Source organism: Dermacentor albipictus, unplaced genomic scaffold (assembly GCF_038994185.2).
Source record: "Dermacentor albipictus isolate Rhodes 1998 colony unplaced genomic scaffold, USDA_Dalb.pri_finalv2 scaffold_16, whole genome shotgun sequence".
Lineage (NCBI taxonomy): Eukaryota > Metazoa > Arthropoda > Arachnida > Ixodida > Ixodidae > Dermacentor > Dermacentor albipictus.
This window is the reverse complement of record NW_027225570.1, coordinates 7,801,590-7,873,678: the sequence shown is the minus strand read 5'-3', so window position 1 is coordinate 7,873,678 and position 72,089 is coordinate 7,801,590. Positions and strand designations below refer to the sequence as shown.

The window sequence follows — 72,089 nt, the reverse complement described above, 5'->3', positions numbered from 1 at the left end:
TTTCAACATCACGTTTCGCCGGTCAGAGTCTTGAGTTTCCGCCATTGAACAAATGCGTACCATCTTTAACAATTTTGTTTGTACAAAGCAGGGCGCTAAACTATTGATAACGTTAACAGCAAGGCTCGAGAATATTAAGTTGGCTACAGTGCCACCCTAACTATTAAGAATCCTACTATAAATAGCCTTACTACCATTTTTTCTAAGAAAGATGTTCCGAAATTTTGCTCAATCCAGGAGGCATGTAAATTTATTTTAACCATGGCTAGAGGTTTGCAAAGAACGGATGCGTTCTTCGAAGAAAATCACACAGCTGGCGCACAGTATTCCTCGAAATAAGCACTGTAAAAAATTTATTAGGGGCATTCTTCGGCCGTTGTCAGGAGAGATAAGATTAGCCCAGTGTAGTTTGTCAAGAAGTTAGTGCACAGCTAGAACAGTTGACGCCCACACCGCAAGTTTTTCTGTGAGTGCACACAACATCTCTTGGCGCCAGGGTGACATCCACAGATGGCACTCTACCCGGGTGAATATCCGGCTGTAGCGATGCCGAATCCACAGTCAGGTGCGACGGTGCTTCCAGACGTGCTCGACCAATTTCGTGGTGTGTGGTGCCGGGTGAAAGAGACCCTTCGACGGCTTCTCAGTCCTGTGAACCGACGTGGTACGCATAGATGTGGTTCCTTCGGCCATCTATGGTATGAAATTTTTCGCCACACACGCTGCACGGAAAGGATGGTTCGCGGTGTGTGCGTAAGTGCTTCGTGAGGTGCGAAGGCCACATAAACAGTTTACCACAATGAGAGCAGTTGTGGCTTTTCCCGAGCATGTGGTCAACTGTGTGGTATTCGAAGGCCGCCATGTCGGTGAAAGCGAACCGACAAACACGGCACTCTGATTCTGTTGGCAGCCTGGTTCTCTCGCTGGTGCCACGCTGCTTCTCTAGTTTCTTCGGGAACTCTGCGAGAGAACAGGTCGAGAGGGCACTTCATTAGTAAAACTTTGCCGTAAAGAGCCCAAATTCAGGATCGTGGAGTCGGCTGCAGGAAAACCTACTCCTCTCGAGTGCTACTGCGTTTGCAACGGACACATTTTACAATGCCGGCGCTTTCCGATTGCAGATTGCGCACCGAAGAACTCGCCTTGTTCAGGGAAGTTTAATGATCGATAAAGTTCCAAAACCGCCTTCTTACTTGTAGCCATCGAGTAGTTTTGAACGATGCTAAAACGCAACAAGGCGAAGGAAAGCCAGTGGTATGGCTGTAGGCCTTTCATTGTGTGTGCTCCACGACACCAGAAATTTCAAAGTCCCGTAATTTATCTTATTGTCGTGTTCCCTTGACGAGAATGATAGAGGCGCGTGCGCATATCGGCCAGCCACAAAACTGACTATGATGTGAACCTGTGCCCATAATAACGAGTTAGGGACGTGAACACGGACTGATCGCGCAAATGTGGTGTCATTGACAAGCGCGCCGGCTATTTATGCAGGTGCATGAGTCGCGGAAGGGTGCACCGAAAACGTTCGTGCTCGCGTGCCTTCCAGAATTCGTGTCACGCATGCAATTAGAAGGTTACACCAAACTGACACACACACACACACACACACACACACACACACACACACACACACACACACACACACACACACACACACACACACACACACACACACACACACACACACACACACACACACACACACACACACACACACACACACACACACACACACACACACACACACACACACACACACACACACACACACACACACACACACACACACACACACACACACACACACACACACACACACACACACACACACACACACACACACACACACACACACACACACACACACACACACACACACACACACACACACACACACACACACACACACACACACACACACACACACACACACACACACACACACACACACACACACACACACACACACACACACACACACACACACACACACACACACACACACACACACACACACACACACACACACACACACACACACACACACACACACACACACACACACACACACACACACACACACACACACACACACACACACACACACACACACACACACACACACACACACACACACACACACACACACACACACACACACACACACACACACACACACACACACACACACACACACACACACACACACACACACACACACACACACACACACACACACACACACACACACACACACACACACACACACACACACACACACACACACACACACACACACACACAGTCTACGATAATATTCGAGAAAGTCCCCATGCATGCCGGCGCGCTTTGCGGTGAGCGATACCCTTAAGTTCATAGAGGGGCGAAAAGCGTCCCCCGAAAAAGGTATAAGCTAGCGATAAAGAGTGTGTGCTTTTTAATACAGTGTCTTCCCATCTTTCGGTACCAGCGAAGGGGGAGTATACGTAAAGCCAGTTCTACGATTTTCCTTTTCCCGCAATATGTTAGCATTGTGCTCTCCCGGCAAAAGCGGAGCCACTAAGCTCAACACGGAGAAAATACATACACGGTGTTTTTCGGAAGCCTGGCAAAAATTTCTGGAGATATGGCGAGCTCAAGATCAGTGCAATTTTCAATAAAGAGATGTACCGGCAACGGTAGACGTCGGGAAACAGGTAATGTGTTTCTTTTTGCTTCGCTAATTTGGTAAAACAATAAATAATCGGTTGAATCAAAGCCGTTACGCTGCTACTAACAGTGACATTTCTTGCCGCTGGCTCCCCGATCTCCTCTCAGCTGAAAATCGCAAGAACAATCCATCCACTACATGAAGCCGCAAGATATGGTCTCGAGTTATTGCTACGAAATTGAGACTTGGCTTCCGATGACCAAGAAACACCAGCTGTTTCAGTCTTCGCGCGTCTGCGTTTATTAAAACTCTGAGGGGTTTGCGAGCCAGAACGACGATGTGATTATGGGCCAGGCCGTAGTGGGGGGCTTCGTATGAATTTTGACAACCTGGAGTGTTCTAACGTGTAGTTATTGTAGGAGCGTCTTTCCATTGGGTCTCCATCGAAAAGTGGTCACCGCTGAAGGTATTCGATCCCTCGTCCTCGAGCTTAGTGACCGAACGCCAAAGCCAACCGTAGCAGACATCTGTGCTTCCGATATTTTTAGTCCACTGTTTATATAGGGTTAAAAAAAAGATCGTTTTGAAGCAAAGCGTCTAAAACAAGCGACGTACACATTTATACCTTTAACGATGTACTGAAAAGATCTTTTACATGATTCATTTTCTTGCTTTTGAGGTCCTAAAGATTTACACATTCAAAAACGTTCTTGAAAATCCAAGAGAACAGGCTTGCAATCATTTTTATTAGGATTTAGAGGAACAGCATTTCGATTTCGCGCAAGAAATAACCACTCAATAATGTCATGTCAGTACTACTTTCAAGCAAGTATCATCGACGGGCGTCATACATTCGTCATCAAATCGTACCTTTAGCCTTTGATTCACGAGTGTAGCTGAACCATAAACATCCCGTGGCGTAGAGATTGTGCGGAGGCCACAGCCTATAAAACGTTTGCTTCGGTTCCCAAGAAAACTGCGCAGGCATTGTTCTTGCAAAGCTTAATGTGCTAGAATTGATTTGTGCTTATATAGAAGAGAAAATCTTTCGCCCGCTGCGTAGTCGTACACGAACAAAGCTATGCTAGACATTAAGGGGAACACGTTTCACGCACGCTGCGAGGAAGACAGACAAAAAGTGCAACGATCACAAGCTGCAGTTCTTAAGATTGCTAAGCGTGCCATTTACCGCGCCTTTCATTTATTCAGAGTTTAAAAAAAATTACTTACGTCACATAGCATAGCTTTATTCATTGAACTGGCTAACTGCCAGACGCTAACGTCAATTTCACGAGGCGACATCGAGAGTCAACGCAGCGTAAAAATGTTCCGCACTTGCGCGTGGAATAACATTAGGTCACTGCAATTCATTGGAATTCCCACGGGCACGCCTTCACACCCTGGACCCTAATTTTCGGCTCCGTATTCCGCCCGACCTTCCACGACGTAACTGCACCCTTCAAATCCGCCAATGGCTTGGGGTAGCATATTTAAAGGCGTACTCCTTTCTTACGGCGATGGCCAACAGCCCACTTTGTGGCTTCGGCGGCAGCAATGGCACAATCGCGCACCTTTGGAACTGCCCCCGTTTTGACCCCCCGAGGTCAACCCCCTAATCCACCCTACACCAGCTGAACAAGCGCCCACTAATGGAAGACATACTTGGAAATTGGCCTAAGGCAAGATCATTGCGATCCCCCATAAAGGCGCTGCTGAGTTGTTTAAAATACGCGGGACTTTGCGACAAATTGTGACCGTACACTGTGTGACGTAGGATTGAATGGTGACATGGCGTAGCATTAGGAACGCCTTCTCAAACTGCGGTACTGTGTCTAAAGAAAATTCTGTGTCGTATGTGTGTGTGTTTCTTTTATTTCTTTTTCCGCTCTCACTTATGGCATCCTTTTGCCGCTCCCCCGATACAGGGTAGCCAACCGAATATAATCTCTGGTTAACCTCCCCGTTATTCCTGGGCCTTTCTCAGTCTCTGCAGAAGCGATCAAAATGTATGTATGACAATTTAACAAAAAGTTCTAATTAATAATATATAATACTTGACGGCACATATTCCAATGCGAAAATTGCACCAGGGGCGTTATCAAAGTGAATCCACTTCGAACGAACTTTCAGGATGTCACCAGATCCAATATATTGATCCACGAGATTGTCGATGAAATACATTTTCGTCCCAACTATGTTTGTACTTCATCGACTAAGAATGTTCCCAAAAAAAGTAAATCGAACAGCAGTGCGTTTTTACCGCAAGTTTGACGCTGCATACCTCGAATGCAGTGCAATGTTTGATGTGTCATCACATATTAGAACGGCCATCTGGCCGCTTTATGTAATCAAATAACCTCGAACTGAGAGCCATTTTTTCAATCCGGATAAATTTCTAGCTGACGTCGCACCCAGATCAGCGTAGGCGAATTGACGCTTATGGGCGTGAACATTTTGTCGGCTCGCGTGGATGCGCATATATGAGGTGGAAAATAACGACTGGGCCTTTTTGTATTTAAGCAAGCATGCATAGAGAACGAGCGACCTTTCTGAAGCCTATACGAAGGTAAGCTTTCACGGTGGGCGTATAAGACATTTTCTGCAAAGCTTGTAGCACCGCAACAATTATGCACCTGCTCGACAAAATCAAAAAGACACGAAACCCCCAACCACACGACACGTAGATTACTTTGTAACCGACATTGGCCTAGTTTACGGCACCACCTTTTCGCGATCAGACAAAGTGAACATTGCTCGTCGTGGCGGCTTCGTGAATTTGGCGCTGCGCTGCTAAGCCAGAAGTGGCGTGATCAAAAACCGGCAGCTGCGGCCCCATTTCTATTGGGGCCTGATAAAACCCGTGTTCCGTGGAGTTCACGTTAAGAACCCCTTGTTGTCGAAAGTGATCCAAAGCCCCCCACTACGACGAGCCTGATAATCACATCGGGCTTTCGGCGCGTAAACCTCCAAACTTTAACTGAAGTGTAGGTTTAGTATTGGCGTAAGTGCAGAAGTGGCCAACCATACGCGTCATTAAATTACCCCGGTAAGCGTACGAAACCCTAAAGCGTAGAAAGCTTCGTTTCATCAAAAGAATAAGACAATCAAGAGCCTGCGCTTGATCCGTAGAGGATATTAGTTAGGGCGTGTTCGTTGACAGAGTATTTTCTCAGGCGCTAGAGCCGGTATAACTGCCGACGTGCTGTGGCTACGTGCAAGCCAATTCCACATTGCAAATGTCTATTTTGTGAGCCGTATTCGCCAAGACAGCAGCAGCAGCCACGGTGAGCAGAACCTATAAAAGCTCGGCTACAAATGTTTACCGAAAAAGAAGCTAAATGTTTGGCAATCTGCATGTAACAACTTATCTAGGTTTGACATTATTCGAAGTAAATGTTCAATGGAAGCTCACCTGCCATGGTTTAGATCAGTGGCTGCACTGCTTGTACCCTGGTCCACGCTGCAACTGCCACTCGATGTCGTAAAGTGGGGTCCCGCTGTTTCTTTCCCGGCCATTGCCGCCTGCCTTATACGGTCAGTGCAACCGGTTATTTCCCAGGAGAGGACAGCGCAGGGGCGGTCATACTTCACGCAATCTGCGAGGGCATGCCATGGCGCGTTGCTAAACCCTCATCTTAAACCAACACCTGGTGTCGAGACATGGCACTGCGCATGCGCATCCTTTATTGCTTGCGTACCTAACGATGCGTAGCTCTGGCTTTATCAAAAGGCGATAAAGCGCAGTTTGGCGCGTGTTCGCAGATCCCACCAAATTTTCATCATGACCTGTATGCCCATATTTCTGATTGCTCGACCGTAGCATGCAGTGGTGGCTTAATAAAGGCGAAGAGACCTCGTGTACAAACTGCACCTTTTGTTACATAATTAATATGCAAATCCAACACATATGATCGAATAAAAGTGAAAGGAAGCATTTTGAAAGCGGTTACTAAATACTTCTTAACTAACCGCGATGCGTAAACTTTTGTTTTCCTTCGTCTTCTGCAACATGTTATTTATGCAGTATTTATGCTTATCCGCCGCAGAGGTTACCGCATTATTCTCTAGCAATTTCTGTGTTTATGCACCGCACCGCTCCCAAGCAATGCCGTAATTCAAACAGCGAATAAGGCCGATGCAGAGAGCGAGACGTCGCAGTGATTCGTCGATGACGAAGGTGACGTATAATGCGTGTCGAGAGCAGAATTGTTATGACGTTACATAATCTGCACCTCTTGTATCCCGATTGCCGATAACCATCCTGCATGATTCGTCATAAACAGGCATACGCCTAGTGGTTAAACCTATGAAATTATTGTATATCATGGCATGTGTTCACTCTAATCCACTTCTATATTACCAGATTGGCGCTTTATAGATGTTTATGAACCTAAATACATACTAATTTGATTTGCTATACAAAGGCAGGCGCGTCAAGTCACACTACGTCTGCTACTTAAATTTGTACTGTTCAGTTGAACCACACGCAAGCTCACTTTCGCTATGGTTAACGGTCAAAGAGAAGCTCGCGCAAGAGAAGTTCCCGGGCGCGTTGTACAGGATTCCTTGCGCTGGTTGTGAACACATGTCCATATGGGAAACGAGCGGTTTCGAAAAAGATTAATAACAGCACAACTATGATTTCAGCATCAAGCATATGGCAACAAACGCGTTAGTTGAACACGCAGTGTCCATGCACCATGGCATCGACAGGGATAGCGGGAAAATAATTTCCAAAGAAAAGAATGAGACGGCAAGGTTTTGCCTGGAATTCCTTCATTTCCAGACGACGCCATAGATGCTCAATCGCCACTCAGGCAATCTGACCCCGACATGGACCCGATGCTCACCTCACATTGTGAAGCGTATATAATTAAACTTCACTTCATTCCCTTCATTGTAAACGAGGCTCCCACAGTGGCGCTGAAACGTCTTTTATTGCGTAGGAATCATACGAACACTCCAAACGCATTTCCGCCGTCGGCATCACCGTGAGGTTCCGTAGCAAGTCCAAGGAGATAATACCGTCGCAGCGCCCTCTACGCTGTATGTGCAAGTGAAAACGTGCGAGAGGTGCAGACGATCGCCGGTCAATCTCGCTCGCGAAACAACAGACGAAAGCGGGCAGCTGCCGTTGTGTGCGAGGCACCCAATGTTGCGATTAACCCATAGTTGCGATGCACTGGAGGAAAGTGAGAGAGAGGGAGGTGGGCGCAACGTAGGAGGCGTTCTACTCCGGGTGCAACTGCGCATGTGGCGGCTTCACACAGTCGCAGGCCGTATGTAGAGTGGTATCTCCATAGGGGGACACCACTCTTGGGGGCAGAGTCTACGTCCATCGGTGGCTCGTAGCTTTGTGGGTGCTGTGTGTTCTTGAAGCGATAGACAGCACAAATGTCACTTCTCTCGCCGCAGCTGCCGCGTTTCCTCAAGCGAGCGTTTTAACAGCGAGTTTCGGCGGTCATCGAGTGATATGTGTTCATGTTTGCTTGCGCGTGCGTGAAACCTTGTTTGTTATTTTTTTTGTGCCTATGTTTACAAGTTTTTACGCTCACTAAAGTCAAAATTTTTACTTCGTATAGCTGTCCAATCATTTGCTATCGTAGTCGATGCTTGTCCTTCAGGTCAAAACTGCGGCTTTTTTTCTTTTGATTGCAACGATTGCTTTGCGCTAGATATTTCCAGCCAAAAGTTTTCCCGACCAGACAGTTTTCGGTCGAACCATGGATTTAATTCCTCTACTTTCCTGATAGCGCACCGGGATTAGATATACCCGTTCATTCGTACTGCTGTTCGGTGCAAATATAAACATTCCCTTCCCATATATATATACAGTAAAAGCTCGTTAATTCGAACCGCAAGGGGAAGCCGCTTCAGTTCGAATTAACGAAAGTTCGAACTAACGAAAGTGAAGGAGAGCAACAGTACACTGCAATTTGGAAGCAGTAGGGCATGTCAGAAATTTGGCGTGTCAGAAAGTGATGAAGTCGAAACTCTGGGTCCGATTGTGCCACACCACCGATGTCCACCGAAACGAACGTTAGCTGAGGCTTAACACCATCACAATGAATCGCGACGGCCGATACCTCCTAAGCTGAAAACAGAGGTGCACAGCTGATGAAGATTGCCGAGACAAAGACGCTGAACATGTGAAGGTGGTGAAGGCCCTGATTCGTTGGTTCTTGATTGCAAGCGCAGCTGCGACGTCCTTGATTCGCTGTGTTTTGGCGCTTGCCGTGCCATCTCCGCACATTGGCAGCTGTACAAGATTTGCAAAGCCTCCGAGATTCGCAACGGGCTAGAAGTCTCGGAGGTTGCGTAGAACGGAGAGGCGGCAGCCGCCGCTGCCTTTTGGCTGACCCCGCGTTGGTTAGATTTTTTTCCGATTTTGCCTGCTCTCGCCGTTCTCTCCGTTTCGGCGGCAATACAGCCTTGTGTGTAGGCAGTAGGCGCGTTTCTATGGCCGTGTGCCAGGCGAGCGTAGTTCGAATTATCCGTGAGGGAACCTTCTCGCGTTCGAATTAACGAACTTTTTCATACATAGACTTCTGTGGAGCTTGGCGGGACCAAATCGTACAGTTCGAATTATCCATAAATTCGAATTATTGAAGTTCGAATTAACGAGCTTTCACATATTATATATATATATATATATATATATATATATATATATATATATATATATATATATATATATATATACTAAGGTCAAGAGGTAATATGAAATGTGCCCTGCGAAAAGTTGCGGAATCATTACAAAATTAGCTGCAACACGAGATCACTGAGAAGAAAAATCGGCATAATGCAGGGCCAGATTCATGCAGTGAAGGATAACCAGAGTAGTGTCATCAATTTTTCGATGACATAGTAAGAGCAGCAGAAGAATAATATATTAACCTGCACAGTACCCAGAGCAGCACGCAACGTTCATTGCAGGTAATGATTCAAACCATGCAGAGGCTCCTTCAATAACTTTCGATGAAGTTAGAAAAGTATTGCAAGACATGTCCCCTAATGGAAGGTGAAGATTGAATAACAGTCGATTTATTCAACAATAGTGGAAATAAAAAGTTTGAAAAGCTTGAGGCCTATATACGCAATGCCTCACAGCTTCTAGTATATATACCACAGAGCTCGAAGAATGCTGATATCATACTAAGCGGAAGACTTTACATAATTGATGTATCATAGGCCCATTAGCTAGTCTTCAGTTTTGAGTAAAATATTTACAAAGGTAATATCCAATAGAATCGTGGCAACACTTTAATTCAATCAACTAAGAGAGCAGGCTTGCATCCGCAAGGGGCATTCTACAATGAATCACATCTCTGTCATTAATCAGGTCACTGAAAAATCTACGGAGCACAATTCGTCTCTCTATATGGTTGCCATAGATTAACACAAGGCATTACATATACTGGAGATACCAGCAGTCATGGAGGCATTGCAGTTTGTTTAGCATATTAACGAATCTTCACAGCGTACACGTCGCTTCGACATGGTGAGTTTCTATGGTTTTGTGACGTCGTGCGACACGAAGGATAACTAGGCGTGCTCCAAAATACTAGCGTTTCTGCATGCACACTTTGGCCATATCTTGCCATTGCGCCATCCAAACATCGTCATCATCTCCAGAAGATGCTTGCAATGTTTGCTGCATAAGCCGGTCCGAGTGAAACGGACCGGCTTATGCAGCAATCAATCTACATACGCAGGGGATTTCTCTTCAGCCTCATTTCCTGCTTGATTGAGGTTTGATGTCTGTAACCACGGTGGCGGTGCTCCTCAGCAGTCCAGCGTGCAGTGCGAAATAATTTACACATATTAAAAAGAGAATACATTCCTAATTGTGAATAAAGGTGTAGCTGGCACCCTTGCGCTCAGAAAAGGAGCGAGTTAAACTCCATTGCACTTTTACTCAGTATTGAGGGTGTAATTTATTTTACGATAAATACGAAGCTGCACTGTGGAGGCACCTCAGGCCACCGAAGCGGGATGGCTAATAGCTGCCAGGGTGGTGTTTACTTGGCTGAGCAGCATTTTCACGTGTCAAGCCACTCCATAAAGATGCCCCCGTGTATTTATTGAATACTCTCTGAGGAGACTAAAACGAAATGTCTCCGAGTCAGGACGCTATTTCTTCAGCTCAGCAGTTTTCTCCTTATTTATGCGTACATACTTGGAGAGCCGGCATGGTTCGCGGCGCGGATGCAATTTGACGTCCCCGTGCCTTTGCCGGGAATGGCGATTTCAGCGGCGGCTGCATCTAAGAAGAGTACCGGCCTCCAGAGTGACACCGACGGTGATGACACCAGCTTCTACTCGCTCAACAGTAAGGACTTCTCACATGTCGCCTTCGAGCTTGTGTGGAGCAGCAAGGTGAAGCGAAGGCACACCACCGATGCTTCCATGTCTTCGAGCACGCCAACGGAATGACCAAGTCTGAATACCACAGTCAGTACGATTCTATTTGTACCAGAACTCGCTACCAACACGCTGAGGCGTCTCAACAGACAGTCTGTATCGGTGCAACTTGAAGCGGTGGCGCCAAATCAGGTAACAAATGTTAAAGTAAACACTGGAAAAAATGTGTTGGCTTTCGACGTCACACATGAGACTGCGCTGAGAAATTCGACTAAAGTTACAGAACTAGGTGGCGTTAAGCTCCGCTCGTTCCCTCTCCCAGAACAGTGGTTCCACTACTGGTGTCATCTACGACGTGGACGTCTCCATCTTCAGCGCTGAATTGCCGATTCTAGTGAAGCCTGCAGTTAATGGCGTCGCTATAGTACACGTGTATCGCCTCGGCACATCCCGCTGCGTGAAAATTATTCTCAAGGGTGAGACTCTCCCTTCGCTTGTCAAGGTTGGCCACATCAGACACCCTGTGCGACCATTCATCCCAAGGTCACTGCAATGCCGAAATTGTATAAGGCTGGGTCACGTGAGCGCCGTGTGCGACAACACGAGAGTTTGCTCACGCTGCAGCAAGCCATGATTCTCAAATGCACCAATTGCATTGGGTCCCATGATGTTTCCATGAAGGACTGCCCAAAATGAAGAAGGAAGATGCGATCTTGAAGCAGATGGCGAGAGGCCATTCGTCTCGTCCAGACGCTGTTGCGGCGTTAGAAAGTGACGCTCGCGACGCCGTCGGACTTCAAAGCATGGTGATACCTCTGTCAAGAGCACGCCCCATCCGACAACACCTCCTGCTCGGCCCCTAGGCCTGGCGCTATTTAATCTAAATCTGACAAGGTCATGGCGGAGAACAATACAACTTGGTCCACACTACTAAAGCTGCAGCCAAAGAGAGAACAACAGCGGAGGTCACAACGGAAGCCACAGCCGATGCCACAGCCGATGTCACAGTTTGTAGCACAGCCGATGCCACTGCCGGAGCCGGAGCCACGTCAAGTGATACAGATGCGCACGGCTGTGTAGCGCACAGCGTGGGTGCCTGAAGAATTGCGCGAAGAATACCGGCAAGTGGTTATGGTGCTCGGGTCTCCTGATGAATACTTTTCGAATGCTCTTAACTAACCTGCACACTCCGTTAGCACGAAGTGCAATGCATGTGTTGGGTGCTCTCAATTCACTACTTGCAACTCTCGAGTAAGCATCATGGCTCATCCGCATCATTCTATTCGCACTGACGTCAGAACGGCCTACGCTTAGCTTACCAATATACTGCCACGCACTGCAACGTTCTGCGACAACCCACCGGCTCCTTGACCTTCACTGGCGCTTTCAACGTGGATCACCAGCTATGAAGCATCAATATTGACGGCAGCCTAACGTATTGGCGGACACCTGCTTGGACTTGACTGATTTCCAGACGGTTTGCTGCGTGCACAGACAGCATTCCCTCTATCCCGCTTTCCTCTTTCTGTTCCCCCTTTCCCTTCTCCCGTTGTAGGGTAGTGGTCCGGACGCTCGTCTGGTTGACCTCCATGCCTTTCCTCCCTTTGCTATCTCTCGATCCCTCCTCTTTCTCTCTCTCTGAGGAGCTTCATGGCCACGCTAGAATCGTTCATACCCTTTCTATGCTTCACCTTTCGGACTAAACTGCAACAAAGTATTTGGACAACTGTCTTGTCATGCGCAGCTTTGGCTTAATGATTCTTGTAAAAAACAATTTCCAATTGTCTCAAAATATAAGACTGAATTTCCTTTTAACGGAATGGAAAAATTTGTGTCTTGGTTAAGCTTGCCATTAGATGAGACCACCCTCGAAAATTGAAAATTACTTGGATTGCACATATCGTGCAAGCGCCGATTTGCTATGCTGTAACGTATGCCGATTTGCTTTGTGCTGTAACGTTCCTGCAAGGGTGTTCCCGAAGTCGAAGGGTTTACATGCCAGAACGATGATTTCATTATCAGCCACGGCATACTTCCAGCACAATTTCCACCACCATTGCTTTTTAGTGTGCAGTTCAATCGACGTACTACACAAGCCTTTCATTCCGCCTTCTTCTCGATGCGGTCGCCTTGGTCAAGATAGCACCCGAGTAATCGACCTCCGAAACACCACAGTTGCTGAACTGCTGCAGTGCCTGAAGAAGGTGTGGTAATAACCGATGGGCACGACGTAATGTAGTGACGCTGCACCGCAGAACGAGTGCGTTGACCGCGTTTGTCGCCGGGGCAGGGATGCGATCCCGCGGCCACCATGCTTAGCAGCACTACGCCCTAGTCATTAAGCAACGATGCAGGGGGAACGTTTCTGCTGAGCTGCAGTGTGTATGCACCGGACTGAGCAGAATGGAGAGTTAAGCATCAGGCTAAAACATTTCAAACAAGAGAAATGTTCCCAGGAAGTTAGACGCACGAGGCGATGTAGTGCAGTCGATCAAGTAGTGTGGCTTCAGGAAACCTTTCGGCAAGGAGATTTTCTTTAGACCTCTCAGTAACTTACAAAGACAATCCTTCTTGTGGAAACGTTCGCTCAATTGGCATTCCTCGTTCGACTACACTTCACTTGTACGTTTCATTATGCATTATTTAAAGTGGCGCTTACGAGATACAAACGTTTCCCGCAGATCTCATCTCGTTCACCGTCGAGGTTGTTACGTCTCAAGACGCCAAAGGAAATTCCTTCGCTCTTTCCCGAAAGGCATTTACCAGAACTGGGAGAGTTAAATTTGGAAGAAAGAGCTGTTGGACAACACAAAGGGGAGTGGCTTGCTATATTTTAGGCTCGAGCTGGTTGCCTAGGAACAAAAACATACCGGAGCAAGTATTGGCAACAATATGAGGGATGGTAATGCTGCAGCATAATTTCAGAAACCCCTCGGCACCTCCTAATAATGTGCGAAAGGATTCACCCAGTGAGACCCGGAGATGACATACACCTTCCAAAAGCGCTTGAATTTAAAGTGGCTGGAAGCGTCAACCACTCAGCAATCGCGATAAGCACGGGACGTTAAGAGTATTGGTGTAAGAAAAGCAGGAAAAAAATGATACGACCTGATTCGTTGCACGTCTACGTAGCGATACATGGCAGAGAGAGAATCTTTCAGAAAAAAAAAGTGTTTTCGAGGTTTACACAGAAACATTGGAATTAAAGCACCTACAGTACACCTGACCAGATAAAACAAGCTAGGTGGCTGTCTCCACGCCGTATTATAGAGGATGTCAATACCTCATCATCGTTAAAGTCTGTCATAAACACGAAGCAAAGTTATAATACGTCATTAATAACATGTACCGGCCAAGCTGACTGGTAAAGCTGGTGTGACTGGTAAAGCGAAGAACGGGTGCATTCTTCTAAAAACCAACCATAGAGCTCAAGATAACCACAGTAAGAATCTTATTCGCAGGCATTTTTCAGGGGATTGCACTAAAGCATCATCATTAAAGTCCAATTATTAGGCGCAGCAATAATTACATTAACCAGCTAAGCCGACTGGTGCAGCTGTATTTCCGCTATCATCATCACGTTTTTCCGAACACAGTCTTGATCTGCCTCAATTGAACAAAGTTGTACCAATTTTAACAGTTTCATTCCTGCAGTGAAGGGCACTAAAACTATTGCGAACCTCACCAGCAACACTAGAGAATATTAGGGTGGCACTTCCCTCAACTTCACTATTAGGAACTACTGTAAATATCCTCACTAATATTTCACCAAAGAAGGATATCTCGATATCTTATTCAATGCAGGACGCATGCAAATTTATTTTAACCATGGCTAGAGGATTGCGACGAACGGGTGCGTTCTTCGAAGAAAGCCAGACAGCTGACGCAAAGTATTGCTCGAGATAACAACTGTAAGAACTTTACTCGCAGGCATTTGTCAACCGTAGTCAGAAGGAATAAGATTAGCCCAATTTTGTTTGTCAAGAAGTTCGCGCCCAGCTAAAATAGTTGAGGCCCAGACGGCAAGTTCGTCTACCAAGGCACACGACACGTCTTGGCGCCAGGGTGACATCCAGGGAAGTCACTCCTTCCGGGCGAACTTCCGGCTGCACCGATGCCGATGCCACCATCACGTGGGACGGTGCTCCATGTCGTGCTCGTGCAATTTCGTGGCGCGTGCAGCCGTGTTAAGGAGACCCTTCGACGGCTTCTCAGGGCTGTGAACCGACGTGGTATGCATACATGTGCTGCCTTCGGCTGTCTTTGGTATGAAATTTTTCGCCGCACACGCTGCACTCAACGGACGGTTCGCGGTGGATACCTAAATGTCTCGCGAGCTTCGAAGCCGACACAAACAGTTTACCACACTCCGAGCAGTTGTGGTTTTTCCCACGCGAGTGGTCAGCGGTGTGCTTTTGAAAGGCCTCCATGTCGGTGAAACCGAACCCACACACGTGGCACTCTTGGATTCTGTTGGCAGCCTGGTTCTCTCGCAGCTGCCACGCTGCTTGTCTGGTTTCTCCGGGGACTCTGTAGAGAACAAATCGGGAGAGCACTTCATTAGTTTAACTTTTCTGTAATGAGCCCTAATTTCGGATGGAAGAGCTGGTGGCAGGAAAAACCTACTCTCGAATGCTACCACCTTTGCAACGTACACTTTCTTTTTTTTGGCAACGGACGCGTCCGCCACCAAGGTCTGTCAAGGTCTCCAAGGTCTTTTCGACAATTCATTTTCTTGCTTTGAAGGTGCTACAGCTTGAAACCTTTGAAAACAGTCTTGTCAGAGCTCTATGAAATAGCCTTGTCACCATATTTACTAGGATTTAGGTGTTTAGCATTTTCATTCCGCGCAACAAACACACGCTGAGAAATAGAGTGTCATATACCTCTTTAGTGCAGATATCATCGATGGCAATCATACGTCCTCATCGAATCATAAATTTAGCCTTTGCTTCTTTCACAAATGTAGCTAAACCAAAAGCGTAACATGGGGCTGCAGATGTGTGGATGCTGCCCCTATAAGCATTCCGCAGCAATTGAACAAGCCACCGCCTATGACTTTACCTCTGACTTCGGCACTCATTAAAACTGCACAGGCATTCTGCTTGCAAAGCTTAAAGACAAAAACTTGGCTTGTGTTCATATACAGGGGGAAATCTTTCGCCCACTGCGCAGTCATTGACAGACACCCAAGCTATGCTAGAAATAATCTGAAACACTTTTGCCGCATGCTCAGAGGAAGACCGTTAAAAACTGCAACAATCACAAACTGCTATTCTAAAGATTTCTAAGGCTGCAATGTACCGTCTTTCTTTTTGAAATCACATAATGAAAAAAACACTTATGCCACATAGCATAGATTGCCTCTAGGAGTAACCGAGCTTCATGAATCAAACATTATTTGCACGAAAAATAAAAATGTGTATATGACTTATTAAGAAAAACTTCTAATTACCTTAAATTATTTGACGGCACTTGTTGCAATCCACGAACTCTATCCGGTGAGTTATGAAGGCGTATCTACTTCAAGCGAATTTTCAAGCTTTCACCAGGTCAGAGACAGATTTGAGAAATTGGCGATGAAATAGGTTTTCGTCCCAGTTACGTTTGTGATTCACTGAGTAACAATCTTCGCTAGAAAAGTAAATGGAACAGCAGTGCATTTCTACCGCATGTTTCACGCTCCATACCTAGAATGCACTGCAATGTGTGATGTTTCATCACATAATATAACGACCGTCTTGCCGCTTTATGTAAATTAATAACCTCGAACTGAGAGCGCTTTCTTAAGTACCGATAAATTTATGTATAACGTTGCATCCAGAACAGCGTAAGCAAATTTTTATGAGCACGAACATTTTGTCGGCTGACGTGGGTGCCCATGCATGAGGTGGAAAATAAGGACTGAGCAAAAATGCGAAAATGCATAGAGCACCAGGGAGTTTCTTTAAGGCTACAGGAAAGTAACCTTTCACGACGGTGCTCTAAAACCTCTTCTGCAAAGTTTCTAGCAGAACAACCATTATGCACCTCCTTGACAAAATCAGCAGGACACGAACACACCAACAATACGACACGTAAATTACATTCTAACCGAAATTGGCCAACTTTACAGCACTCCTTTCCCGCGATCAGACAAATGTAATATCGCTCGCCGTGGAGGCCTATTGAATTTGGCGCTGTGCAGCTGGGGGGTGCTGATTCAAACCCGTGTTCTGTGGGGTTCACGTTAAGAACCTCTTGTGGTCACAGGTGATCCGGAATCCGCCATAACGACGTGCCTGATAATCACACCGTGCTTTCGGCAAGTAAACGCGAAGAATATAACTGAACTTCACGTTTATTATTGCCCTACCCGCAGCACTGACCCACCATAATTTGCAATAGATTGACCGGCTAAATGAATACAGCCTTAAGGTGTAGAAAGCTTCGTTTTATTAAAGGAACAAGACACTCTAGAGCCTGCGCTTTATGTGCAGATGATAATAGGTAGGGCGTGTTCGTTGATTGAGTAATTATTAGGCTCTAGAGTCGGTATACCGGCCCATGTGCTTTGGCTACGTCCAAGCCAATTTCCCATTGCAAATGTCTCTTGTGCGAGCCTTAGTCGCCAAGACAGCAGCAGCAGCAACCACTATAAGCAAAGAGCAAAAAAGATCGTCTAGAAATGTTCACCGGAAAAGAACGTAAATGTTTGTCAAGCTGCATGTAACAGCGTGTCTGGGTTTGACATTATTCAAAGTAAATATTCAATGGAAGCTCACCCGCTTTTGTCCAGATCAGCGGCTGCACTACTTGTACCCTCGGCGATGTTGCAGCTGCCGCCCGACATCGTCAAGTAGGGTCGAGCTGTTTCTTTCCCGGCCATAGTGGCCCGTCCTGTACGGACAGTGGAGCGGGTGGCTTCCTAGGGCACGGTAATGCAGGTGCGGTCCAATTTCACGCTGTCTACGAGGGTGTGCCAATGCGAATTCCTGCACCTTCTGCCCAAACTAGCACCTGGAGTCGAGACATAGCACTGCACATGCGCGTCCTTTCTACGTCTCGCTCTTAACTATACAAGTCTCTTGCTTTATCAGCAGGTGATAAAAGGCAGTTTGGCACGTGGTCGCACATCCCGTCATATCTATATCACGACTTGTAACCCACATTTCATAGTGCTCGAGCGTAGCATGCAGTGGAGGCTTGTCACTTTTACCAAAACAACACGCAACTGATGAAAGAATAAGAGTCCTGCTGGGCTAGTTATACTTTTTGTCGCGTAATAAATACATAAATTCAACGCACAGGTTCGGAGGAAAGTGAAACGAAGCGCTACGAAAGCGGTTAATATAACTATATAACTATCCGCGATCCAGCAAGCCGTAGTGGACGGCTCCGCAAATTTCGACCTCCTGTCGTACTTTTTAACGTTCACCTAAATCTAAGTAGATGGGTCATTTCGCCCCCAATGAACTGCAACCACCGTGGTTCGAATTCCGTCCCGCGACCTCGTGCAGCAACCACGGCGGGTAACATTTATGCTTGTCCACCACAAAGGTTGCAGCCTTATTCTTTAGCAAATTCTTTGTTTATTCACCACACCATGCACTCACAAGCTATGCCGAAACACAAACTCCGAATCAGGCCGAGACCGATTGCGAGAGGTCGCAGTGACGTCACGATGACGAAGGTGCTGTATAATACTTGTCGAGAGGAGAATGGTTGCTACACGTGTATGCACAGAAGGGTACCACGCGTATCATTCAATGTTTAAGTAATCTGCACCTCTTGTGTCCCGAGAACAGAAGGTCCTTCTGGAGAATATGCCATGAACAGGCAGACATCCAGTGGTTAAACCCGTGAAAATAATGTATATCATAGCATCTGTTCACTGAAATCTACTTCTATATAAACAGGTCGGCGCCCCAAATAGGTACTTGTGAGCCTAAATACATACTAATTTGATTTGATATACAGAGGAAGCTGCGTTCAATCGAACTGCGACTGCTACTTAAATTTGCACTGTTCAGTTGACCTACACGCAATGGTTAACGTTCAAAGACTAGCTAGCAAAAGAGAAGTTCCCGGGTGCGTTGTACAGGGTTCCTTGCGCTGGTTTTGAGCACGTGTACATAGGTGAAACGCACAATTTCAAAAAAAGATTGAACAGCACAACTATGATGTCAGCATCAAGCATATGGCAACAAACGTGTTGGTTGACAACTCAGTGTTTAGGGGCCGTGGCATGGACTTGTATAGCATGACAATAATTTCAAACGAAAAGACCAAGGCGGCAAGGCTTTAGCTGAATCCATTCAGATACGGACTACGGCACAAACGCTCGATCGCAGCTGAGGCAATCTGCCCCCGATATGTACCGGGTGCTCACTTCACATTATGAAGCGTACATAACCAAACTTCATATCAATCCCTTCATGGTGAACGAGGCTTCCGTAGTGGGGCTGAAATGCCTTTTATTGCGATAGCAAATACATGGATACTGCAAGCGCATTTCCGCCGTCGGTGTCGCCGTCGCCGTGAGGTCCCGTATAATGTCCAAGGGAGATAATACCGTCGCCGCGCCCCCTACGCTGTGTGCGTGAGTGAAAGCGTACGAGGGGAGCAGACGATTGCGGCTAAACATCGCCCGCGAAAGAACAGACGACAGCGGGCAGCCGCCGTCGTGTGCGAGGCACCCGGTGTTGCGACGCACTGGAGGAAGGGGAGGGAGAGGGAGGTGGGCCCAACGTGGGCTGCGTTCTACTCCGGCTGCAACGGCGCATCTGGCGGCTGCACGTGGTCTTATCTCCCTTGGGGGCAGCGTCTACGTGCGTCTGTGGCTCGTAGCCTTGTGCTTGCTCTGTGTTCTCGGAGCTCACTTTTCATCACTTCGCCCACAGCTGCTGCCGCGTTTCCTGAAGCCAGCGTTTTACAGTGAGTTTCCGCGGTCATCGATTGCAGCATTTGCGCGTGCCTAGTCGGGCCATGAAGATGCCACCATCTATTTATTGAGTACTCCCTGAGGAGGTTCGTGGCACCGCTATAAAATCGTTCTTATCCTTCCTGTGCTTCATTTTTCCGAATAAACTGCCCAAAGTATTTTGGGAACTGTGTCCTCTCGCGGATCTTTAGCTTAATGTTAATTTTAATGAACAGTTTCCAATTATCTCAAAAGTATCAGAGTGAATTTATTTTTAATGGAATGGATACAATTTGTGTCTTGGTTCAGCTAACCATCTGATGATACTGTCCTCCGAAGCTGTATATTAGTTGGATCGCTAAAATCGTGCAAGCGCCCATTTTCTGGATAAAAAAAAATTATGAAAGCGGTGCCAGAAGCATGAGCTTTGTTCTTTAAAGCCCCTCAAGAGGTGTTCCCAAATTTGAGTGGTTTACGTGCCAGAATCACGGTCTGATTATCAGTCACGGCATACTTCCAGCACAATTTTCACCACTAAGGATTTTTAGCTTGCAGCTTTGTCTACGTACCACACAAGCCTTTTTGCATTCCGCCTTCTGCTCAAAGCGGTAGCCTTGGTCGAGAAAGCACCAGCGTAATCCATCTCCGTAACGCTGCAGTTGCTGAACTGGTGCAGTGCCTGAAGGGGGCGTGGTAATAACGGGTAGGTATGACGTCATGTATTAACGCTGCACGTGAGGCAGCTGCTGCGGCAAAGCAGAACGAATGCGTCGACCGCCTTGGATTCATTAATGTAAACCTGATGCACGGGACAAAGGTGTTTTTACAGTGAAGCTGTCTACCTCTAGCCTCGAAGGAAATTTCGCTGTAGAAAGCAAAAAACCCCATACTTGCGCCGATCCTGGAGATAGCGATTACTGGTCAACACGTGGTGGAGGTGAAGCAGGTGTTAAGCCCTCTACATACGTGGGCCTATCCCAAATATTGTGCAGCATCAGCCCGACCCGCAGCGGAGGTGAAGCAGGTGATAAGCCCTCCCCATACGTGGGCTTATCCCAAATATTGTGCAGTATCAGCCCGACCCGCGGCGGAGGTGAAGCAGGCGTTAAGCACTCCCCATACATGGCCCGATACCGAATATAGTGCCATGCCGGTCCGACCAGCGGCGGAGGTGATGTAGGCGGCTGAGCGCACCCCATAGGTTGGCTGGTCCGGAAGACATTGCAATACCGGCCCGACACCGTTGCGGACTTGAAGCTGGTGTTAAGCCCTCCCCGTACGTTGGCCGATCCCAAATATAGTGCAATGCTGGTCCGACCTGCGGCAGAGGGGATGCAGGCGCTAAGCCCTCCCCATACGAGGTCCGATCCCGACGACAGTGCAATGCTAGGCCGACACGCGTCGGAGAGAGAGAGAGGAAATGGGAAATCCAGGGAGGTTATACAGAGGGGAAGATCCCGTTTGCTACCCTGCGCTTGGTAGAGAGGGGGGCGGAGGTAAAGTGATAACAAAGTAGAGATAAAGAAAGAAAGGAGCATAGACATACAAATACAGTCGGTCACTTTCGCCGCATATTGTCACCGCGCAGCACAGTGGCACTTGCAGCACTATAAGCCCCTGTTCGGCTACAGCCGCTTGTTACCACAGTCATCACACGAGGCGTCGTCGGTCCAGCGGATTCGGAAAGCGAAGGCCTAGTTGAAGGCCACCCCTAGCCATATTCGACAAAGCAGGGTAGCTTCGCGACGGAAGAGACCAGCTGGAATGCAAAGTCATAGGGAGGAGTCTAGGTTGTGCAACCGGCTGTTTTGAAAAATTCCTGCGTTCCACAAGGAGAACGTGATATCACGGCTGAGGATTCGAAGTTTTCTAGGGGCATATGTCCTTGATAATAGCATCGGCTCCTCTTCGTCGACCTGAAGAGCCTACCGAGCAGTGTTATCGGCGTGTTCGTTCCCTATGACGCCGCAGTGACTTGGAAGCCACTGAAATGTCGCGTCGTGTCCTTCTTCAATCAAGGTATGCATTAGTTTCCTAATCTCGAATACCAGCTGCTAGTGTGGTTCACGCCGCTGGGTTGATAGCAACGACTTGGGTGCTGCATTCGAATCACTGAATATTGATAATCTTCGAGGTCATTCGTTGCTGACGAGACGAAGTGCAGAGCTAAGAGCTGCAAGATCGGCAGCCATCGGCGTCGTTGGGTGACATGTCTTGAAACTGATGGTGTTGACTTTCGCTGGGAAAACAAAGGCTCCAGAGGAACACTGGAGAGCTGCCGATCCATCAGTATAATTCTGTACGTGGTCGGCGTACCTCTCGTGCAAAAGGAGCAGATTTAGTTGTTTAAGAGCAGGTGATGACAGCTCAGATTTTTTCCTGATTCCTGGTAGGGTGAGGTGCTCTGCAGGCTGAGCCAAGCACCATGGAGGAATCGATAGCTTAGTTGCGCGGGCGAAGCCTGATGGAAGGCAGGTGTAATATTCAGAAATCGTAGTACAATATGAAGCCTGTGGCCTTTCTGGTGGTAGTGTTGCCAGATGGTGGGAACGGGCACGGGCAAAGTGCCCAATGTGCACTATCAACACTTCCCCCGCAATGTGTCTTTGTATGGGTTGGTGCCACGCGATCGCAATAGTCGCTACTGTCGATGTGCATTTAGGCAAACCAAGACAAACCCTGAGAGTCCGAGCTTTAATAGCCTGCAGAGCATGAAGTTTTGTCTGGAAAGTGTTGGTCAGTACAGGCAAACTGTATCTCAAGAAGTCCAAAAAAGAGCCCCATACAATTTCAACATTGCATGCACTGACATTCCCCAACTCTTTCCGCCCAGAAACTTGAAAAACCGGGAGATTCCTGTCAGACGCTGTTTGAAGTAGGTCACGTGCGCGCTCCATGCGAGATCGCTATCAATGATTATGCGAAGATCTATGTGCGTCTTCTCATAAGAAATTATGTGGCCATTTATTGAGATGGCGTAGGCTGTCATTCGTTTGCGAGTGAATGCCATCAGTGCACAGTTGTCTGACGAGATGTCAAGACCTTGGTTGCGGACGCACGCTGCATGATGCACGCTGCATGATACTCATGCAGCGTGCATGAGTATCAGCTTTTTGAAGTCTTGCACCTATCTGAGGACATGTGACAACTTAAGTCCATATACATATGTCGTTTGCGCACATTGATATCTTGATCGCTGCTGGCAGATGATCAACGAGACCAATGAGTGTGAGGTTGAATACGGTAGGACTTAGTACACCGCCTGGAACACCTCGGTAGGTGTCGTGTCGTACGGTTTGACCATCGCCGATACACGCAAACGATCTCATAAAAAGGTAATGGGAAATCCATTGGAAAACTCGACCACCTAGGCCAATCATCTCTCCTTGACAAGGATTGCCAACACCACATAATCATTGAAGTCCATTACATATACGAAGCACAGCTGTATTTGATCATTAATACCACGCACCAGCCAAGCCGACTGGCAAAGCTGGTGCGACTGGCAAAGCGAAGAACGGGTGCGTTCTTCAAAGAAACCAACCACAGAGCTGCCATACAGTGTTGCTCGAGATAACCACTGTAAGAATATCATTCGCAGGCATTCTTCACGGGATGCCAAATAGGCATCATCATTAAAGTCAATTAATTAGCCGAAGCCATGTTTTATTTGATCATTTGTTAGATTCACCAGCTAAGCCGACGTGTGGAGCTGGTGTTCCGCTATCACCATCACGTTTTTTCAGACAGAGCCTTGAGCTTCCGCCACTGAACAAATGTGTAAAATTTTTAACAACTTTTTTTTACAATGGAGGGCGCTAAAACTATTGATAACGTCACAGGCAGGGCTCAGGAATATTAGGGCGGCACTTTACTCAACTTCACTATTAAGAACTGTACTATCAAAATCGATACTACTATTTTTTCGAAAAAGATATCTCGCTACCTTGTTAAATCCAGGAGGCATATTAACCTATTTTAACCATGGCTACAGTATTGCGAAGAACGGGTGCGTTCTTCGAAAAAAACCACAGACCTGGCGCACAGTATTCCACGAGATAATCACTGTAACAACTTTATTTGCAGGCATTCTTCAGCCGTAGTCAGAAAGAATAAGATTAGCCCCCTTTGGTTTGTCAAGAAGTCAGCGCGCAGCTAGAGAAGTTGAGGCCCAGATCGAAAGTTTTTCTGCGAACGCACACGACACGTCTTGGCACCAGGGTGACATCCAGAGAAGTCACTCCTCACGGGCGAACATCCGGCTACACCGACGCAGATGCGAGTCCTCCGACGGTGCTTCAAGACGTGCCGGACCAATTTCGTGGTTTGTGCTACCCGTGTTAAACAGACCCATCGACGGCTTCTCAATCCTGTGTGCCTACGTGGAATACAAACACGTGGTTCTGGTGGCCATCTTTGGTATAAAATGTTTTGCCGCACACGCCGCACTGAAAGGATGGTTCGCCGTGCGTAAGCAAATGTCTCGTGAGGTCGTAATGCCTCTTATACAGTTTCCCACACTCCGAACAGTTGTGGATTTTCCCAAGCGAGTGGTCGTAGGCGTGGTTTTTGAAGGCCTCCATGTCGGTGAAAGCGAACTGGCACACATGGCACTGTAGGATTCTGTTGGCAGCCTGGTTCTCTCGCTGCTGCCACGCTGCTTCTCTGGTTTCTTCGGGAACTCTGCGAGAGAACACATAGGGAGGGCACTTCAATAGTAAAACTTTGCTGTAAGGAGCCCAAATTTGGGATCGTGAAGTTGGTTGCAGGAGAAAACCTACTCCTCTCGAGTGCTGCAGTCTTTGCAACGGACACTTGTATTTGACAGTGCCGACGCTTTCCGATCATGGATTTCGCACAAAGGAACAATCAGCTTGTTCATCGAAAATTAGGAATCGTGAAAGTTCCAAAACCACCTTCTTACTTGGAGCTATCGAGCAGTTTTGAACGATGCTAAACGCAACGAGGCGAAGGAACGCCAGTGGTATGGCTGTAGGCCTTTCATTGTGTATGCTGCATGACAGCAGAAATTGCAAAGCCCCGTAATTTACCCTATTGTGTTGCCGTGACGGTGATGAATGAGGCCCGTGCGCACATCGGCCAACCACAAAACTGACTCTTTATGTTGTGAACCTTTACCCACAATAACAACGTATAGATCATCGAAATCTGGTGTAATGGTCCAGCGCTGGTGCTCGCGTGCCTCAATTCGTGTCACGCATGTAAATAGAACACATACATACATATATATACATATACACATACACATACATACATATATATACATACATACATATACATACATACATATACATACATACATACATATCCATATATACATACATATATACATACATATATACATACATATATACATACATATATACATACATATATACATAGAAACATATATACATATACATATATAAATATAAGGTGCCACATAGTCTACGAATCAAAGATAAGGGAACATCGAGGGATGAGCTACACCCTTAGGCATAGATGTCACATTAGGCGTCACCTGAAAAAGGCATAAACTAGCGATAAAGAGAGTGTGCGTTTCAATACAGTGCTACCTCATCTTTTTGTATCTGCGATTTGAGAGTATACATTATGCGAGTTCTACAACTTTCCTTTCCCATCAATAACTCGGCCACGCACCCTCCCCGCAAAAGAGCGGCCACTGAAGCCAACACGGAGGAAATGCATACGCGGTGTTTATAGGAAGTCTGGCGAAAATTTCTGGGCATAAAGCGTGCTCAAGATCAGTACATTTTTTGAGAAAGTGATATACCGGCAACGTAAATGTCTGGAAACAGGCTATATGTTCCTTCTGTTTTCGTAATTCCGCAAAACAATATATAATCCGTTTAATCACAGCAGTTATGGTGCTACTGACTGAAATTTCCACCTACTGGCGGCGTGATCCCTTCTCAGCCTGAAATCAGAAGAAAAATCCTAGATTATGCCGCACGAGATACTATCACGTTTTTGCTAGGAAACTGAAACTTGGCTCCGGATTAGCAAGAAACTATGTGCGCATGAAACGTCAGCTGTTTCCGTCTTCTCGCGTCGGTGTGTATTTAAAATTCTGTGGTGTTTTTGTGCTTAAACGGCGATATACATACGGGCCACACCGTAGAGCATTAATTTTGACAAGCTGGAGTTTTTTATCGTGTACTCAGAGCACGGGAGTTTTTTCATTACGCCTCCGGCAAAGTGTGGCCGCCACGGCCTGTATTCGAACCCGAGTCCTCACGCTTAGCGGCGCAACGCCAAAGCCAGCAGGACAAGACATCTCCGTTTCCGATATTTCCACACTCCTGTACATACAAGGTTCAAGAAAAAGTTGTTTTGAAGCAAAGCGTCTAGAACAACATTTCCATACGTCTAGACCTTTAAAGAGGTACTGACATCTTCTCGACAAATCATTTTCTTGCTTTCAAGGTCCTAGAGCTTGAAACGTCTCGGAGCTCTAAAAAATAGCCTTCTCACCATTTTTATAAGGATTTAGAGGTCTAGCATTATCATTCAGCGCAACAAATACACACTAAAAATGTCATTTCAGAACACCTTCAGCAAATATCATCGCCGGGCATCATACATTCGTCATCAAATCATAAATTTAGCCTATGTTTCTTTCACGAATGTAGCGGATGCTGCCCTTATAAGCATTCTGCCGCAATTGAACAAGCCACAGCCTATGATTTTACCTTTGATTTCGGTGCTCATTAAAACTGCACTGGCATTTCGCTTGCAAAGCTTAAAGAGACAAACTTCGCTTGTATTTGTATACAGATGGAAATCTTTCGCCCGCTGCCTAGTCACTGAGAGACAAATCTATGCTAGAAATTATCCGGAACACTTTTGCCGCACGCTAGGATGAAGACCGGTAAAAAGGGGAACAATCAGAAACTGCTGTTCTGAAGATTTCTAAGCCTGCCATGTACCCCGTCTTTCTTAAAATCACATAATTAAACAAAATCAGTTATGTCCCATAGCATAACTTTATTCATTAATCTCAGTTACTCCAAGAGGTAAACATCACTTGCACTAGAAATTATTGTGTATATACGACTTATTAAGAAAAAGTTCTAATTAACTTCATAATTATTTGACGGCACGTATTGCAATGCACGAATTCTATCCGGTGAGTTGTGAAGGCGCATCAACTTCGAACGAATTTTCAGACTGTCACCAGGTCCGAGATAATGATATGCGAAGTTGGCGATCGAATACATTTTCGTACCAGTTACGTTTCTGCTTTATTGACTAACATCAATATCTTTAACAATGCCTTTTTACCGCATGTTTACGCTGCATACCTCGAAAGCAGTACAATGTGTGATGTGTAATCACATATTAGAACGCCCTTCTTGCCGCTTTATTTAATTAAAACACATCGAACGGAGACCCATTTATCCAATCCAGATAAATGTATCTAATGTCGCAGCGTAAGCAACTTGACGATTATGAAAGCGAACGTTTTGTCGGCCCGCGCAGATGCGAATGTATGAGGTGCAAAATACCGACTGGGCCTTTTTCTATTAAAACAAACATGCATAGGGCACCAGCCAGCTTTTTCAAGCCTATATGAAGCTAAGCATTCACGGTGGGCTGTAAGATTTCTACAAAGCTTCTAGCAACACAACAATTATGCACGTCCTTGACAAAAACAGTAGAACACGAACAACCTAACCACACGACACGTAAATTTCATTGTAACCGATATTTGCCAACTTTACAGCACGTTTTCCCGCGATCAGACAAATGGAACATCGCTCACCGTCGAGGCCTAGTGACTTTGGTGTTGCGCTGCTGAGCCAGAGGTGGCGTGATCAAATAACGGCTGCTGCGGCCACATTTCGGTGGGGACCTCATTAAAACGCATGTTTCGGGGGGTTCACGTTCATCACCCCTTGTGGTCAGAAGTGATCCTTAGTCTCCCACTTCGACGTGCCTGATAATAACTTCGTGGTTTTGGCACGTAAACTCCCACAGTTCACCTTTAGTGTAGGTTTAGTATTGCCATACCTGCTGGACTGGCCCATCATACTTGTCAATAAATTGACCGAAAGAGCATGACACCATAACGCGTAGAAAGCTTCGTTTCATTAAAAGAATAGGACATTCTAGAGCCTACGCTTGATGCGCATGGGATATTAGATAGGGCGCGTTCGTTGACGGAGTAATTTCGTGGGCGCTAAAGCCGATATAACGGCTGGTGTCCTGGGGCTACGCGCAAGCCAATTCCACACTGTAAACGTCTCTTTTGTGAGCCGTATTCACCAAGACAGCCGCAGCATCCACGGCGAGCAAAGCACATGAGAGCTCACCTAGAAGTTTACCGTAAAATAAGCTAAGTCTTTGGCAGTCAGCATGTAACAGATTCTCCAGGTTTGACATTATTCGAAATAAATGTTCAATGGACGCCCACCTGCCAGAGTCCAGATCAGGCGCTGCACTGCTTGCACCCTGGTCCACGTTGCAGCTGGCGTACGACATCGTCAAGTAGGGTCGAGCCGTTTCTTCTCCGGCCATAGTCGAGTGTCCTCTGCGGAGCGTGCAGCGAATGACTACTTTGGGCACCGTGGGGCAGGCGCGCTGAAATTTGACGCAATCTACGGGGGCGTTCCAAGGCAAATTCCTGCACCCTCTGCCCAAACTACCGCCTGGTGTTGAGACATGTACTGCGCAAGCGCGTCCTTTCTAGCTTGCGCGCATATCAAGACTAGTCTCTTGCTGTATCAGAAGGTGATAAAACGCAGCTTGGCACGTGTTCGAAGATCCCACCAAATTTTCATCACGACCTGTGTAGCCATGTTTCATAGTGCTCCAGCGTTGCACACAGTGGTGGCTGAGGAAATGCTAGGAGACCTCGTGTACAAGCTGCACCTTTTTATCGCATATTAAATATTCAAATCCAAAGCTCATGTTCAAATTAAAGTTAAATGACGCATTTTTATTGTGCTTAATGAATACTCTATAACTAAGCGCGATGCCTACACTTTCGCTTTCTTTCGGGCTCTGCAACGTGTTATTTATGCAGTATTCGTGCTTATCCGCAGCAGAGGTTACCACTTAATTCTCTAGCAATTTCTTTGTTTATGCACTAGACCGCCCCCAAGCTATACCGAAATACAAACTCCGAATCAAGCCGATGCCGAGTCCCTGACGTCGCAGCGATGTCACGATGACGAAGGTAATGTATAATACTTGTCGAGAGGAGAATGGTTAGGACACAGGTATGCACCGAATAGTACGACGCGTACCATTCAACGTTCAAGTAATCTGCACCTCTTGTCTCCCGATCGCAGACGGCCATTATAAACCTAAATCTAAGTACACGGGAGTTTTCGAATTTCGCCCCCATCGAAATGGGGCCGCCGTGGCCGGGATTCGATCCCGCGACCTTGTGCTACCGTTATATGACCGTTATACCATTGTGTTATATATATATGACCGTTATACCGTCATACACCGAGTGGATAAACCTACGAAAATATTGTATATCATAGCATCTGTTCACTCTAATGAACTTCTTTATTAACAGACGGGTGCCCTATATATCTGCTTGTGGGTTGACATATACGGGGTGTCCCAAATAAGTTGAGCCAGGAATATAAAAAATGAAAGGCTCGTCGTAAGCGAATTGAACCGAACGCATACTATTAGCAATAGCCTATAATAAACCAGATAATTTTCCCCATAACTCATTATTTGGTTGTATCACCCAACTTTTTATCTCTATTCGCTGAAGACACCAATTATCATAAGGATATATGTGGAGCATCTCCAGAAACCATCGATGGAGTTGGTTCCTGTGCGATGCGCCTCACGTAGTCCTTTTAATCGGGTTGCAAGGAAAGCGCGTGAAATATGAAAAAAAGCGATGGGACGCAGAGTTGAGAGAATTGAGCATACAATTTATTGATAGGAAAGGCCGAGAGGCCGGCCTGAAGTAGTGCGCTCTAGTAGGCTACTTTGCACTGGGGAAGAGGGAAGGGAGTGAAAGTACTGCCATGGATGATGATAAAAGAAGCGGTGAGTGCTTATGTACAAGAGACAGTTGCCTAGCATATATGCTGCGAAATCGCAAAGTACGCATTCCAGTGTTTCAGTCATCTGGAATTGTTCACAATCAGGGCTGTTCGATTGGCCGATGAGGTGCGCGTAGTGATTGGTGAAAGCAACGCCGAGCCAAATCCTTTGTAGCAATGACGTTTTGCTTCTTGAAAGCTTCGGGGGCAAACAGAATTTACCGTCTTGGTCGCTCATATGTAGACGTCTGTGAATGTTGTCATCGTGGGCCCTGTATGCCTTTGTAAAGTCCTGCATGAGGGCCTAGATCGTGGAGTTGGGGTCAGGTCTCAAGTAGGCAATCTGTACTTCTTCAGAGGAAGAGAAGGCCAATCTTGCCTCACTGTCTCGGAGGTCATTGCCAATCACACCACAATGAGCAGGCACCCATTGAAAGGCGATCACTTGCTTGGCCGCTTGACTCGGCACTGTGATGAAGTTCCAGCACTTTCAGCAATTTCCAGCACGATCAGATAGTATGGTCCTTTGTTTAAAAAGCATTTTAGAGCCGGTAGCTCTAATTTAGGATCGCACAATATCGTCAATTTATGAGGTGTCTGCGTTCTCATAAAACGGACAGCCTCCCGTATTCCCGCAAGTTCCGTAGCCGTAGATGTCGTTTTGTGGTCTCATCGAAATCGTCGAGTAATTCCAAGTTGTGGAATGACAAATGCGGCCGTTGTGGCAGACGGCGTAACCGAACCATCGGAAAGATTCCTTTCAACCGACTTTTTCGTGCTGTTCAGCCCTTTTTGACCTGATTGGAGAATGTGGGTGCTACAGTGGAAGGGCCCCCTCTCCTTTCGTGTCTCTGCCTTTTTTGAAGAGTTTCGGTGACGCCGACGCCGACGCCTCATGGTTTCAACAGCCTCCCTGTGTGTCGAATTTCCTCAAACAATTTGCTTGAGAACACCGACCGCTTTCTTGATGCGAGGGATGTCTCTAGACGAGGCAGCATTGCAACCATTATAGTTGCCGCACTTGACGCAAGTAGCCTGGCAAGTGCCTTCCGCGTGAGGTTCAGCCCACCGGGGACCCAGTGAAGTGGAGGCCAAGCAGGCGTTAAGCACTCCCCATACGTGGGTCGATCCCGAATATAGTGCAATGCTGGGCCGATCCACAGCGGAGGTGAAGCAGGCGTCAGTCCTCCCTTTACGTAGTCCATTCCCGAAGACAGTGCAATATCGGCCCGACCCTCGGCGGAGGTGAAGCAGGCGTTAAGCACTCCCCATACGTTGGCCGATCCCGAAGATAGTGCCATGACGGGACCGACCAGCTGTGGAGGTGAAGTAGGCGTTAAGCAGTCCCTCTACATGGGCCTATCCCGAAGACAGTGCAATACCGGCCTGACCCGCGGCGGAGGTGAAGCAGGTGTTAAGCCATCCCCATACGTGGGCCGATCCGACGTATAGTGGGAAAAAAATTTAATTATGGTGTTTTATGTGCAAAAACTACTTTCTGATCATGAAGCACGCCGTAGTTTAGGACTCCGGAAATTTTGATCACCTGGGGTACATTACCGTGCACCTTAAACTAAGTACATAGGTGTGTTCGCATTTCGCCGCCATCGAAATGCGGCCGCCGTGGCCGGGAAACATATTGTGCAATATTAACCCGACCCGTGGCGGAAGTGAAGCAGGCGTTAAGCCCTCCGCATACGTTGGCCGATGGCAAAGTTGTGCAATGCTGGACCGACCCGTGGTGGTGAAGTAGGCGTAAATTCTCCCCATATGTGGTCCGATCCCGATGACAGTGAAATACCGTCCCGACCCACGGCGGAGGTGAAGCAGGTGCTAAGCCCTCCCCATGCGTGGGCCGATCCCAAATATAGTGCAATATCTGCCGACCCTTGTCGGTGAAGTAGGGGTTAAGCACTCCGCATACGTGGGCCTATCCCGAAGACAGTGCAATACCGGCCTGATCCGCGGCGGAAGTGAAGCAGGTGTTAAGCCCTCCCCATACGTGGGCAAATCCAAGATATAGTGCAATACCGGCCCAACCTGTAGCAGAGAGGAAGCAGGCTTTAGGCCCTCCCCATACTTGGGACGATGCCGAAGATAGTGCCATGTCGAGCCGACCACCGGCGGAGGTGAAGCAGGCGTAAGCACTCCCCATATGAGGGCCGATCCCGAAGATTGTGAAATGCTGGGCTGAACCGCGGCGGAGGTGCAGTTCGTCATCAACGGGCCCACTTACACAGCTTTGCTGGTCATCCTTCTTTGCAGAGTGGAGGGCACTAAGTTTTTTTTTTTGCATTTCTCCGAAGGCAGCGACTTATCCAACGACCGCATGCTTAGCAGCACCACGACCTAGCCCCTAAGCAACCACGCCGGGGGAACGTTTTTTGCTGAACTGCTATGTGTTTGCTTCGGACTGAGCAGAATGGAGAGTAAGTATCAGCTAAAACATTTCAAACAAGAGAAATGTTCCCAAGAATTTAGACGCACGAGGCGATGTAAAGCGGTCGGCCAAGTAGTGTGGCTTGAAGAAATCTTTCGGCAAGCAGATTTGCTTTAGACCTGGCGGTAACTTACAAAGACGATCCCTCTTGTTGAAACGTTCACTCAATTGGTATTCCTTGTTCGACTACTCGTCACTTGGACGTATCGTTATGCACTATTTACAGTGGCACTTACCAGATACAAACCTTTTCCTTCGAATCGCTGTCGAGATTGCTACGTCTCATAATGGCAAAGTAATTTTTTTTGTCTTTCCCACGAGGTACCTCCAACCGACCACCACACCCCTTTCATCAGTGCCCGTCCAGACCTGGACGCAGCCTGACGCCAACCGTTGGCGGGGCAACAACGAAGCCCTCCCCAAGGTGAAAACAACCATCGGATCCTGTAGAAGAGTTAACAACCAGGAAGGGTAGATGTAAGCTCATCATCGCTGAAAGCTCACTAAATGATGAAAGGGCCCAACGTTTATGCGGAGGACCCAATGTACATGCGGAGGCGGCGTTGCACAAATGTAGGCGAGGTCCGGTGGTAGGGTGCGAAAACATGGGAGAGATATTTGGAACGATTCGACGATTGTGATTGGCCGCCGTAAAGTAATTGGTCGACATAAAGTCAGTACAGTGTCCTAGAGAAGGCGACTGTTTTAGAAGGGGAATAGTTTAGTGGACTGACTTCGCCTGACGTGTCCTGATGTGAGCGCAGACATTTAATGTGCTCCTACATGGAGTACGTTGGCTTCTACGCCTGGAGCAGGTGTAATTTTGCAAAAATAATGTAACATACACCTTTTCATTCGCTCCTACTCCCGGATGTACTCATCCCTGTGGCTGCCTTCAGCCGCCACAGTGTCCAACGCCTGCTGCAACGAGACACGAGACGGCCTTTTCTGGAATCACCAGACGTTAATAGACAGGCGCTTCTACAAGCGGTTGTAAAAGAGATTTGGGAGGCCTTTTGCTCCTTGACTATCAGACTTCCCCTTGGTACTACCGAGGAGAGATATCTGATCCATTTGAATGCGTTTGTCCTTAGGCGTGCTGACATTTCGGTGTGATGTTGTGCGTGCGTGTTTGTGCGCGCGTGCGTCGTCGACACGTTTTACCCGTGCTCCTTGGATGTTGATGGTAAGTTTCTTGCGTTTTTTATCGCTAGCAGAACATAGAAATGGCGTGATAGTCGCGAGGGGATCACTGAACCCGTGATTTGATCAAATCAATGAACCGACTGAATCGATTGCACTATATCATTTTTAGGTCGATACGCCGCCGTTATGTGCACAGGTCTTATAGGCGAACACACACACACACACACACACACACACACACACACACACACACACACACACACACACACACATATATATATATATATATATATATATATATATATATATATATATATATATATATATATATATATATATATAAATTCGCGGTCATATATTACAAGCCATCCGGGGTGTTTTAGAATTTTTTATTCACCGCCTAGTTTCGAGACTGCGAAAGGGCCATATGGACATAAACCACTATAAATTCACGATTAATCGCACCTTACTGTACATATTCTCATCATCATTACTTATTCCATTCTTCTTTTCTTTTCTCCGATTCACTCGCTTTTGAGCAGAGTAGAACGACGAAGAACATCACCTCAGCTCAAACTCTGTTTGTAGAGAATATTCTCCGCTCTTAGCCAGTATTTATTTCTATCAGAAGTGCTCAGACGTGCCTCTGCAGGTATAGTATGGTTGTAACGATGGATGGATTCCATGAGCCTGCCTTTGAAATGGGCGGAAGGGGTAAATTGCGCCACCGAGTTCCTTTTCCGATTTTTTCTAGTGTCTTACACGGGCTTAAGAGACCACTTATAGCGTCATTGTGTACGGTGTCCGTCCCACACATACTCAGTAGTCACTCTCTCCCTTTCTTCCTCTTTCTATTCCCTTTCCCCCACCCCCAGTGTAGGGTAGCAAACCGGATGCTGTTCTGGTTGACCTCCCTGCCTTTCCTACCCTTGCTTTCTCTCTCTCTCCCTCTCTAGTGTTTTACATACTTAATTTTTTTAACGCGAAGCGTTTTCTTTCCGAACATCACCCGGTTTCGTGACCCAAGGCTGCAGCCTAGCTGTTCCCTTTCCCAATAGGCGGACGAATCACAATGCCTCAAGATGGCGCTCGCCACTACGCATCCGCGGAGTGCACTTTAATAGTATGTTCAGCTACCTGTACTGAAGAATGCGTCGAGACAGAATGGAGAAAGTCGTTGAGAAAGTTGGCAAGCAACTAACGGGTAATTTAATGTCTAAATAGACAAGTGGGAGTCTTGAGAAAGAAGGAAAGAAACAATAAAAAATAACGGAGTTTTACGTGCCAAAACCACTATCGGATCATGAGACAGGCCGTAATGAGCGACTATGGAAACTGAGACCACCTGGGTTTCCTTTAAGTGCACCTAAATCTAAGTACACGGGCGTTGTCGCATTTCGCCTCCATCAAGATACGGCAGCATTGGCCGGGATTCGATCCCGCCACCTGACGCGTAGCAGGTCAAAACCATAGCCACTAAGCAACCACGCCGGCTGAAGAGAGAAATAGAGACGCTTAATTGGCTGTAAAGAATGAAAAAAATAAAAGACGAGGGTCATTTACAGAAACGGGAGGAAATAAATTTGGAATAAAAACCTGTTGGATAACACAAAGGGCAGTGCATTGCTATATTTGGGGCTTGAGCAGGTTGCCTAGGAACAAAACCATACCGGAACAAATACTCGCAACAAAATGAGGCATGTGAATGCTACAGCATAATTTCAGAGACCGCTCGTTACCTCCTAATGGCACTCGAAGGAATTTATCCAGTAAAACCTCGGCGTAGCAAACGTCCCAAAAACGCTTCAATTTAATATGGCTGGAAGCATCAACCACCCAGCAATGGCGATAACCAAGAGACGTTAAGAGTATAGCTGTAAGCAGGAACGAAATTGATGTGACCTGATTCGTTGCATGTCTACGTTGCGATACAAGGCAGATGGAGAAGCTTTGAGAAAAAAATGATTCTCGAGATTTATACAATAAGACTGGAATGAAAGCATGTACAGTACACCTGATCAAACCAAGCACACTATGGGACTGTCTCCACATCGTTATGAAGGGGATGCCAATGAAGCATCATCAATAAAGTAAATAATTAGCCACATCATTGTCTTCTTTGATCGTTAGTTACATGCATGAGATAAGCCAACTAGTGTAGCTGTTCTTCCGCTTTGAGCATCACGTGTTTCCGGGCAGACTTTTAAGCTACCGCCATCGAACAAATTCGTACCATTTTTAACAGTTCTTTTTTACAATGCAGGGCGCCAAAACTGTTGATAATGTCACCAGCAAGGCTCGAGAATATTAGGGCGACCCTTTTCTCAACTTTACTATAAAGAACTCTGCTATTAAGAACTCTGACAGGATGTGAACTCTGTCACATCCTGTCAGAAGTCGCGTTTCTTCACTCCAGGAGGCGTATAAATTTATTCTACCCATGACTGGAGCATTGCGAAGAACGGATGCGCTCTTTGAAGAAAACCACAGAGCTGACGCACAGTATTCCTCGAGATAACCACTGTAAAAACTTTATTCGCAGCCATTCTTCAGCCGTATTCAGAAGGAATAAGATTAGCCCAGTTTTGTTTGTCAAAAAGTTTGCGCACAACTAAAACAGTTGAGGCGCAGACGGCAAGTTCTTCTACCAAGGCACAAGACACGTCTTGGCGCCAGGGTGACATCCAGAGAAGTCACTACTCCCGGGCGAACTTCCGGCCGCATCGATGCCGATGCCGCCGTCAGGTGCGACAGTGCTTGACGACGTGCTCGACCACTTTCGTGGCGGGTGCTGCCTTGTTAAGGAGGAGACCCTTCGACGGCTTCTCGGTCCTGTGCCCCTACGCGGCATGAACGCATGTGCCTCGTGTGGCCATGTTTGGTATAAAATTTTTTGCCGCACACGCCGCACTCAAAGGACGGTTCGCCGTGCGTACCTAAATGACTCGTGAGCTGGTAATTCTTCATAAACAGTTTCCCACACTTGGAGCAGTTGTGGTTTTTCCCAAGCCAGTGGTCATGTACGTGGTTTTTGAAGGCTGCCATGTCGGTGAAAGCGAACCGGCACATGTGGCACTCTTGGATTCTGTTGGCAGCCAGGTTCTCTCGCTGCTGCCACGCTGCTTCTCTGGTTTCTTCACGAACTCTGCGAGAGAAGAGATCGGGAGGGCACTTCATTAGTGAAACTTTTCTGTAAGGAGCCCAACTTTGAAGTCGTAGAGTTGGTTCCAGGAAAAACGTACTCCTCTCGACTGCTGCCACCTTTGCAACGGACACTTATTTGACAGTCCCCGCGCTTTCCGATGATGGATGTGGCGCCAAGGAACAATCGCCTTCTTCACCGAAACTTATGAATCGTGAAAGTTTCAAAACCGCGTTCTATCTTGGAGCCATCCAGCCATGTTTCACGATGCTAACATGCAATGAGGTGGTAGAAACCCAGTGATACACATGTACGCCGTGGAGACGTGCGTGCTGCACGATACCAGAAATTGTAAAGCTTCCCTATTCACCTTATTGTTGTGTTGAATAGACGGTGATGAAAGAGGCCGGTGTGCACATAGGCCACCCACGAAAATGTCTCTATGATGTGAACCCGCGCATGCACAAGAATAGATCGTCGAAATGTGGTGTCATGGTCAACGCGTCGTCTATTTATGCATGTGCATGACTCATGGAAGGGTCCACCGAAATCGTTGGTGCTCGCGCACCCTCCAGAATTCGTGTCACGCATGCAGTCAAAACACACACGCACACACACACACACTGGGTGAAACGTAAATTACACAGAGCCAACGATAATATTCGAGAAATCCCCCATGCATATGCAGGGGCTCCTCGCGGGATGATCGACACCCTTAGGTGGTTAGTGGGACGGATAGCATCGCATAAGGCATAAACTGGCGATAAAGAGCGCGTGCGTTTCGATGCAGTGCTATGTCATCTGTTTGTACCTGCGATCTGTCAATATACGTTGAGCGAGTTCTACAACTTTCCTTTGCCATCAATAACTCAGCCTCGGGCTCTTCCGGCAAAAGAGGTGCCACTGAAGCTTCAGCGGAGAAAATAGATGCACGGTGTTTTTTTGAAAGTGTGGCCATAATTTTTGGAAATATAGCGTGCTCAAGATAAGTACGATCTTAAGAAACAGGTGTACCGGCAACGGCAGACATCGGGAAAGAGATTATGTGTTTTTTTTTCCTTTCGCTAATTCGGTAAGACAAAACAATTATTGGTTTAATCAGAGCAGTTATGCTGCTACTGACAGTGACATTTCTAGGTGGCGGCGTGATCTCTTCTCAGCCTAAAATTGCAAGAAACATCCTTCTAGATCATGCCGCACGATATACTGTCATGTTTTTGCTGGGAAACTTAAACTTTGTTCCTGATGAGCAAGAAATGACGCGCGTATGAAACGTCAGCTGTTTCCGTCTTCTCGCGTCTGCGTTTATTATATTCTGTGGTGTTTTGGTGCTAAAACGACGATATGATTATGGGCCACGCCCGTAGTGGGAGACTCCGCATTAATTTTGACAGCCTGGAGTTCCTTGACCCTGCACACAGCGCACAGGCGTTTTTCTATTACGCCTCTGTCGAAGTGTGGCCGCCACCACCGGTATTCGAACCCGAGTCCTCGCGCTTAGCGGCGCAACGCCAAAGCCAGCAGTAGAAGACATCTGCGTTTCCGAAATTTGTACACAGCTGTACGTATGAAACTTAAGAAAAAGTTGTTTTGAAGCAAAGCGTTTGGAACACCAGCACCGCACTCGTCTAGACCTTTAACGAGATACTGACAAGATCCTTTCGACAATTCATTTTCCTGCTTTGAAGGTTCTAGAACTGAAAATTTGAAAACAGTCTTTTCAGTGCTCTATGAAATGGCCTTGTCACCATTTGTATTAGGATTTGGACGTCTAGCATTTTCATTCAGCGCAACAAACACGTGCTGAAAAATCTTGTGTCAGTACCCCTTAAACGCACATATCATAGACGGGCATCATACATTCGTCATCAAATCATAAATTTTGCCTTTGTTGCTTTCATGAAACGTAGCTAAACCAGAAACGTAACATGGGGCTGCAGACGTGCGGATGCTGCCCCTATAAGCATACCGCAGCAATCGAACAAGCCACAGCCAATAACTTTACCTTTGACTTCGGTGCTCAGTAAAATTGCACAGGCATTCTGCTTACAAAGCTTAAAGAGACCAACTTGGTTTGCATTCATATACAGGAGAAAATCTTTCGCCCGCTGCGTAGTCATTGGCAGACCAAGCTATGCTAGAAATTATCCGGAACAATTTTGCCGCATGCTCAGATGAAGACCGATAAGAAGTGCAACAATCTCAAACTGTTCTAAAGATTTCTAAGCATGTGATGTACCGGTAATCTTTTGTTTGTTTGTTTATTTACAAACTAGCGCTCAAGAGCCGTTTGTCTTGGTGACAAAGCAAAAGGCGGCACTAAAAGCCACCTGACTACACCTTTGACACCAGAAAGCACGCGCAGTAGACAAAATGAGTGCAACATGCTTCAAAACACATTGGAACATATTAAACCCGCAGAAATTTAAATGCACGTACAGAGTATCAAATACGATAGGAAGAAACACAAATAAGGAAGAATACAGAAAAAGTCGTCAACACATTCATCATCAACATGACACATAACTATCACGACCAATGGACAATTGGACTTAACAAAACAAAACAAATGTACATCAAAATTACAACGCTTGGAGGAAATACATTTCAATTAGTTTTCTGAAAGCAAACAAAGAGGGAGACATCTCTGTAGTATCTAGAAAACCATGAATAACAATTCAGAGTGTTCGGAATTTGCCATTTTAATAATTGCATACCGTATCTAGCTCTGACTTCGATTATCTAGTTCTGGCTTGCAGGCTTGGAGTGGCACCTGACACTGGCAAAACATGCCGAGAGCGAGTAACGCTATAATAACCCAGGTAAAAAATTAGGAAGGCCCACTAAGCTTGAACAAGGACACTCCCTCACCAAAACAGGAATTGGCCTCCCTGGTGCAGTATTCGGCCACAACCTCCCTAATGATGTCCTCAATGAACCAATGGCTCTGAGTCCCCAGGGGCTGCGGAGCACCTGACCAAAGCGGCGGTCAGACTTGCAACGCAGCAGAGGGTTTAACACCCAAACCCTCTCGGGTGAGGCTAGCTTAGCAGGACTTTTCGAAGAACTATCAGACATTATTTAGAAAATTATCAGGCTTAGTGAGATTATAACTGGTGAGGATTGCACATTGCTGAATAACGGCCATTGTCCTCTGCTGTAGAGGTCTGCCTGATAAGAAGCAGTACCGGATAGGATTCTAGATCCATAAGGACATAGCGGGCAACATTCAGGAATTCTACAGCATTAACGAGAGGGTTGCAGTAGTCGTAATCAAACTCAATAAGAGGTATAGACTAGAGGTAGGACCAACCTACGCTCCAACGTCCAGTCATGACGATGAGGAAGTATATCAGTTTTATGCAGATGTTGAATTGGCGATGAGAAAAGTGTAAACGCGGTATACAGTAGTAATGGGGACTTCAATCCAAAAGTTGGGAAAAAGCAGGCGAGTGAACAGGCAATTGGCAACAACTGTGTCGATTCTAGAAAAACTAGAGGAGAGAAACAGGTAGAATTCGCACAAGAGGAATAAACTGAGAATGACGAACACATTTTTCAGGAAACGTAGCAACATAAAATGGACCTGGAAACGCCCTAATGGTGAAACAAAAAATGTAATTGATTTCATTCTTTCTGCCAATCCTAGCATAGTGCAGGATGTAGAAGTAATAGGTAGCGTAAAGTGTAGTGATCATAGGTTAGTGAGGGCCAGTATTCACCTCAATTTGAACAGAGAAAGAGTAAAATTGGTCGAGAAAAATAGGTCATCTTAGAGGCAGTAAGTGTAAAAGCAGAGAAATTTAGGCTGAGACTTGCAAACAAATATGAGCCTTAGAACAGCTAGATGATGATGATGACATAAAGGTAATGAATGAAACCGTAACGAAGCAGGCTTCATAGGCAGCAACTGAAGTGGGAGGCAAGGCACCAAGGCAACCAGTAGGCAAGCTCTCCCAAGAAACAAAGGACCTAATAAAGAAAGGACAAAGAATGAAAGTGTCCAACTCAAGAGATAAGCTGTCATAACTGTTTAAACAAGCGAAAATAAGTGATATTAGTAATTATAACGTGCGAAACACTGAAGAAGCCGTTAAAAATGGACGCAGCCTGAAATAAGAAAGGAAACATGGCAAAGGACAGATCAAGATATATGCCCTGAAAGATAAGCAGGGTAATATCAGCAAGTTCGAAGGTATAATAAAAGCAGAGGAAGAATTTTATACTGACCTTTACAGTACCCATAGGACGCAGGAGCAGTATTCGAAACAATATTGAACAGTATACAGAAACTCCTCCTATAGCTAGAGATGTGGTGAGAGAAGTCTTGCAAGGCATGAAACGGGGAAAGGCGGCAGAAGAGGATGGAATAACAGTCGAATAATTCAAAGATGGAGGGTACATATATTGCTAGGAAAACGGCGGCTCTATATAAGAAGTGTCTATCGGCTGCCCCAATGCCAGAAAACTGGAAGAATGCAAAGATAATACTAATCCACAAAAAGCGCGACGTTAAAGAACTAAAAAATTATAGGCCCATTAGCTTACTGCCAGTGTTATATAAAATATATACCAAAAGAAACACCAATAGAATAATGGCAGCACTGGCCTTTAGTCAACCAAGGGAACAAGCTGGCTTCAGGAAAGAATACTCCACAATGGATCACACATCCATGTCTCTAACCAGGTTATCGAGAAATCTACAGAGTACAATAAGCCTCTCTATGTGGCTCTCATAGATTACGAAAAAAGCACTTGATTCAGTAGAGATACCAGCAGTCATAGAGGCATTGCGTAATCAAGGAGTACAGACCGCTTACATAAATACCGTGGAACATATCTACAGAGATTGCACAGCCACCTTAATTCTATAGAATAAGTGGGAAGGAATCTTGGGATAGGACAAACCAAGATTTATGCACTGAACGATCAGCAGGGTAATATCAGCAATCTCGAAGGTCTAATAAAAGCAGCGGAAGGATTCCATACTGACCATTACAGTGACCAGAGGACTCAGGAGCACTCTGTTCAAAACAATAATGAGCAATATACAGAAACTCTTCCTATAAGATAGATGAGGTCAGAAAGGCCTTGCAAGGCATGAAACGGGGAAAAGCGGTAGGAGAGGATGGGATACCAGTCGATTTAATCAAAGATGCAGGATACATAATCCTAGGAAAACTGGGGGCTCTCTGTTCGAAGTACCTATCGACTGCATGGCCAGGAAACTGGAAGAATGCAAAAATTATACTAATCCACAAAAAGGGCAACGCTAAAGAACTAAAAAATTATAGGCCCATTAGCTTGCTCCCAGTATTATATAAAATATTTTTCCAAAATATTCTATCATGTACTTGTATGTATGTACCTTCAAGTATGTACCAGCTGACCCGGATTTCAACCCTTCATGTAGAGAGGAAAGGTTATTAGGTTATGTATTATTATTAAAACCATTGTATCACCTGCACAGAGAACAATGTCTGCGGTCAGGGGAAAGTTGACAATATCTTTTATATACAGCAAGAATGTTGTTCGCCCTAATACAGATTCTTGTGGAACTCCATTGTTTTTTTTAATTCAGCATCCGACTGTACATTATCAATAACAACGAACTGAGAACGGTTAGTCAGGTAACTACGCAGCAACGTAAGCGGAAGGACTCTTATTCCATTATACGGTAACTTTCCAACACTATAGTATTTTAATAGAATCGGAGGGTTTGTGAAAATCTAAGGAAATACCTATTGTGTACAGTTGATTTTCTATATTAGTTACAATTTTTTCTCCGATGTTTAATAATGCTGTCGCATTCAATTTGCCTTGCTAAAATCCGTACTGATATTCTGATCAAATGTTGTGCTTACAGAAATGCTGAGAAATTCCACAATTCATAACGTTCTCTGCTGCTTTGGGAAATAGCAGCAGCACAGATATCGGTCTGTAGTTAGAAATACAGACAAGAAGACCGCATTCACGCAAAGCCCTAGCAACTTTCATTTTATCCGGGAATATTCTTGTCAACCAAATAGTATTCATTAGGGGCCAAACTACGTCGAATAGCAAATCTGAGACAGCTTTAATTGGGGCTGCGTTAGTGTCATCGAAACCACACGAAACATTACTTTTAGGGCTGTTAATTAAAACAGCTATTTCAACCTTGGTAACCCGGTAAAGAAATTAGGTTTAAATCAAATGTTTCTTGTAAATAAATAAAAAATTCAGTAATAATACAGAATAAAAGTTTAAATTAAATATTTTCAAAAAAAAATATCCTATGTCACATAGCACAGCTTTATTCATAATGCTCGGTTACTCCTAGAGGAAAACATCACTTCCAGGAGAAATCAAAATGTATATATGACTTATTAAGAAAAGTTAAAAATAATTCTTAATTATTACTTGACGGCACATATTCCAAAACACTAATTCTATTGGGCGAGTTGAAAAGGCGTATGCACTTCGAATGAACTTTCAAAATGTCAACAGATCCAGGATATTGAGTTGCGAAACAGGCAATGAAATACATTTTCTCCCCAGTTACGTTTGTGCTTCTGTGACTAACGACAATTTTCTTTGAAAAAGTAAACTGAACAAGAGAGCGCTTTCACCGCAAGTTTGACACTGCATACCTCGAATGCAGTGCTGTATGTGATGGGTGAGGACATATTAGAACAGCCATCTTGCCGCTTCATGTAATCAAATAAGCTGGAACTGATAGCCATTTAACCAATACAGATAAATTTCTATCTGACGCCGCACTCAGAAGGGCGTAAGCAAATTGACGCTTATGATCGCGAAAATTTTGTCGGCCCACGAGAATGCGCATGCATGAGGTGGAAAACAAGGACTGGGCCTTTTTTATATTTATGGAAAAATGCATAGAGCACCAGCTAGCTTTCTCACGCCTATATGCAAAACCTATATGAAGGTAAGCTTTCACGGCGGGCTATAGGACGTCTTCTGCAAGATTTTAGCAGCACAACAATTATGCATCTTGACAAAATCAGCAGGACTCGGACATCCCAACTACACGACACATGGATTACATTGTAACCGAAACTGACGAACTTTACAGTACGCCTTTTTCCACTATCCCACAAAGTTAATAATGCTCGCCATGGCACGTTCGGGAATTTGGTGTTGCGCTGCCAAGCCGGAGGTAGAGTGATCAAATGCCGGCTGCTGCGGCCTTATTTCGATGGGGGCCTCATAAACCCGTCTTCCATGGGGTGCGCCTTAAGAACCCCTGGTGGTCAAAAGGGATCTGGAGTCTCCCAGTATGAGGCGTCTGATAATCACTTCGTGGTTTCGGCTCATAAACCGCCAGAGTTTAACTTAAGTGCAGGTTTGTATTGCCCTACCTGCAGGACTGGCCCACAATACTTTGCAATAAATTGATTGGGAAAGCGCATGAGAACCGAAGGCTTAGAAAGCTTCGTTTTAATAAAGGAATAACAATGTAGAGCCTGCGTTTTATGCGTATTACGTGGGGCGAGTTGTGGACTGAGTAATTTCGTAGGCGCTAGATGCGGTATATCAGCCCATGTGCTTTGTCTACGTGCAATCCAATTACCCATTGCAAATGTCTCGTGTGAACCATATTCGCCAAGACAGCACCAGCACCCACGGTGAGCAAAGCACATAGGAGCTCGCCCAGACGTCTTCATCCGAAAAGAGCCTGAATGCTTGACAATCTGCATGTAGGGGCGTGTCTAGGTTTGATGTCGTTCAAAGTAAAGGTTGAATAGAAGCTCACCTGCTTCCGTCCAGATAAGGGGGTGCACTGCTTGCACCCTGGGCCAAGTTGCAGTGGCCGCTCAACATCGTAAAGTAGGGTCGAGCTGTTTCTTTCCGGGCCACAGTCGCCTCGTCCCGTGCGGACCATGGCGGCGGTGACTTCCTAGAGCAGGATAGTGCAAGGCGGGGTCAAACGTCACGCAATGTAGGAGGGGGTGCCATGACGCATTCCTGCACCCTCTTCCCAAACCAGCGCCTAGAATGGAGACATGGCACTGCGCATGCGCGTTAATTCTAGCTTCTGTGCCTAAGTACACAAGTCCCTTACTTCGTCACAAGGCGATAAAACGCAGTTTGGCATGTGTTCGCTGATCCCGCCAAGTTTTCGTCACGAGCTCTATGCCGATATTTCATAGTGCTGCAGCGTAGCATGCAGTGGAGGCTTGTCAGTTTCAAGAGAACCACAAACTACTGATGAAAGGCTAAAATATCTCATGTGCAAGGTATACCTTTTATCACGTAACAAATATACAAATCCAACGCGCATGTTCAAATAAAGTGAAAGTAAGCATTAGGAAAGCGGTTAATAAATGCTCTATAACTGACCGCTATGAACACACTTTTGTTTCTTTCGTCCTCTGCAGCATATTACTTATGCAATATTTATGCGTATCCGCCACAAAGGTAAACGCGTCATTCATTCTCTAGCAATTTCTCTGTGCACCACACCGCTCACAAACTATGACGAAATACAAACTCCGAATCAGGCCGCTGCCGAGTGCCAGACGTCGCAGTGATGTGACGATGACGAAAGTGATGTAAAATACTTGTCGAGTGGAGAATGATTATGACACGTGTATGGACCAAAAAGTACGACGCGTATCATTCAACGTTTAAGTAATCTGCATCTCTTGTGTCCCGATAGCAGATGGCCATTCTGGAGAGTTCGCGATGAACAGGCACACAGCCGGTCCCCACCTACGAAATTAATGTATGTGCTAGCGTTTGTTTACTTTTTTATATGCTTCCAGTTTCTTTTAATGAAACTGGAAGCATATGGTGTGCGTAGCGGGGCCCTTGAATTCTTTAAAAGTTATCTTTCTTCACGACAGCAGCAAGTTGTCCTCAAACAGTTCAAGTCTGCATACCAAACTGTTACGTGTGGTGTACCCCAGGGGTCAGTTCTGGGACCGCTTTTATTTTCGCTCTTTATTAATGACCTCCCCAATGCAATACAGTGTTCTCAAATTTTGATGTATGCGGATGACACTGCACTTATCTTTACTGGCAACTCACTTGAATCAATAGAAAATCCTATTAACAATGAACTCCAACGTATCTCGACCTGGTTTCGTAATAATCATCTAACTTTAAACACTGAAAAAACTAAATATGTTATTTTTCGTTCAAAACAAAAGTGTATTGAATTAAGTGATTTTTCTATATGTGTTGACAACAATGTTATTGATAGTGTGTCTTCTTTTAAATATTTAGGGGTCATGTTCGACTGCCACTTGTCTTGGAAGGAACAGGTGCACAGTGTGTGTAAAAAGGTTGCGTACGGTTGTTTTACCTTGTCTAAGGCACGGCGGCACTTTCCACCTGCTATTCTTAGATCACTGTATTTTTCATTATGTCACAGTCATCTCAGTTATTGCAGTGAATCATGGGGAATCACATACAAAACGTATTTAACACCATTGCTAAGACTACAAAAACGTGCCTTGAAAACCATGGGATTACCTTCTTCGAATAGTTCTAACAATAACATTTTGACGCAATGCAAATCATGTCATTCACAACCTTACGCGATTACAAAATAGCTCTTATGGTTAATAATATTATAAATACCAACTACCCCTTACCTCTTGGTGCATTCAGTATTCCCGTCCGCAACACTAGACAAGCCAGCAATGGCAATTTTAACCTTCCTATTTGCCATAATGCGTACGGAGAAAGACGAATAGAATTTACAGGAGCGAAAATTTGGAACTCGTTGCCAATTGAAGTAAAGCAAGCTAGGAATTTCAAACTGACATGCAAGAAACATTTTTTGGGAATGGAAGCAAGGCTACAAAGTTAGTTTTTCTTCAATGTGTTTGTGATTGCTGTCCTATATGTTATTTTGTATTGGACCGCTTACTAGCCTCATTGGCTATCGGTCCAAATATCTGTGTATACATTTTGTTTGTGTTACTCAATAAAGACTTCTTGATTCTGATTCTGAATCCACTGCTATGTTAACAGATGGGCGCCCTATATAGATGCTTGCGAGCCGAAATATATGCTAATTTGAGTGGATATACAGAGGGAGTTGCGCTAAGTAGCACTACGTCTGCTACTTACACTTGTATTGTTGAGTTGTACTACACGCAAGTTCGGACAAATATGGTTAACCATCAAACACAAGCACGCGAAAGAGAAGTTCCCGGGAGTGTTGTACAGGATTCCTTGCACTGCTTGTGAACACGTGCACATAGGTGAAAAGGGCAATATTGCAAAAGATTAAAACAGCGCAACTATGATGTCAGCATCAAGCATATGGCAATAAACACGTTATTTGAACACGCCGTGTCCAGGCGCCATGACATTGACTAGGATAGCGCGAAAATAGTTTGAAAAGAAGGAAACAAGATGTCAGGATTATGGGGTTTTACGTGCCAAAACCACTTTCTCATTATGAGGTACGCCGTAGTGGAGGACTCCAGAAATTTCTACCAACTGGGGTTCTTTAAAGTGCACCTAAATCTAAGTACACGGGTGTTTTCGCATTTCGCCCCCATCGAAATGCGGCCGCCGTGGCGGGATTCGACGTTGCCTAACACCGACGTTGCCCTTAGGGTACTTAAGGGAGGATTCTCTTCAAAAGGATAGACAGTTGGGCGAGTTGGTACGGTAACATGATTTTGGCTTCTAGCGCGAAGTGAAACACGGAAACAGAAAGGAGCAGACAGGACGAGCGCTAACTCTCAACTAAATTTTTATTGAAACGAAGAACATATATATAGGTGATTGCAAGAACCGTAGCATCAGAACATGACAATGTAAAAGCATCAGTTAAACATGTCCGTGGGTATGGAAGTCAAAGAACAAAAATTATTTCAGATTAGTACACGTATTGCGAAGGTACTGGAATTCGCAATCTAACAGAGACAACGAAGCATGACTGAGGCAAGTGTCTCCTAATCTTTTTATGTGGAAAGCCTCGATAATTTCCCTCGTGGTTTGGCATCTGTGTCTAGAAAGAATTTTTGTGTCTTTAATGAAAGGTTTGCATCCACAATCGAAACAATGTGCGGCTAAATGTGATGCGTTAGGGTTGTTTAGTGAATGTTTGTGTTCTTTTAGTCTAATGTTAATGCATCTACCACTCTGTCCAATGTAAGCTTTCCCACATTCGAGTGGAATCTGATGAACTATGCCCGTGTTGCAAGGCACTAAAGGGGACACATGTTTAACTCCGCAATCATCTTTTCTTTTTTTGCCTTCCTGTTCAAGTCTCCTACTTATCAAAGGGCACATGTTAGCCAACTTTCGTGGGGCCGAGAAAACGGTACTCACGTCATACCTATTGGCCACATTCCTTAAACCATGGGATAATCTATGTACGTAGGGTACTACAGCAAACTTTGTATCTTTTTTCTGTTTTTCTTGTTTCTTACCAGTGCTTTTAACCCATTTTACAAGTTTTTCGCAGGTTAGTGATAATAGATGCACGGGATAGCTAGCCTTTCCAAGCCTTTCTATCTGTTGTGAAAAACTTTGTTGCATATTGGATTCTCTTCGTTCTCGCTTCAAAAGAGTCTACTAGTAAAGAAGAACTTCTCACCAGTCCGCGCCAACTATTTTCTTGCTGTTCCCTCAGCGCTGCGTCCCGAAGTACTACATGCCCGGCATGACGATCCTACCACTGGGCATCTCGGATTCTCCCGTACGCTATCGAATATACAGGAAAGCTATTACTGGCCGCGCCTGACCTCCGCCGTTGCCCGTTGCGTCAAGATATGCCGAGATCGTCAGCGACGCAAGACACAACCGACAAGGCCAGCTGGATTACTACAGCCGATCGAGCCTCCTTGCCGATCATTTCAGCAGATCCGGATTGATTTGTTGGGAGAATTTCCGACGTCAAATACCGGAAGTAAGTGGATCATCGTGGCGATGGACTACCTCACCCGCTTTTGCTGAAGCGAAAGCGCTGCCGAAAGGTAGCGCAGCCGAAGTGGCAAAATTCTTATTCGAGAACATCCTGCTGCGACATAGCGCCCCAGAAGCCCTCATCACCGACAGAGGAACGGCCTTTACCGTGGAGCTCATCCAAGCCATACTTTGGTACAGTCACACCAGGCACAGGAAGACATCTGCCTACTAACCACAGACGAATGGCCTTACGGAGCGCCTGAATAAGACCCTCGGCGACATGCTATCAATGTACGTCGACGTCGAATGCAAGACCTGGGATGCCGTCCTGCCGTACGTAACCTTCGCTTACAACACGGTGCTACAAGAAACAAAGATCGCGCCGTTCAAGCTGGTTGATGGCAGCAACCCGACGACGACGCTCGACGCCATGCTGCCGCACGACACCAATGAAGAGAGGCTTGACCTCACCACTTATCTCCAGCGCGCCGAAGCCCGACTGCTCACCCGCCTACGGATCAAGAACCAGCAGCGTACCCGACAGCCGAACCAACAACCTCCGACGACGCTACGTCGAGTACCAGCCCGGAGACCGCGTTTGTGTCTGGACTGCAATACGTCAACCAGGACTCTGCGAGAAACTATTGCGACGCTATTTCGGGCCCTACAAGGTCATCCGGCGTACTGGGGAACTGGACCATGCGGCCATGCCGGACAGCATTTTGCATTCACAGCGGCGCCGCGCACGAACTGCACTGGCCCACGTGGTGCGTCTTCAGCCCTCCTACGCACGCAGATGAACTTTCTTATTTTGTTGTTTCTTTGCTACGGGTATTTTTGTTTATTGCATTTGTTTGTTTGCAGCATCGGGTCGATTATTCTAAGATGGGGTATTGACACGTTTCGTCGCCGAAGAAATGTTATCACACAGCGCAGGATGCGCCTGTATGTATCCGAAATTTCTCGAATGTTATCGATGGCTTCATCCACTGTCCGTCACCGAATCTTGTCTAATCTGATTGCATGTGCACGAGATGCGAATAGTGTAGAAATTTGTGGAAGACGCGCGGGTCCCAGTGATTACTCCGGAACATCATATAAAAGCCGACGCGCCTGACCCGCTGCTCAGATCTCCGACGGTCGCCGACTAAGTTCGCAGAATAAAATGCTTGCTTCGCCATTCACCATTTTACTTTATTTACGGTCACCACGATGAAGACGAAGCAAACTTATCATTCATTTTTAAAATGCCCCAGCCAAACCGACTGGTGATCCATCATGTTTTTCCGGTGCAGCGTCTTTACCTTCTTCGATTACACAAATATATACCAATTCTAATGGTTTTGTATGTACAATGCAGGGTACTAAACACATTGATAACGTTACCAGCATGACTCGAGAATATTAGGGAGGCGCTGAACTTCAATACTAAGAACTGTACCATATATAACACCATCCTTACTATTATTTTTTCGAAGAAATATATCCCGCTGTTTTTCTTTGATGAAGGAGGCATATATAGTTGGCTTTTATCATGACTAGATAAAAATAAGAGATGGGACTTCACGTGCCAAAACCACTTTCTTATTATCAAGCACGCTGTAGTGGAAGACTCCGGAAATTTCGACCACCTGGGGTTCTTTAACGTGCACCTGAATCTAAGCACACGGTGTCCTCGCATTTCGCCCCCATCGAAATGCGGTCGCCGTATGGCTAGATGATTGCGAATAATGGGTGCGTGCTTCAAGGAAATCAACCGCAGAGCTGACGCACAGCATTCCTCGAGATAACCACCAAGAATTTTATTCGCAGGCATTCTTAAGCCGTGGTCAGAAGGAATAAGATTAGCCCACTTTTGTTTGTCAAGAAGTTAGCCCACAGATAGAACAGCTGAGGCCCAGACCACAAGTTCTTCAGCGAAGGCACACGACTCGTCTTGGCGCCAGGGTGACATCCAGAGAAGTCACCCCTCCCGGGTAATACCCAGCTACACGGATGTACAGTCGACCAAAAAAGTTTACGGACCACGAGATCTCAGAAAATTCTAAATATACGCGTAGCCTTTAAAAGCAGCCAGTAAAACCGGGCATCCGAATGTTGTTCGCACATACCACTAAAGGCTGGAAATGGGAACACCAGGCTGCGTTTTGAGGCTGAGGAGATATCCAGCTTTTTGTCAGATGTCATGGTCCGTAAACTTTTTTGGTCGACTGTACATGCCACCGTAAGGTGCGACGGTGCTTCACGACGTGCTCGCCCAGTTTTATGGCGGTGCTGCCCTGCTAAGCAGACCCTTCGATGGCTTCATGATCCTGTGTGCCTACGTGGCATAGAAGCGTATGCTTTAGGAAGATTCCTTTGTCATAATTTTTTTTTTGCCGAACAAGCCACAGTCCAAGGATTCTTGGCTTGCGGAGGCAGTCAAACAAACAGTTTACCATACACGGGACAGGTCTGCTTTTTCCCAAGCAAGTGGTCAACCGCATGCTGTTTGAAGGCCTTCATGTCGGTGAAAATGAACCCGCATAAACCACACTTTTGAAATCAGTTGCCAATCTGGTTCCCTCGCCCATGCCGCGCTGCTTTTCTGCTTTCTTCTGGAACTCTAATACAGAACAGACCGGGAGGGCACTTCATTAGTTGAAGTTTGCCGTAAACAACCCCACTTGGGGATCGTGCAGTTGGTTGCAGAAAAAACCTACTCCTCTCGAGTGCTATCGCCTTCGCAACGGACACATTTATTTGACAGTGCCGGCGCTTCCCGATGATGCATTCGGTGCCAAGGAACAATGGCCTTGTTTACCGAAGTTTAAGAATCGAGAAAGTTCCAAAACGACGTTCTCGCTCGGCGGCACCGAGCCGTGTTAGACGATGATAAAAAGCAACGAGGCGAGAGAAACTAAGTGGTATGCCTGTAAGCTGTTCGTCCTCTGTGCTTCTCAACAGCAAAAATTACGAAGCCCCGTAATTTAACTTATTGTCATGTTGCCTTGACGGTGATGAAGGAGGCCAGTGCCCACATTGGCGAGTCACGAAACTGACTTACTTGGTGAACCTTTGCCCAATTTATATAACACATTTTACAACGGCCATCTTGCTGCTTCATATAATGAAATAATCTGGAACTGACCGCCATTTTGCCAATCCAGAAAGTATCTTATCTAATGTCGCACCCGGAATAGCATAAGCAAATGGATTTATGAACGCGAACGTTTTGTCGGCCACGGTGGGCGCGCATTTATTGGGAGGCAAATAACTAGTGCGCCTCTTTCTAATTAAACGAAAATGCACACATCAACCGCGAGTTTTTTTTCAAGCACATATCGAGCTAAGCTTTCACGGCGCGGCAAAAAAACATCTTCAGCAAAGCTTTTTGCAGCATAGCATTTATGCACCCGCTTGAGAAAATCAGCAAGACACGGACTCCCCACTCAAAGGACACGTAGATAATTTGCAACCGAGATTGGCCAAATTTCCAGAACGCCTTTTCCGCTATCAGACGAAGTTATTATCGTTCGCCGTAGCAGCCTAGTGAATTTGGTGCTGCGTTGCAAAGCCAGAGTTAGTGTGATCAAATACCGCCTGCTGCGGCCGTATTTCGATGCCGACCTGATAAAATCCGTCTTCCGTGGGGCACACGTAAACTACTTCCTGGTGGTCAAAATTCAACTGGAGTCCCCCACTATATGACCTGCCTGATAATCACATCGTGGATTTGGCACTTGAACCCCCAGAATTTCACTTAGCTTTAGTATTGCCGTACCTGCAGGACTGGGCCCCGATACTGTGCAATAAGTTGACCGGGTAAGCGCACGAAACCCTAAGGCGTAGAAAGCTTCAATTCATTAAAAGGATTACACAGTGTAGAGCCTGCGTTCAAACCGCAGAGTATATTAGGTGGGGCATGTTTGATCGCTGAATAATTTTGTAGGCGCCAGTGCCGGTATACCGGCGCCTGTGCTGGGGCTACGTGCAAGCCAATTTAATACTGAAAATTCCTCTTCTGTGTCCCCTATTCACAAAGACAGCAGCGGCAGCCACGGTGAGCAAAGCCCATCAGAGCTCGCCTAGAAATGTTCATCGTAAAAGAGCCTAAATATTTGGCCATCAGCATATGACGGCATGTCTAAGTTTGACATTATTCAAAGTAAATGTTCAACGGAAGATCACCTGCTATTGTCCAGATCAGATGCTGCACTGCTTGCACCCTGGCCGACGTTGCAGCTGCCGCCCGACATCGTCAAGTAGGGTCGAGCTGTTTCTTTCCCGGCCATAGTGGCCCGTCTCGTGCGGACCGTGGAGCCGGTGACTTCCTAAGACAGGATAGTGCAGCCGCGGTCGAATTTCGCGCAATCTTGGAGGGCGTGCCACGGCGAATTCCTCCACCTTGAGTCGCGTCATGGCACTGCGCATGCGCGTACTTTCTAGCTTGGACGCCTAACAATACAAGTCTCTTGCTTTATCAGAAGTAGATAAACCGCAGTTTTGCACGTGATCGCAGATGCCGTCATATCTATGTCACGACCTGTATACCCAGATTTCATAGTGCTCGAGCATAGCGTGCAGTGGAGGCTTGTCACGTTTACCAAAACCGCACGCAAATGATGAAAGAGCTTATAAGAGTCCTCCGAGGCCAGCTGTACTTTTTGTCACACAGTAAGTCTATAAATTCAACGCACATGTTCGACTTAAAGTGAGACAAAGCACTAAGAAAGCGGTTAATGAAGCTCGAACTAACCGCGATTCGTACATTTTTGCTTTCATTCGTGTTATGCAACGTGTCAGTCATGCAATATTTATATTAAAAACAATATGGGGTATTCCGGGCCGAAACCAAGTTCTTATTATGAGACGCGCCATAGTGGAGGACTCCGGAAGTTTCAATCACCTGGGGTTCTTTAACGTCCTCCTAAATCTAACTACACGGCTGTTTAAGCACTACATCCCCAACGAACAGCGGCCGCCGTCGCCTGGATACGATATCGCGACCTCGTGCTCAGTAGCCGAACACACTAGCCACTGAGCAACCACGGCGGGTAATATTTAGCTTGTCAGCCATAAAGGTTCCCGCATTATTCTTTATCAATTTATTTGTTTATGCACCACACCGCTCGTGACCTATGCCGAACTGCAAACTCTGAATGAGGCCGGTGCTGAGTGCGAGACGTCTCCGCAGTGATGGGATGATGACAAAGGTGACGTATAATACGTGTTGCGAGAATGGGAATTACACGTGTATGCACCGAAAAGTACGACGCGTACAATTCCACGTTTAAGTAATCTGCCACCTCTTGTATTTCGATAGCAGATGGCCAATCTGGAAGATTTGCCAAGAACAGGCCCACACAGAGTGGCTAAAACTACGAAAATAATGTACATCATAGCATCTGTTCCCTCTGATCAACTTCTACATTAACATTGGGATGCGAAGCACGAGGTCGCGGAATCGAGTCCCGGCCATGGCGGCTGCATTTCTATGGGAGCGAAATGCGAAAGCACCCGTGTACTTAGATTTAGGTTCACCTTAAAGAACCCCATGTGGTCGGAATTTCCGGAGTCCCCCACTACGGCGTGCCTCATAATCAAATAGTAGTTTTGGCACGTGAAACCCCATAATTTCATTTTTTTATATTAACTGATCAGCACAGAAGCTTGTGAGCCGAAATATATATTGCGTAGTCGTAGTCCGTTCATTCGCACTACGTCTGCTGCTCATATTTACCCTGTTCAGTTGTTGTACGCGCAAACTCCGACACCCAATGGTTAACGGTCAGACACGCTCGCGTAAGAGTAGTTCCCGCGTGTGTTGTAAAGGATTCTTTGCGCTGGTTGTTGACACGTGTACATCGGTGAAACAGGCAATTCCGAAAATGGGTGGAACGGCACAACTATGTTGTCAGCATCAGGTATATGGCGAAAATCGTGTTGGTTGAACACTCAGTGTCTACGCGCCATGGAATCGACTAGGACAGAGCGACAATTATTTCAAAAGAAAAGAACAAGATGGCAGGCCTTTACCTGAATCAATTCATATCCAGACTATGGCATAGACGCTCAGTCGCAAATCAGGCAATCTGCCCCCGATATGCACCCGATGCACACGTCAATATATGAAGCGTACTTAACGAAATTTCGCATCATTCAATTCATTGTGAACGAGGCTCCCGTAATGGGACTGAAACGCCTTTTATTGCTATAGCAATGATATGGACACTCCAAGCCCATTTCTGCCGTCAGTGTCACTGTCACTGAGGGATCCCGTAGAAAATCTGCGGGAGATAATAGCGTCTCCGCGCCCCCTACGCTGTATGTGCGAGTGAAAGCGTACGAGAGGAGCAGACGATCACAGGTCAATTTCGCCCGCGAAAAAAAGAGAATAAAGCGGGCAGCTGCCGTCGTACGCGAGGCACCAAATGTTGCGAGGCACTGGAGGAAGGAGAGGGAGAGGGAGGTGGGCACAACGTGGGCGCCCACCTCCCTCCTAGTTTCTTCACTGCTTTTAGGCTTCCTTCGTTCCTGAGAGCTTGTTCAATTCTATCCATGTTATACTTCCTTATGTCAGCTATCTAACGCTTGTTGATTAACTTGGAAAGTTCTGTAAAGCCTATTCTAGCTGTAGGATTAGAGGCTTTGATACATTGGTGTTTCTTGATCAGATCTTTCGTCTCCTGCGATAGCTTACTTGCATCCCGTCTAATGGAGATACCACTCACTTCTATTGCACACTCCTTGATGATGCCCGTAAGATTGCCGTTCATTGCTGCAAGAATAAGCTCCTCTTTCTGAGTTAAAGCCGAAGACCTGCTTTGTAGCTTGATCCGGAATTCCTCGATTTTCCCTCTTGCCGCTAACTCATTGATCGGCTTCTTATGTACCAGTTTCTTCCGTTCCCTCCTCAAGTCTAGGCTAATTCAAGTTCTTACCATCCTATGGTCACGGCAGCGCACCTTGCCGAGCACGTCCACATATTCTGTGAAGTCGAGGTCAGCGCAGAGTTTAAAGTCTATTTCATTTCTAGTCTCGCCATTTGGGCTCCTCAACGTCCACTTTCGGCTATCCCGCTTGCGGAAGAAGATATTCATTATCCGCATATTATTCTGTTCTGCATACTCTACTAATAACTCTCCCCTGTTATTCCCCCCCTGACTTGTCTCCAGCCTGCTTCTTGCCTACCCTGGCACTGAAATTGCCCATCACTATCGTGTATTTTGTTTTGACTTTACCCATCGCCGATTCCACGTCTTCATAGAAGCTTTCGGCTTCCTGGTCATCATTACTGGATGTAGGGGAGTAGACCTGTACTACCTTCAATTTGTACCTGTCAAGTTTCACAACAAGAGCTGCCACCCTCTCGTTAATGCTATAGAACTCCTGTATGTTACCAACTATATTCTTATTAATCAGGAATCCGACTCCTAGTTCTCGTCTCTCCGCTAAGCCCCGGTAGCACAAGACATGGCCGCATTTTAGCACTGTGTATGCTTCTTTCGTCCTCCTAACTTCACTGAGCTTTATTATATCCCATTAACTGCCCTCTAATTCCTCCAATAGGACTACTAGACTCGCGTCACTAGATAACGTTCTAGCGTTAAACGTTGCCAGGTTCAGATTCCAATGGCGGCATGTCTAAAATCAGGGATTCTTAGCACCTTCTGCAGCGTCACAGGTCTGACCACCACCATGGTCAGTTGCTTCGCAGCTGCTGGGTACTGATGGCCGGGGTTTGATTGTTGTGTTCATATAGTAGGTTGTGGCCAAGTACTGCACCAAGGTGGCCAGTCCTCCTCTGGTGACGGAGGGCATTACCGGTTCTGGTCACCGGATTAGGCCGCAATCCAGGCCTGTTTATGCAATTTTATCGACACGTGCATTTTTTTTAATCCGGTGGAAAATTGCGTGGCACCGGGATTCGAACCATGGTCCACTGGCACGTCAGGCGGATGATATATAGGCAAATCGACATATCGCCATACTTAAGCGTCAGGCGAATGCTTAGCTTATGATGAGAATGGCAGCGAAAAGCAGATATTCTTTACTTTGTGACTCGAACTCGAACTATCCGATTGCCGCACCGTAGTTTAGCGTCATTTGAAATGAAAATAAAATAAAAAACAACCAAAAAGTTGGGACGACAGAAAAGAAGGGAAACAGAAGAGCGCTATAACTAATATTTCTCTGAACGCAAACAGGACGCGAGCAATGCTAATAATAATGTTAAGGATGTTAACATTTCCTCTGATTACGCTGGAGAGAAATTGTCACCTAGTCTGCTTTATTTATTTAGGTTTTATTACATTAATCGGCATTTACAATTTCGAACATTCGATCTCCATCTTCCTTTCGTATTTAAAACCTCTATCCCCATATTATACCGATATATCTGCGCTTCCGATGACTACGATCCCCTCATTTCCTTCCGTGCTTTTTATTTCAGCAGTGCATATTTACTCAACGACCTGCTATTAAACGGTGCCAAGGTATGGATGGATGGATGGATGGCCTATGCCTGCCACCCGCGGTCACATTTGCCGAGGCATCAAAGCTGTTTCAGAATTTTTGCTAACACAGCCTCTATTGGAGATTCTGAAAGGGCCATATGGGCACGAAGTCGTATACTATCATAATCGAACCTACTGTACCTATTCTCATCATTATTTACACCTTTTCTTTTCCTTTCCTCCAGTTCCGTCGCCTTTGAGCAGGCTAGAAGACTAAAGGATGTCACCTTAGGTCCAGCTCTGTTTGTCGAAAAAATTCTGAACTCTCATCTGGTATTTCTTTCAGAAATACTCAGACGTGCGTCTGCAGGTATGGTGTGGTTGCATCGATGGATGGGTGGATGGATGGATCGAGGCTATCAGCGTGCGCTTTGAAACGCGGGCGGGGTTTAATTGCGCCACCGAGTTCCTTGTCTGATTTTGCCGAGTGTATTGCCCACTTTACATTTTTTTTTATGCGAAGCTCTTTTCTTTGCTAACCTCGCCCCGTGTCGTGACCCAAAGTTGCAGCCTGGCTATTCACTTTCCCAATAGGCGGACCAATCACAAAGTCTCGAAATGGCGCTCGCCTCTCCGCAACCGCGGAGTGCACTGTTAAAGTAAGCACAACTATCTGTATTCAAAAATGCATAGACACTGAATGGAGAAACAGGTTCAGAAAGTTGGCAATCAAGTAACGGGTAATAAAACAATAGACAAGCGGGAGTCATCGGAAAGGAAAGAAACAAAGAAAATAATGCAGTTTACGTGCCATAACCACTAAATGATTACGCGGCACGCCGTAATGAGGGACTCTGAAAATTTAGCCCACCTGGGTTTACTTAACGTGCACATTAATTCAAGTACACGGGTGTTGTCGCATTTCGCCTCCATCAAAATACGGCCGCCGTGGCCGGGGTACGATCGCTCACGCAACCTGACGCCTAGCAGCTCAACACCGTAGTCGCTCAAGAGAGAAATAGACTCCGAATTGGCTGTAAAGAATGAAAAAAAAGACAAGACACATTTGCAGGAACGGGAAGAATGAAATTTTGAAGAAAAACCTGTAGGATAACAAAAAGGGTAGGGGCTTGCTATATTTGAGGCTCTAGCTGGTTGCCTAGGAACAAAAGCATTCCGGAATAAATATTCGCAACAAGATTAGGCATATGAATGCTGCAGCATAATTTCAAGACCATTCGCCACCTCCTAATGGCATCCGAAAGGATTTATGCAATGAAACCCAGAGGTAACGTAAACCTTCCAAAAGCTCTACAATTTATGTGGCTGGAAACATCAACCGCTCAGCAATCGCGATAAGCCAGAGAAATTAAGAGTATTTGTGTATGAAAAGCAGGAAAAAAACTTGATACGACCTGATTCATTGCAAGTCTAGGTAGCGATACAAGGCAGATAGAGAATCTTCGATAAAAAAAGGACTATCGAGATTGATATAGAAACGCTGGAATAATAGCACGTAAAGTACACCTGATCCGGTCAAGCAGGCTAGGTGACTGTCTTGACGCCGTTTTATAGGGGATGCCGATACCGCATCACCCTTAAAGTCCATTATAAACCATCATTAATAACATGCCCCAGCCAAGCCGACTGGTAAAGCTGGTGCGACAGCTAAAGTGAAGAACGGGTGCATTCTTCAAAGAGAAAGAGAACATAATGCAACGAAAGGCAGGGAGGTTAACCAGACGTAGTTCCGTTTGGCTACCCTGCACAAGGGGAAGGGTTAAGGGCGATAAAAAAAGAAACCGAGTGGAATGGGGAGATAGAAGAAACCAACCACAAAGCTCAAGATAACCAGTGCAATAAATTTATTCGCACGCATTTTTCAGGGAATGGGAGTAAAGCATCATCATTAAAGTCCATTTATTAGCCTCAGCAATGTTTGCATGCACCAGCTAAGCCGACTGGTGAAGCTGTTTTTCCGCTATGAGCATCACGTTTTTCCGGGCAGTCTTGAGCTTCCTCCATAGAAAAAAATGTGTACCAACTTTAAGTTTTGTTTGTACAATGCAGGGCATAAAAACTATTGATAACTTTAGCAGAAGAACTCGAGAATATTAGGACGGCACTTTACTCAACTTCACTATTAAGAACGCTACCATAAATATCTTTACTACTACATTTTCGAAGAATGTTATCTTACTCTTTGTTCAATCCAGGAGGCATGTAAATTTATTTTAACCATGGCAAGAGGACTGCGAAGAACGGACGCGTTCTTCAAAGAAAATCAAACAGGTGGCGCACAGTATCCCTCGCGATAACTTTATTGTAAGAACTTTATTGGCAGGCATTTGTCAGCCGTAGTCAGAAGGAATAAGATTAGCCATATTTTGTTTGTCAAAAAGTTAGCGCTCAGCTGTAACAGTTGAGGCCCAGACCGCAAGTTCTTCTGCGAAGGCACACGACACGTCTTGGCGCCAGAGTGACATCCAGAGACGTCACTCCTCCCAGGCGAATATCCGGCTACACCAATGCCGATGCCCCTGTCAGGTGCGACAGTGCTTCCCTACGGGCTCGTCCAATTTCGCGGTGTGTGCTGTGGTGTGAACGAGACGCCTCGATGACTTCTCAGTCGTGTGCGCCTAGGTGGCATGACAGCATATGGTTCCTGTGGCCACCTACGGTATAATATTTTTTGCCGCAGACAGCGCACTCAAAGGATGGTTCACCGTGTGTAGCTAAATGGCTCGTGAGCTTCGAAGGCCTCGGAAACAGTTTACCGCACACGGGACAGTTGTGTTTTTTCCCAAGCAAGTGGTCAGCGGCATGCTTTTCGAAGGCCTCCGCGTCGGTGAAAGCGAACCGGCACACGTCGCACTCTTGCTTTCTGTAGGCAGCCTGGTTGTCTCGCTGGTGCCCCGCTGCTTCTCTGGTTTCTGCGGGAACACTACGAGAGAACAGATCAGGAGGGCACTTCATTAGTTAAGCTTTGCCGTAAAGAGCCCAAACTTTGGATCACACAGTTCATTGAAGGGAAACCTACTGCTATCGAGTGCTACCGCCTTTGCAAAGGCCACCTTTATTTGAAAGTGCCTACGTTCCAATGATGGATTTGGCGCCAAAGAACAATCGCCGTGTTCACTGAAACTTTAAGAATAAAGAAAGTCCCAAAACTGCGTTCTCCTTCGGCGGCATCGAGCCGTGTTGCACGATGCTAAAAAACAACTACGCGAGAGAGTCCCATTGGTATGATGTTTCGTTGTGTTTGCTGAACCACAGCAGAAATGGCAAAGCCCCGAAATTTACCTTATTGTCGTCTGTTGCGTTGACGGGGATGAGAGAGGCCGGTGGCCACATCGGGGAGTCACAAAACTGACTCCTTATGGGGTGTACTTATGTCCACAGTAATAAGTTAAGGGATGTCACTTGCATGGATCCTCGAAATCTGGTGCAGCAGTCAGGCGCGTTGACTGCTTATGCAGGTACGTGAGTCTTGGAGGGCCCACCGAAATCGATCTTGCTCGCATGCCTTCAAGAATGTACAGGGTCATCCAAAATATGTGCGAACACGGCGAAGCGTGGCCGCGCTCCGCGGAGCGTCAGCGCATCCGGAGCGGTCGCGCATCGAAACAATGTGGCGCAGGCGCACAGGAGTCTGCAGGCGGTGCTTCGTGTCGTCTGCTACAGCGCGGAAGCGCACCATGCTTGCTTTGCTGGGAAGCGCACCTGTGTGCTGGCAGTGCCCTGACGTGCCGAGATGGCATTGTCGCATTTTACTGACTGCAGCGCGTTGTTGCTGGTTCCGCATACGGCAACTCAGCAGCGTGTGTTTGCAATGCAGCGTTCTCGGTTATATGCAGGCGTTGCTTCAAATTTTTCAGCTCTAGTGTAGATCCGAGAATCATTCGAGAATCATCCGAGAATCATTCACTAGTACAGAGCAGTCGCTTAGCTTGGCGCTTATTTGCAGCAGCTTATCAGCCGCCCCAGCGGATAAGAGATTGCCGTGCCCAAGCTAGCTCCCTCTGCCAGTTGATACCCTTCTACATGACTGAACAACGCGCTACAATCAATAAAATGCGACAGTGCCATCTCGGCACCACGTCTGGACGCTGCCAGCACAGAGTTAGGCGCGCTTCCCAGCAAAGCAAGCACGGTGCGCTTCAGCACTGTAGCAGACGACACGAAGCACCGCCTCCAGACTGATGTGCGCATGCGCCACATTGTTTCGATGCGCGACCGCGCCGGATGCGCTGACGCTCCGCGGAGCGCGGCCACGCTTCGCCGCGTTCGCACATATTTTGAACGACCCTGTACAGTACCATTGCGCGTGCGTGCGTGCGTGCGTGCGTACACACACACACACACACACACACACACACACACACACACACACACACACACACACACACACACACACACACTTAACTTAAATGTAGGTTTAGCATTGCCCTACCCACAGGCCTGACCCACCATAATTTGCAATAGATTGACCAGCTAAAGGCTTAAAGTCTTTAGGTGTAGAAAACTTCGCTTTATCAAAGGAATAACACAGTAGAGCCTGCGTTTTATCCGTATTAGGTAGGGTGAGTTGTTGGCTGAGTAATTTCCTAGGTGCTTGAGGCGTTATATCGGCCCATGTGCTTTGTCTACGTACAATCCAATTACCCATTGCAAATGTCTCGTGTGAATCGTATTCGCCAAAACAGCACCAGCACCCACGGTGAGCAAAGCACATAGGAGCTCGCCCAGAATTGTTCACCGGAAAGAAGCCTGAATATTTGACAATCTGCACGTAACGGCGTGTCTCGGTTTGACATGCTTCAAAGTATATGTTGAATAGAATCTCACCTGCTTTCCTCCAGATCAGAGGGTGCACTGCTTGCACCCTGGGCCAAGTTGTAGTGGCCGCTCGGCATCGTCAAGTAGGATCGACCTGTTTCTTTCCGGGCCACAGTCGCCTCGTCCCGTACGGACCGTGGAGGCGGTGACTTCCTAGAGCGGGATAGCGCCAAGCGCAGTCAAATGTCGCACAATCTAGGAGGGGGTGCCATGACGCATTCCTGCACCCTCTGCCCAAACTAGCTCTTAATATGAAGACACGGCACTGCGCATGCGCCTTCATTCTAGCTCGTGTGCCTAACAACACAAGTCTCTTGCTTCACCAGAAGGCGATATCACGCAGTTTGGCATGTGTTCGCTGATCCCAACAAATTTTCATCACGACCTGTATACCCACATTTCATAGCGCTTCAACGTAGCATACAGTGGGGGCTTGTCAGTTTCAAGAGAGCCACAAACTACTGATGAAGGCTAAAATATATCATGTGCAAGGTATACCTCTTATCACATTACAAATATACAAATCCCACGCACACGTTCAAATAAAGTGAAACGAAGCAATATGAAAGCGGTTAGTAAATGATCTATAACTGACTGCGATGCACACACTTTTCTTTCGTCCTCTGCAACATGTTATTTATGCAATATTTATGCGTGTCCGCCGCGAAGGCTACCGCATTATTCTCTAGCAATTTCTTTTTTTGTGCACAGCACCACTCACAAGCTATGCCGAAATACAAACTGCGAATCAGGCCCATGCTGAGTGCCAGATGTCGCAGTGATGTCACGATGACGAAGGTAATGCGTAATACTTGTCGAGAGGAGAATGGTTATGACAGGTGCATGCACCAAAGAGTACAACGCGTATCATTCAACGTTTAAGCAATCTGCACCTCTTGCGTCCCGTAGCAAATGGCCATTTCGCAAGATTTGCCATGAACAGGCACACACCGAATGGCTAAAGCTACGAAAATAATGTTTGTCATAGCATCTGTTCACTCTAATCCGCTTCTACATTAACAGAACGGTGCCCTATATAGATGCTTGTGAGCCGAAATATACGCTAGTTTGATTTGGTATACAGAGCAAGGTTCGTTAAGTCGCAGTACGTCTACTACTTACATTTGCACTGTTCAAGGGTACTACACGCAAGCTGCGATAACAATGGTTAGCAATCAAATCTAGCTCGCGTAACAGAAGTTCCCGGGTACATTGTAAAGGATTCGTTGCGCTGGTTGTGAACATGTCTACATAGACAAAACGGGCAATTTCGAAAAAAAAAAATCGAACAGCCCAACTATGATGTCAGCATTAAGCACGTGCCAATAAACACTTTACTTGAACACGCCGTGTCCAGGCGCCGTGACATTGACTGGAATAGCGCGAAAATAATTCGAAAGGAAAAGAACAAGACGGCAAGGCTTTACCTGCAATCGCTTCATAACAAGGCGACTGCACAGACGCTAAATCGCAGCTCGTGCAATCTGCCCCCGATATACACCGTGTATTTACGTCACAATATGACGTGTATGTAACCGACCTTTCCTTCATTCGGAAAGGGGCTCGCAAAGTGAGGCCGAAACGTCTTTTGATTGCGATAGCAATTAAATGGACACTCCAGGCACACTTATGCTGTCGCCGTCACCGTGAGGTTCCGTATGAGCTAAAACGTGTGAAGGGGAGCCGGCAAACGCGGTTCAATCGCGCGTGCGCGAGCGAGGAACGCAGCCCTGATGCGTGCCCTCTCCTCAAGTGCGTGAGGCAGGCGTTGAGGCGAGGGAGGAGGGGCGTTCTTATCCGGCGGCTGCTACTGTGCCTCGATGTCCTCCCGCCCCACCTACAGAGTGGAGACAACCTCGGCGTCTACTACGGCGTTGACCATGCGCATTGCGGACGCCGTAGTAGACGCCCTTGACGGACGCCGTAAGGGCCGATTTACGCTCAAACCGCCCATGGCCGCACGCCGCACCGCAAGCGAGCGGTTCGCCAGTAATGGCCGACGTGACGTCACGAGAGGCGGTCGTGAACTTTCGCCTCCGTGCGGCGACCGCATAAACATGGCGCTGGTTCGAAGCGAAGCGGAGCGCGAGGCCTTGATCGCTAGGCTGCCGCGGCAGTTTGTTTTTTGTGTGGTTTATTGTGATCACTGCAAGAGCTATTCAGCACCTGCAAAGCTATTTGTCTAACACAACAAGCAGCTGTACTCTTCCTGACCTCTTCAGTCCGTGCGATCGCCAAAGGAAACAGACGGATGTGTGTTGTGTTTACGCGAGGATCGGAAGGAATGAAGCCGCCGATTTCGTGTGTTTTAAGCCGTTTTTTGCATGTGCATTACAAATGTGAAGGCCATCGCTCACACCTTCCTTCTAAGCATGACACTAGTTCGGTACGCGCCAAAATGAAAAGATTTGCGGCCGCCCACCTCAGCATATAGTGTTCGTAGGTGTTGTGTGTGCGCGCTTCATCGATACGAAGATTGCACGTTTGTGCAGTGCTGGTTTGTGTTTCAGAAGTGATGACACGATGTGTACCAATGAGCTTCATTGTCGTCTCATTGGAGGCATTCGTAATGTGCTGTTTGTGTCTTGCTTCGTGTGAGCTGTTTTGCCGGCTGCGATGCGCATTGGTGACCGCGAACACGTACAGAATGTTCGAGCGCTAGGGTTCTTATTTTTACCAAGCGTAAGTGTACTGTGATATGTACGTGCAATGTACGTGCAAGGCGTATAAGTGTTCGTTTCATGCAATATGCATAAGTTCTGAAGTGAACAGTGCATAAGCGTTGCGGGCGAGTTTTGGTTCCGGCCCTTTCTGCCCCGTTCACGTATCTTGTGTGTTTTTCGGAAGTTTTATTTCTGTGCTATGAAAGTGTTTATAATCGCTGAGGGCAATATAAGGAATACCTTAAAAGTTACATGAGTACATGCGCGCTGTCGTGAAATGTGGACGCGCGTGTGCACTGTTCTGATGTACGCGAATTTCGGGCACTCTTCATTTTTGTCATGTGGACATTGGTGTAAACAGCAGAAATCCTGAGGCGTATTTCTAGATTAAGCAATGTATACATTCTTATACTGAGAGATGTGAGCGCCTTGCATGTGCAAGAAATTCAGCTGCTTGTTTCTTGTTAGTGTCCGAGTACACACTGTTAGTGCCAACACCAGTGGCACAGCATGATAAGCATATAATGTGTGAAAACTAGATACTTCATTTTGATTCTTGACAACTTGAATTTTTTATAAAAAGCCATATGCATGTTTTAACAAAGCATGAAGATGACAACACAACTGGTATGGTCAATATATGATTCGAGGATTGTAGCGGAAGAAAAACAATGCGGGCACAGAAGGAACGACTATAGTCGGATACAACTTTAGAAAAAAGGGGAGGCCCCGCCCAGATGACCAAAGCGCGATGTCCGATTGCTTCCGTGACTAAAAAAATTCCACTAAAAAAATCGTGCTTCTGAAACGGGCAATTCTAGGTATCAATAAAGACTTTTGTATTTTGATAACTGGTTTAGTAGAGCTCTCATGTGCTACAGCACATGCCGGATCGCTACTGAAAAATAACCCCTTGCCTTATACAACGCTGCCTGTCGTCTGCTCTTTAGCTTCATGCAAGTGACACAAGTAGAAAGGGCAGCTCTGGCTTTTGCACTTGTTTGCATGTACACGACACATTTACTACTCCTGTTCTGAGCTTCAAATTAATCAGCTGCTATTGAACAAGTACTTATATAAAACAATGCATTTATCGCAACCATTACAAACTCAAGATGCTCGGTGTCAGCGAAAGCACAGTGTTGAAGGTGAGGAGGGAGGTCAAAGCTTCGAATATTTCGGGTGGCAAACTGTCGACGCCCTCGCGAAAGTGCCCATGAAATGCGGAGAAAAGAAGACGCAGCACGAAGTATGACACGTTGAGCGCACCGAGGTCATGTGCATGATTTCTTTCGCCGCAACGAGATACCGACGGTTGAAAAGATCACTAACGAGTTCTCAAAGCATATATGGTGTTATGTTTGTGCACTGGGATTTCTCTGACGGAAGTCCAGTTCTATGGTGTGTCGACTGTGGAGGCAGCATTCATCCCCGCATGGTCCCTGCTTCGAGCATACGACTACGTGCACGGCTCGGGTTTCCCCGTGGCTCCATGGTGTCCACGACGGAAGCAGCCACCGTATCACGGACTGCTATTCGGCCCCTCCCCATGACGGCAGCAATGCAACCCCCCCCTCCTTTGTCCAACAGTGCCCGCACCACGAACGACTCCAACTGTGTTTGGGACGGTTTCCAAAGGAGGGCTGTGTTTCAACCCTGTGCCTTACAGTTGGTTCCCTTTGTCCTATGCGGGCCATAAAACTTCCCCGGCGCGCCATTCTGACCAACCACCAGATCGGCTCGACGCCGCAGCGCAGTTTGAAGAAGTGCTGGCCACCGAGAGCTGCGTTAGGACCACGGAGGCTGCCCAGAGACCCTCTCTCTCTCGACCTTGTTTTGTCCTTAGGGACTGTCTGGCGAATCTGTGGACTCAGGGGTGTTATTTAAGCAGCTTGCAGCTGCTCTGTTGGTCTCTCTCCTGATAATGACGACAACATGTAAACATTATATAAAGAATTCTTCACCGAGAAAGCTTTCCTCGTCTCTGACTCTGCGTGAAGTGGGGTCCAGACCTCCTGCCAGCCACACATACCTCGACACACGCAACAATGGATCTCTCATCACTGAAGCGGTGTACTGTGCGTCGCCTGCTTGTTGAGATCTGATTCAAGCACGAGAAGAGGAGCTGCAATTCGCTGCTGACCGACCAAGATGACATCGCTGAATGGCAGAATCGCTACCTTCGTGACGTGGAGCGCTACGGGCAGAAGGCCAAAAGATCTTTTTGCTGGACGAGACATGGGTGACGGCGGTACACACTGGGTCGATCGTGTGGACAGACATCGTGGTGAAGAAGCGCGGACACCTATACGCTCGAGCAAATGGCCTGCCGATGGGTCTGAAACAACCTTCTGGAAAAGGCCAGCGCCTGATTTTGACGCACATTGGCAGCGAGGATAGTTTCGCCGACGGCTGCTTAGATATATTCTGAGGCCAAAAAACAAGCGACTACCACGAAGAAATGGAGAGCAATCACTTCGAGGGATGGTTTAGTGACGTTCTGCAGAAGTTGCCTGTTGGTAGCGTCATTGTTTTGGGCAATGCACCTTACCATTCCCAGCGAGAAGAGAAATTGCCGTCAACAGCTTGGAAGAAGGAAAAAATACAGGAGTGACTCAAAAGCAAAAACATCACCTACAGCGAAAGGGTGGTTAAAAAGCAGCTGCTTGAGTTGGTAGCATCTGTAAAGCCACGCTTTCTGAGCTACATCGTAGACAATGCAGCTGAAAGGGCCGGTTGCATCGTACTCGGGCTCCCACCGTACCACTGCGAATTTAATCCTATCGAGCTCGTGTGGGCAAAGGTAAAAAATGGCATAGCTGAGGACAACAGAGGCGTCAAGCTGTCCATGGTCAAAGACGTCTCGAGGGAAAAACTCAAGCACGTAACGGCGGAAGACTGGAGGAAGAAACTTCACCATGTGATGGACCTGGAGGCAAAGTTCAGACTTGATACGTCTAGAAGTGACCGCATGCAACCCATCATCATCCAACTGGGTGAAGATGACAGTGAAGAAAGCGACTCCGACTGCGGGCTGTCCGGCATTGAGCCACTCGAAGCATAACGGCTTCTTTTTAATGAAAGAACAGCCCTTATTAGAGCTACCAAAATATGGCCGGTGGGTTCGCAGCAGCCAAGCATTCTGCCGTGACCTCTCAAATAAGCAGTTCATTTGGTGACATTCCTTCTGAAAAAGCAACGTCCTGCACAGATCGTGCTCAATATAAGTATTGGCATAGAAACGTGCTGAAATGCTGGAAAATCTGAATGCAAATACAGTTGTTAACCCTGAATAACTATGTGGGGCCCAAAATGCCATTCGGGCAGCCACTGTCCAGCTTCACACGAAAAAGCAGTAGTCAACGTGAAAGTAACAGCCACACCAACGTGCACGCCAAAGCACATTGTGCTTTGCGTGCAGTTGTGCTGCCCCTACTGTTATTTCCAGCCCATTGAGATGAATAATGCCAATGTCAGAAGGCCCAAAATACTCTATTGGGCAGCCACCTACGAGCATGACGGGCCCTGTGATGAGATAACAGTCGTCAGGGCATGCTTGAAAGGCACCTTTAGCATCTGCACTTCAAAGCGCAGCCATGTTGTAGACATTGTAGGTGAAACAGCAGCAGTCAACGCGGAATTGACCACCACTTTAGCAGTTTGCATGCAAAAGCAGATTCATGTGGTCGCATTCTTTATTTTGGTTATATGGCTCAGGCAAGTAATATAGACGAGAGAACAATTATCAAACATCATTAGCTTAGTGAGGACCAAAATACTTATTTGGGTAAATATTAATAGCAGTAGTCGAGGGCACGCTTGAAAGGCACCATTAGCAGTCTGCACGTCAAAGTACAGTCAAGCTGTCGCCACTGTCGGTGAAACGGCAGCAATCAACGCGAAAAGGACAGCCACTGTTGGCAGCTTGCATGCAAGCACACATTAATGTGGTGGCATTGTTTATTTTGGCTACCTGGCCCAGGCAAGTAATGCGAATAGGAGAACAATTATCAAACATTAATAGCTTAGTTAGGCCCAAAATACTCAGTCGGGTAGCTATTAATAGCAGTAGTCGAGGGCACGCTTGAAAGGCACCATTTGCAATCTGCACATCAAATCACAGCCATGCCGCAGCCATTGCTGTATTTGTTTGTCTGACCGGGCAAGTAACACCAATGTAAGCACAATTATTCACCCTAAATAGCTCTGCTAACATTGTTTGTACTAAAATATGCTGAGTGAAGTTGAATGTGTTTTATTAAGGCAATTATTTAATTCACAAGCCATTGGCATAGTGATCGACGGCCAGGTTCAGACAATGACATTTGTGAAGTAATAAATGGTGAAAGTTGCAAAAGCTCTCAGTGCACTGCTTTGCCGGGCTCCATTCACTGAAGAATGTCTTTGCAACGATCAAAGCATCAGACAGGAAATGATACCCCACTGCACAATGTTATTCATGATGAATATTTTTACCATCATATGTGATGGGCAGCGAAACCATCTGTTTACTAAGACTGAATGCATGAAGAATGCAACAGCATAGCAAGGTGTTGTTTTGCAATATGCAGCCTTTCATGTGCACTTTTGGCGAGCTGCCATATGCACTGATGTATAAGCATGAACAGAGGTAAGAGGCAAAGTTACTGTGCAACCCTAATGACGCTTTTAAGGAAATGTATCTCTAAACCTTTCTGTTTTCATAGGCGACCAAATTTTTTTTGAACAAGTTGGTTAATCACATTGCAGCAACAACACAAGAAGCAAGGACAGAAAACACAGCGAGTAGGCAGATTGGAAAGACAAGGTAGACCAGTGAGACAGGTTTTAATAAGATGGAAGAGGCCAGCCCTGCAGTGTACAGGAGTTAGTGCTTTGAATGAGATTGGTTAATGAAAATGTGTAAAGACTTTGCTAAAAAAAATTAGCAAGAACTAATGCTAATATAAAATAAAAGTACAGAAATAAGAGTAAGCGCAAACATGCATGGTAGCAGGCACGTGTTCACACACAAATGTGAAAACAGAAAAACTCGAATAGAAAGAAATGTGGGAAATTAAAAAAATATTGACAAACGCAAAAAAACACACGCATTTACGAACAGATGCGGGTAGAGGTAATATAGGAGTGGGTTCACAAGCTGCTTTGCCTACCTTATTGTATGTTTTTTTTTAACCGCTCTCTTAACACTGTCTTGGGAATTTTTAATTGCAACATATCACGAGAATCGAAAAGCAGCATGAAACTATGTTGTGGGAAACCATATCGAGCGCTGCCACACATATTGTGCCACAGCACGCATTCTACAGCTTGCGTGCGTGGTGAGCACTGGTGGAAAGCAATCAATCGACGGTGCTACACAATGCTCGAACACCACCGTTAGACGCTCGACTATCTCACTGCTGACAATGATCGTTCATGCTAAGTTGATGGCAAGAAATCTTTGCGTTGGAGGCTTCCTTTGCAAATATTTTCTGTTGAGATGCTCGTAAGTTCGTTTCATTTGCGCACGCTTTTCTCATTTCTCCCGAGAATGATTTTGCTCCTTCGCTTCACCCCGTCCGACGAGAAACGCAGAGACACTACACGAACACACGCCGCTGACAGTAGGCACCAGACTTTGGCAAACTTTTCTTGTCGTAACTCGTAATTTCATGAAGTACAAGTCCTGAAAAGGAATTACAATAGGCTAACTCGGGAGATCCTTGAGGCATTTGAGATAAGTAAAACAGGAGCGTAATGTGTAAGCACACCGTCAGTGGCCTTGACAAGAAAGCAAGTGACCTTTTTGAGAGAGCCTCAGATATATAAGAGAAGAGATATGGGGATGAAATAAATAATAGTGGGGATTTTAATCAAGAGATCAGTTGACAGTGCAGCTGCGTACTCGTCTAGTCGTTCCTTCTGTGTCCATGTTCCTGAATTTCTGCTGCTACAATCCTCGAAGAATAACCAAGTAGCCCAGTTAAACACCCTTTTGTCAACATATGATATTCTGTTGGCTGCTAGAGCATGTAGTGTGTATGTAGGTGTCGAAACCATTATTTTAAGCTGTTGTAGTACATAAGGATGTGTGAATATTTGCAAGTTTGTAATTATGCATCGAATAGTGCCCTATTCGGTTTGGTGGTCACCTTTTGTAAATGTGTTCTGTGAGCTGTACTCCATCTCAGTAGTTCCTTGCCGCACTGGGGAAGCTGCAGGGCTCCTTAGTAAATAGGAAGGCTGAATGCCCCTCAAGGTGTCTTCATTGCACCGCACCGTCTGCTCGGTGTCTGCTTTCCATCCTGTCAGTACATGCACTCTTTGCTGAGTGATATAGATGGCACATGGGGTCATCTTGATGTTGTAGGCTTCCATGACTTCTTTTTCTATGGTTACTACATTTGAGAAAGATCTCCTTCCTGTGGAAGATACGGCATGAAGCGCAGTGTATGGCAAGGTCTCTGGGTGCTTGTATCAGACTGCAGTTGTATAGGTGGTCGCACAGTCAATCATTTATGCACCTGCCTGTTTGGCCCATGTAATCAGCCCCACGTGTCAAAGGCATCCTGTAGACCACGTCTATCGTGCATTCAGTCAATCCTTTAACATGGCTTATAGTGCATGCATTCAGGGTATTCCTTTCGCTGGTCATTTCATTTACTTTTGAGCACTTTCCCTTTAGCTTTTGTCGTGCTGTGAGGACCACTCGTTCGCTCGGTTAAACTGAGCGAACGAATTCAGCAAGAGATGAGAGCGAAGGCGCAGTGGGAGATTAAAAAATCGGCAAGTGAGAAGAGGCATGAGGAGGAAAGTGGATAGGAAGGTGCAGCATAACCATGAGGCAGAAAGGAGAGGGGTGTATGGCAAAAGTGTGTGAATAAAAGCGAAGTGCAGTGACGGTAGCTATGAGATGGTGCCAGAGTAGCACGCAATGTATGGGAGATTTGTTGGCGGTGGCTTCTGTGAACCACGCTGTGCTGGCTCATGCGATCTCCAGATTGGCAAGGCACTGGTGCCACACTTCGCTCCATTTGCAACATGCCACACGAGACCAATTGTCCATGCCAACAAAATGACAACACATGTAGAGCTGCACTCAAATTTCGTATTAGAGAGTATCGTAATCTGTGATTTTTTTCTGTCAATTGCATGTGCTCTGCAGTAATAAACATTGCAGAAGCATTGCTGATCGCTTATGCTCTTATGCCTCTCAATATAGGTATTGTATCAAAGCAGATTCCTTGCTTTGTACATGTTTGTTTCCAGAGCTGTCTCTGCACATTTTACACTTTATGAAAAGGGGAGGCTAGGGAACAGCTTAGAAGTTATACCACTGCTCCACGTATTGCAATTATTCATTCTGTGCTAGGTGTCATGTGCTGTAATGTAAGCTATGCAAATGCTCCTTATGCAATTTTTTGCACATGTGGCGACACAGCAAAACACCTTCTCTGCCACTGCCCAACTGTCGCATATCTGTACACGTGTACATGTGTGATAGCGTTTCCCTTTCTGTCATGTGGGCCATATTGCGATCACATCACCCTCGCTTACTATGTGTATGTAATCATTGGCCGCCAAGCTGTGGTGTACTTTTTGTCCT

At 46.3% G+C, this 72,089-nt stretch overlaps 1 protein-coding gene and 4 long non-coding RNA genes across 5 annotated transcripts; all 5 read right to left on the bottom strand.

Annotated features, from left to right (window-relative positions):
- Positions 1-326: 326 nt before the first annotated feature.
- Positions 327-6,285, bottom strand: LOC135901712 (uncharacterized). The gene is made up of 2 exons (XR_010564234.1): positions 6,063-6,285; positions 327-960 (listed from the first exon to the last, which is right to left on the bottom strand). It is a non-coding gene; the product is annotated as an uncharacterized lncRNA (long non-coding RNA).
- An 8,620-nt stretch (positions 6,286-14,905) lies between these two features.
- On the bottom strand, positions 14,906-18,397 carry LOC135901711 (uncharacterized). The gene is made up of 2 exons (XR_010564233.1): positions 17,779-18,397; positions 14,906-15,544 (listed from the first exon to the last, which is right to left on the bottom strand). It is a non-coding gene; the product is annotated as an uncharacterized lncRNA (long non-coding RNA).
- Positions 18,398-23,965: 5,568 nt separating this feature from the next.
- On the bottom strand, positions 23,966-28,737 carry LOC135901677 (uncharacterized). Its single transcript, XR_010564219.1, has 2 exons — positions 28,354-28,737; positions 23,966-24,599 (listed from the first exon to the last, which is right to left on the bottom strand). It is a non-coding gene; the product is annotated as an uncharacterized lncRNA (long non-coding RNA).
- A 7,310-nt stretch (positions 28,738-36,047) lies between these two features.
- On the bottom strand, positions 36,048-52,935 carry LOC135901676 (zinc finger protein 12-like). Its single transcript, XM_065431519.1, has 3 exons — positions 52,732-52,935; positions 44,441-44,584; positions 36,048-36,687 (listed from the first exon to the last, which is right to left on the bottom strand). Exons 1-3 carry the CDS (start codon positions 52,833-52,835, stop codon positions 36,342-36,344), a joined length of 594 nt encoding a protein of 197 aa, XP_065287591.1. The 5' UTR covers positions 52,836-52,935; the 3' UTR covers positions 36,048-36,341.
- Positions 52,936-59,297: 6,362 nt separating this feature from the next.
- LOC135901710 (uncharacterized) lies at positions 59,298-62,566 on the bottom strand. The gene is made up of 2 exons (XR_010564232.1): positions 61,848-62,566; positions 59,298-59,943 (listed from the first exon to the last, which is right to left on the bottom strand). It is a non-coding gene; the product is annotated as an uncharacterized lncRNA (long non-coding RNA).
- Between the last annotated feature and the right edge of the window lie 9,523 nt (positions 62,567-72,089).

Coding starts and splice junctions, on each gene's coding strand:
- LOC135901676 (XM_065431519.1), bottom strand. CDS start 52,835: ATGGCCGGGAAAGAAACAGCTCGACCCTACTTGACGATGTCGGGCGGC. Junction 44,585..52,731: donor TCTGATCTGGACAATAGCAG/GTGATCTTCCGT, acceptor ATCCTGCTCTAG/GAAGTCACCGCCGCCATGGT. Junction 36,688..44,440: donor CCTTATCTGGACGGAAGCAG/GTGAGCTTCTAT, acceptor CTTCTCTCGCAG/AGTTCGTGAAGAAACCAGAG.